This window comes from Dendropsophus ebraccatus, chromosome 5 (genome assembly GCF_027789765.1).
Source record: "Dendropsophus ebraccatus isolate aDenEbr1 chromosome 5, aDenEbr1.pat, whole genome shotgun sequence".
In the NCBI taxonomy this organism is placed as follows: Eukaryota; Metazoa; Chordata; class Amphibia; order Anura; family Hylidae; genus Dendropsophus; species Dendropsophus ebraccatus.
In genome coordinates this window covers 137618896-137679843 of record NC_091458.1, presented here as the reverse complement: position 1 = coordinate 137679843, position 60948 = coordinate 137618896, and the positions used below count along the sequence as shown (strand labels likewise).

Genomic DNA, 60948 nt, shown 5'->3' with positions numbered 1-60948 from the left:
CGATAGAAAGAACACATCATGGCGCAAAAAATGACACCTCACACAGCCCCATAGACCAAAGGATAAAAGCGCTATAAGCCTGGGAATGGAGCGATTTTAAGGAACGTATATTTGTTAACAATGGTTTGAATTTTTTACAGGCCATCAGATACAATGTAAGTTATACATGTTATATATCGTTTTAATCGTAACGACTTGAGGAACATGCATAACAAGTCAGTTTTACCCCAGGGAGAATATCGTAAAAACAAATACCCCCCAAATAAAAGAAATGTGTTTTGTTTTTTTCAATTTCACCGCACTTTGAATTTTTTTCTGGTTTCGCAGTGTACTTTATTCAAAAATCCAGCCTGTCATTGCAAAGTACAATTAGTGACGCAAAAAATAAGGGCTCATGTGGGTTTCTAAGTGGAAAAATGCAAGTGCTATGGCCTTTTAAACACAAGGAGGAAAAATGAAAACGCAAAAACGAAAATTGGCCCCGTCCTTAAAGGGTTAAACAAATCATAATTATCGCTCAGTTATCGTTACCGCGGCTGCCTGTACGATTAATCATGATATTGATTTAGGCCAATATCGCCCAGCCCTAACTCTCTGTACTGGCCGGAATTCCTGTGTTTAGTCTCTTTTTTTTCATCCAACACAAGACTTAAAACTGCCTTCAGGAGAGTGGACCTGGATTTCCTGGATAATGAATGTATATGGCAAACTTGCTTTATATCACATCTACTGTTGATTTAGATTTTGAAAGTTATAATGACAGTGACACTTTAAGCAAGGTTCTTATAGGCGGGCGAATAAAGGGGTTGTCCAGTAAAAAAAAAAATTCTTTCAAATCAACTGATATCAGAAAGTTATATAGATTTGTAATTTACTTCTATTAAAAAATCTCAAGTCTTCCCGTACTTATTAGCTGCTGTCATGCAGGAAATGTTTTATTTTCAGTCTGACACAGTGCTCTCTGCTGACATCTGTGGCCGAGACAAGAATTCTGTTTCTGTTTTCTATGAATCCCCATAGAAAGCCTCTCCTGCTCTGGACAGTTCCTTTTTCGGCCAGAGATGTCAGCAGAGAGCACTGTGTCAGACTGAAAATAAAACATTACCTACAGGACATACAGCAGCTAATAAGTATGGGAAGACCTGAGATTTTTTTTTATAGAAGTAAACTACAAATCTACAGTGGTTTGCAATAAATTAGAATATCAACAATTTTTTTTTCAGTAATTCAAACCAAAAAGTGACCTCATATATTCTATAGAGTCATTACATACAGAGTGAACTTTTTCAAGCAAAGTTAATAATCATGGATTACAGCCAAGAAAACCCCAAAAGTCAGTATTTCAGAAAATTATTATATAAAACCAACTGAAAAAAAGTTTTTAACCAAATGAAAAGTCTGTACAGTAAATGCCCCCAATACTTGGTCGGGCACCTTTTGCATGAATGACGGCATCAATGCGGCAATGTGGCATGGAGACTATCAGCTGATGGCTGCAGAGGTGTTATTGAAGCTAAGGTTGCTTTGATAGCGGCCTTCAGCTCGTCTGCATTGTTGGCTCTGGTGTCTTTCATCTTTCTCTTGACAATACCCCATAAATTCTATATGGGGTTAAGGTCTGGCGAGTTTGCTGGCCAATCAAGCCCAGTGATGCTGTGGTTAGTAAACCAGGTATTGGTACTTTTGGCCGTGTGGACAGGTGCCAAATCCTGCTGGAAGATGAAAATTCCATCTCCAAAAATTTTTTCAGCACAGGGAAGCATGAAGTGCTCTAAAAGTTCCTGGTAGACGGCAGTGTTGACTTGGTGTTAATGAAACACAGTGAACTTACACCAGCAGATAACATGGCTCCCCAAACCATCACTGATTGTGGAAACTTCACACTAGACCTCAAGCAGCTTGGATTGTGCCTCTCCACTCTTCCTCCAGACTCTGGGACCTTGATTTCCAAATGAAATGCAAAATTTACTTTCATCTTAAATCAGCACCTTGGACCACTGATCAACAGTCCAGTTCTTCTTTTCCTTGGCCCAGATAAGACGCTTCTGGCATTGTTTATTGGTCAGGAGTGACACATGGAATGCAACACTTGTAGACCATGTCCTGCAGACGTCTGTATGTGGTGGCTTTTGAAGCTCTGACTCCAGCTGCAGTCCACTCTGAATCTCTCCCAAATTTTTGAATGGCATTTTGGTTACAATCCTGTTAAGACTGTGATTTTCCCGGTTGCTTGTGCACCTCTTTCCACTCAACTTTCTATTAATATACTTTTATACAGCACTCTAAGAACAGCCAGCTTCTTTAGCAATGAACTTTTGTGGCTTACCCGCTTTGTAGAGTGTGTGAATGACTGCCTTCTGGACATCTGTCAAGTGAGCAGTCTTCCCCATGATTGTGTTGCCTACTGAACCAGACTAAGGGACCTTTTATAACACTTAGGAAGCCACTGCAGGTGTTTTGGGTTAATTATTCAAATTTTCTGAAATACTGACTTTTGGGTTTTTCTTGGCTGTAATCCATAATCATCAACTTTAACAGAAATAAACGCTTGAAAAAGTTCACTCTGTATGTAATGAATATGAATATATGAGGTCACTTTTTTTAATTGAAATACTGAAAAAAAAAATTGTTGATATTCTAATTTATTGCAAACCACTGTATATAACTTTCTGAAATCAGTTGGTTTGAAAGAAAAAGATTTTTGCTGGACAACCCCTTTAAGTCTTTAATTGTTTTACCAACTGTCTTATTGCAGGAAGATACAATCTCACCATCATGTGCTGCCGCTTAGGACATAAGGGAAAACTTTTCACATCTAAATACATACCATATATTAAAATCTGATCAATGTGAATATAGAAATGCTTTGTTGTTGCATATTAAATGTGATAAGATCCGTGAGTTTATTTGTTCCATCTTGTGCTATTACAAATACACACACCTGAAGCTGTTTTCCTGTCAAGTCATATAGTCAATACATGAGGATTACTCACCTGCTGAAAGTCTGTTATTTCAGAAATGTATAGAGGACAGAGACCGCACTGCAGGATATTTCCCTCTGGGGAAACACGTTCTTTGTCGGTTGATGAGTGACACTCACTATTAGTCACTGACGTTCACTGTCTATATGAGACGTCTCTCCTGTGTTGACTGATAGTTAAACAGAGTGGCTTAGTAACATTTCATAGTTAGGCTGGGTTTACATCACGTTACAGGCCTCCAAGGCACAGATAACATTGTCAAAAACTTAAAATCGGGTCATTAAATTGAATAGTGTCCGTGCTGGTCTGAACAGGGATTCGTCCACAAGCGATTTTCAGATTTTGCCTCTTGAGGTGTGATACATTATGTGAACCCAGACTATCCTATTGATATTTGAAATGTTCTCTTTTTATAGAAATGTACATTTCATATAATAAAAGTGCAAAATATGTGCCTGTTTACTGTAAGGTAATTACATAAAAATGTTAATTTGCTTAAAGGGAATCTGTCAGCAGCTGGGCCCTACCTGAGGAGCTGGCAGTCCCCTAGTACCATGGTACCTTTTGTTAATCGGAGTGGATTATACACAATCTCAGGCCTCCTACTGTAATGAAGAGTCAGAGGAGTTGTGGCTGTTTGTGCCGCACTCTGGCTCGCTTAACCGCTGCTTCCTCAACCCTCTTCTTCATGAAGTCTCTGCTGCCCGGCCTCCTGCTAACTCAAACTTAGGGTATAAACACACACCGTATACGCAGCAGATCTGCAGCAGATTTGATGCTGTGTTCAGTTATTTAGATCTAATCTGCTGTATATCTGCTGCGTATCTGCACACGGAGTAATTGTCGCCGAAAACTCAGTGCGGAATCCAATGCTCGTCCCTGCGCTGCTGTTCCTTCTCCACTGGCTCCATTATATGCTTGGGCGGTCCACCCAAAAAATTGTCTTGTCTTGCCCCTTATATAGACCCTTCTGTGCCCCTATCTAGTAGTCAGGCCCTTTCTGCATCTGTATAGTAGTTAGGCCTCCCTGTGCAGGTAGCCCTCCTAGTAGACTGTATCCCCCATGTTGCTATTTCCCCCAAAGGTTGTGTTCCTGGTAGGTATCCCCCTGTAAGTAACCCCCCCCCCCAGTAGTAAGGCCATTAACCCCTTAAGGTCAAAGCCAATTTTCGTTTTTGCACTTTTGCTTTTTCCACTTTATGTTTAAAAGTCCATAGCGCTTGCATTTTTTCACCTAGAGATGTATATGAGCGCTTATGTTTTGCGAAACCAATTGTAATTTGCAATGACAGGCATTATTTTTCCATAACATATGCTGCAAAACCGGAAAAAAATCATTTGCGCTGTCAAATTGAAAAAAAAAAAGGAATTTGTTTTGATTTCGGGGAGTGTTGCATTTACGCCGTTCGCCCTATGGTAAAACTGACTGGTTATGCATGTTCCGCAAGTCGTTATCATTACAACAATATATAACATGTATAACTTTTCTATTATCTGATGGCCGGTAAAAATTTCAAACCATTGTTAACAAATATATGTTCCATAAAATCGCTCCATTCCCAGGCTTATAGCGCTTTTATCCTTTGGTCTATGGGGCTGTGTCAGGTGTCATTTTTTGCGCCATGATGTGTTCTTTCTATCGATACCTTGATTGCACATGAGACTTTTTGATCACTTTTTATTAAATTTTTTCTGGATTTGATGCGACCAAAAATGCACAATTTTGCTTTTTGGAATTTATTTGCTTATGCTGTTTACCGTGCGAGATCAGTAATGTGATTAATTAATAGTTCGGGTGATTACGCGCGCGGCGATACCAAACATGTTTGTTTATTAGATTATTTAATAAAATTGTGTGTAGGCTCTCTAGGAGTAAATATATCTGATGTTTGTGGAGGCAAAATAATTATATCCTATATATCTGATGCTTGTGAAGGCAAATTAATTACAGGAGATATTCATATTAAAATATATCACAATTTTATCTTATATAAAACAACAAAATTAAAATTTCATAAATTCATAGTAATATACATAATTATATAGAATGAATCAAGACAAATAAGTGGTTTATTTCATAGATAAACAATAAAATTCAACGTTTTGTAATGTAGTTTGCTGGAGATAGAACGTCAGCGCAGGGCCCTTGCGCTGGTTGTTCTCTCAATATAAATCGCAATTTACATACTCTCTGGCCTCTTGCCCCGTACTGCTTTGGAACTGGATGATAATTGGTTGTAATTCTGTGGTATTATTATAATGTTTAGATGGGGCTTAGTTTGTTTGCCCGTTATCTGATTGTATACTGTATCCGCAAATGTATCTTAGTTGCAAATTATGCTGTGTCCCACATATACAGTATATCCCAGTTTCATAGATCTCACTTTGTATGCATAAGAGAGAAGGGACGATCTATTACGTGTACATTACAGATAAAATGCGATGTGGTAAGTGTCTGTAATCAGCGTAGCTGGTGTTGCGTACAAACTGTATCGGTGGATAATCCACTTCTCACCAGATATCCAATAGTCAGTAGCCGTGTTGAGAATGGATCAGCCCGGCTTTGAAGTGTGTCGCTCTCCGGTCTCCTATGTTCTCCTTATCGGCGTGTGCAGGATTCACAGGGGGCTATCACTGTGTCCGCATGGTGTAGAGCGCTCGCTCGTTTGAATCTTTGGCAACGGTTCTAGCAAGTGCGAGGTAGAGGTGAGAGAAGATTGCAGGGTGTTGTGCAGGATTGCTCCGGAGCACGGAAAAACATTTGTACTTTTTTTTTTACTTTAACTAGAAGTCCCCCTGGGGGACTTGTATATAGACAGCACTGATCTCTCATAGAGATTAATGCTGTGTATATACACAACAAAGATCCATTAAATCGGCCATAGATTGCTATGGCCTGCTGCAGGCCATAGCAATCTATTGCCGAGCCGGGATCAGCGTCATTCCGACGCTGAGGCCCGTGCCGGCAATCGCATCGCGGGGGGGGGAGATCCGTCCCACTAGACACCAGGGATGCACGGAGGAAAGCCTCTAAGTGCAGCTGTCAGGTTTGACGGCTGCACTTAGAGGCTTAATTAGCTGGCGCGGCAACGGGACCCGCGCCGGCTAATAGAGGCACTGCCCGGCTGCACATGTCAGCCGGGATCAGCGCCGTTCGGAGCCCTCTCTGAACACCCAACGCGGCACCATGATGTATCAGATACGTCATGGGTCGCTAAGGGGTTAATATGTATTATACCCGATGTAGGCACTTCACTCTAGGTAATCACCCCCTAGTATTTAACCCCCCCCCCCATGTAGTTATCTCCATGGTAGTTATCCCCCTTCCATAGGCATCTCCACTGGTAGTCTCCCCCCCAGAATATAGGTATTTCTCCTGATAGTTAACCCCTCTCTCTCCTATCTCCCCCTGCCTCCCATGTAGGCATCTCCCCAGGCTCCAGGTAGTTAGTCCCCCTCCTATGTACTCAACTTCCTGGTGGGTAGACCCCCTTTTCTCCATGTAGGCATCTCCTCTAGTAGTAAGCCCCCCCCCATAACCCCTCATTAAAAGCAATTTCCTTGGTAGTTGGCGTTTTCTGTGGCCAGATAGTCTGCACAGGCTGTTTATCTCCTCTTCCATCTCTCTCATCCCCCTCAGCCCCTCCCCTTCCATAGGTTTTAATTGGCACTGAACATTTCTTCTATGTAATGTAGACTATTTCTTGATAAAGAAGTGAATGGGAGGTGGGAGAACAACAGAGAAAAGTAGAATATATAACAGTCTTTCTTATATTCGCTTGATTTCTAATTTTTTATATATGTAAACAAAAAAAAAATATTGTATAATCTTATTAACCATGTCCACATTTGGAGTATAAGGCTATGTTCACTATTTATGAGACCGGCCTTTCCGTGAGCCGGCCGGGTCACGGAACGGACGGTCTCTGCCCGGGATCCCGGCCAGATAGTATAGGATGTGTATACGCTCCGGCCGGGATCCCATAGAAGATAGGCTATGTTACACACTGCACAAAGTAGAGCCGTTGTTGCCGATGGCAACAGCGGCCGCACTTTTACGTAGTGTGAACATAGCCTAAGGGTATGTTCACACTAAGTAAATCAGGTTGCGGAATTCCCCCTCAGTCTGCCATAGCCTGTCTGTGAGAGAGCTTGTGCGCCGCTGCTGCCGCCGCTCTCCGTTCGCGGAAGTAACCTGTCACTGAGGCAGGCGGGATTCCGCGGCAGAAAGTTCCTGCTGATAATCGGCTCATGTAAAAGGATCTTATGAATACTAATGTTTAGCGTGAAAAGTAAGGACAAGTAAAATCAAAGTGAACTTACAACCGTCGCAGCCTTAGGGTATGTTCACACTGAGTAAATCAGTGGAGGCGCATGCGCTCTCCCATAGACAGGCTATAACACACTGAGGCAGGTGGGACTTTCCACTGCAGAATTCTTCCTGACTTACTCAGTGTGAATATACCCTAAGGCTCCGAAGGTTGTAAGTTCACTTTGATTTTACTTGTCCTTACCTTTCACTCTAAACATAAGTATTCATAAAGTCCTTTTACATGAGCTGATTATCGACAGGGAAACTCACTGCTGATAATTGTCCAATGTAAGCGGCCATCAGCTCTATGTTCATTGGCTAATCGCACTTTGTCACCACTGTAAATGGGAATGTGAAGCAGACCATGACAAAGTTACAGGCCTTGCCTACAATCCTGCGATTTCGCCCCTCGGCCCTTGTTTCCAAGGCAAGGTTGACCCATGTGAAATGGCCTTTATGAATAGGATGCATTGGGTCACCAATGATTTATCGGCCTTTTGTGACTGGATTTTATTAATAATGAGCCTGGTGCCGGCCATTTACACCAACAGATTCTTTATTTAGGACAGAACCAGTTGCTAGCTTCCTCCTGTGTGATGGTTCTATTCCCTATGATGGAGTTGTCGGACAGATGCTGTTTATACTCCATCGAGGATGTCAGGTCTCTGGCAGATGAGACAGATGGCGATCAGGTCAATCAGCGGCCATTTCCACAACAGTTGAGAGAATATTATTTATGATTTTAGAATGGATGGGAATCGGTCTGATATCTATACATGGAAAAGCACCCAAGTCTTTAGTAATCAGTTTCTCTACGACCGATGACGCCGGAAATAACATATTTATTGGATTGCAGGTAAGAAAAGACGATTTCCACTTTTGGATGATTAGTAGTTCAGTCCAGAAGAAAGCCCAAAGAACTTCTCCACTAAAATCTTAATATTTAGAGTCATATGACTTGAGATATAAGATGTATGCAGAAGCACAGAAGGCTGCCCAGCAGCAAAGTCACAGACACACCTGGAAGAAAATATATATTTCTTAATGAAAGCCATTCTGGGTAAGTGCTTTTTACCTTTTATACTTGACTTAGTGTGGTACATTTTACAATTTCTAGTACAAACTTAAAGGAGAACTCTGGCCAAAGTGAAAAATACTGGGCCGGCAGGAGGGTGTGGGACCAAAGAAAATCCAGTTTTTCCCAGGTTTCAGTGTTGTCACAACCTAGTGGGCAGGGCCAGCTCAGCCAGTCAGTGACTACAGTGGTGTCCTGCCCCACTGACTGGCTAAGCGGGCATTCCTGACCCAGATTGTGATGTTGTGGAAACTGCAGGAGGCTGGCGCGGGTGTGTGAGTGTTGATGCATTATTGTGGGTAAGTATAGATTCAGGTGTCACATTATTATGTTTCCTCCACCCCCGACAACCCTGGATTTTTCATTTTGGCCGGACTTCTTCTTTAATATAACGTGTACCAGACAGTCAGTGTGCAACAGTATTGTTGCATGTGAAACCACACTTCTCATAAGACAGAGTGAATGTGAGCCAATATGTTTTGCCATGGAGCAGGATATCTTACCTTTCTGACTGCTGGAGGAGAAGAGTGAGTTATCTAGAAAGAGAGAAAAACAGAAACAAATCTTTAAGATCTGTAGTAGGCGTCACATTTATTATTTACAGATCCCTTTCACTTCTTAGTGCGGGTGCCATCATTTCTTATTACCAAATACAAAATTTGAGTCTGTAATTATAAAGAAGCGTGTAGCCTCGCTTCTCTATGGTATCCTCTGTTACAGTTCTTAAAAAATTAGCCATAATATGAAATTACTGTAAGTGTTAAACTCCTTATATTTCTATCCTCGGGACAGACAGTTGTTAAAGAGAAACAATCAGCAGCTAAGACCAATCTCCCTATTGGTCTTAGCTGCTGGCACCCCCAGAGCACCGATCCTGTCCACCCCCAGCGGGCCTGCTACGTTGATATTCATTAGAAGGAGCGGGCTACCAGGAGGCAGATCGGGGCTCAGGGTTGATAGCCCAGACCCCAGTGCTTGAAATTGCCCAATTAGCCAGAGGATAGAACTATTTAATACACTGAAAGAGCACCGAGGATGAAGGTGAGAGACCATACAAAGCTTGTATACCTGTGGGAAATCACCTGACCGCAGTCACTTCATCTACCAGTGGCTGGCATATGTGTTACAAAGAATATGCTAATTCGTGAATAAAGCCACAGGGCATAAGCCTGGGCGGCAGAAGTTCAGCACACCAATGCCTCCAGGCCCCTCAGTATACACTCACAGATTGTAGACTGACAGACAGAAGTCTTTACTTTCAGCCTGGTCTCTGATCTGCTCCCAGGGCCTCAATCCATGCCCAGTGCTGGGAGAAGCAGAAAGGTTAGGGCAAAAGTAGAATGCAAGGGACGGGGCCAAGTTGCTGGGCCTCTGCAGCCCTGGGGAATTATCCCTGAATTTGCATATTGTTTTTTAATCTTATATCTCAGTGCTGGAGCACAGGATTGCCATAAGAGTGGCATCTATGGATTCAGGGTAAGCCTTATTGTACACCACTAATATGTTTGCTTTAAATATAGCTGAGCCACAATAATAAACAGAACCCATGGATAGTGTATAACGAATATGATGAAGGTGGGAGGGAGGTCTCTATATCTTTCCTCTTTAGAGAAATGCTTCTGGACTTCTGCCTCTCTACAGTTACCCATAAAGAGAAGTTAGAGAAAATTGTACTTAATCCCTGCATAGTTTAGTGGATTTGTTGGCTAAAGCATAGGTATCAAGGGTTGTTGTTAATGGTTTATATTCCGAGCAGAGACTGGTTACAAGTGGTGGCCACAGGGGTCTGTGCTGGGTTCTATTCTTTTAAATAAGTTTGTAAGTGACATAGAAAAAGGTTTGGTAGAAAAATATTTGTCTGTTTGCTGATGACACAAAAGTGTGCAATAGGGTTGATGTACCTGGAGGTGTCAGTAATATGGAAAATGATTTAGCTTTGCTGGATAAGGGGTCCAAACAATGGAAACTGCAGTTCAGTGTTTCCAAATGTAAAATAATGCACTTGGGGAGAAGGAATCCTCAATCCAAATATAATATCTGCAGTTCTGTGTTGGCAAAGACTTCAGAAGAGAAGGATTTAGGGGCAATGATTTCTAACAGCCTAAAGGACTAAATAAGGTTCAGGAGGGAAGTGTTTTTAGGGAAAAAAAAACTGAACTCAAGAACAAAAGGAAAGAGTAGTAGATGCTTGGAACAAACTTCCAGCAGATGTGGTTGGTAAATCTACAATAACAGAATGTAAATCTGCCCGGTGTGTATAAATGCATAGACTATTTCTTTTACCTAAGAATGAAAATGGTCCAAGAACGAATTGCGCTGGACTCTCAGAAACATCACGAGACGAAGAACACTAAAAAAAAAAAGAAAAGAAACCGAAACATAATAAAAACCCTGGCATGTAAAACGAGGGATGTTATGAGACTATGAGATGTGAAAGTGACTTACTGATGCGCAGGTGCCGGATGCAGTCTGACATAATTTAGCGTCACAGAATATGTAGACAGAATCGGAGCCTTGGAAGTAAAATGATGTAATGCTGAATCTGACCTCCTTAGAGACGCCATTACTAACCACCTGGATGTTTGGGCCATCACCACTCACTGGACAACTGCCAGAGAAAATGAAGAACATACAGGACTTAACAAACAAGGTGACATGAACATACATCCGACTTCATGTTCTATTTCAGTGAGCAATAAGACGCGATGGTAACTTACTGGGATGGTGTCTTCATTAGGATCTTACATAATATATTACAGAACATAATCTCATTACTGGAATGGATGTCGTCGTATGGTGACAAGGCTGCAAAGAATTCCTATTCACTATTACCGCCTAGGGAGACACGCCAGATTTTTATGCTATATCCACAGTAAAATAATACGAAAATATGACCTTACTTTTGCTGTATTTTCAATATAATATTGTGCCCCATTGAAGTCAATGGGAAATTGTCCAGCAGTGCCTGCATAGTATAGAATAATGGCCATAATGAACATGCTTAGTATTAACCACCTGAGGCTATGTTCACACATTGTATGACCCTGGCCGTTCCATGACCCGGCCTGGTCACGGAATGGCCAGTGTCTGAAAAGATCATCTCGGCCGGTACTGCATCACGCATCAGAACTCTCCACTGCATACTATGGTCGTGCGGCCAGGGCACTCACTCCACAGTGTGCACTGACAGGGTTTTCTGCGGCCGCTATACAAAGAATAGCGGCCGCAGAAAACTGACATGTCTGTTGTTTACTGCGCTGCTAGGGATCCCGGCCGGAGCGTATACCATGTGTATACTCTCCAGCTGGGATCCCATAGACGGCAAGGTAACCTATATTTTCGTAATAATCATGCCCGTTGTTGCAATGTGCAACAACGGCTGTGATTTTACCAAAATATATGTCGGGTGAACATAGCCTGATTTTGCAAACAATTGTTAATTTTTTTTTATTCGTGTTCGTTGCTTTATTTTCACTCATAATTACGGCTGTATTTTGTTCTTACAATGAAACCTTGGATTACTAGTAACTTGGTCTGAGAGCATTTTGCCAGAAAAGCTGATAATTAAAAAAAAATTGTAAGGGTAGCTTCACACATACTGGATTTTCAATGGATTTCAAACTCAGAATGCGCAGCGAAATCTGCAGCGAATCCTGGTACTGTCACCTTAATTGGGTTACATACCTGTTGCGGAATTTTCATTCCGCTGCAAGTATGTAACCCGGCCCCTTTAACTCCCCCAGCCTGCAGCATATATTAGCTGCTTAGCCCACTGCATGTGAGGCTGCCGGCTCCCGTCAGACCTGCTCAGCCAATCAGTGCACGGTCCCGCTGCAGTCACTGATTGGCTGAGTGGGACCGCGAGTTGGGAGCCTCACATGCAGCCGTGGGCCAAGCAGGTAATGTATGCCACGGGGGTTAAAGGGGCCGGGTTACATATTTACACCGAAATGAAAATTCCGCTGCGGGTATGTTACCCCATTGAAGTGACAGAACCAGGATTCGCAGCGGATTTCGCTGCAAACTTGCAGCTTAAAATTCGAAGCTACCCTAACTCAGTACACAAGCAAGATTTAGTAATATGGGCCTCCTGTGTCCCCATCCTGTACTGATTAGAAAACTTCTCATTTTAACCCACCGCTATCTGATCAACTCTGCTGGTGATCGGACATCTTCTGGCTCTACACTGATGCCTGTCCTCGGCACTGCTGCTTCCCTCTGACCCCGGAATTAATCCTTTCACTGATAGATGCTCCAGACAGCTGTCGATAGGACCAGGAGGTACCAGCACCAGCAGGTATGCAGCCACCTGGGGAGTTGTGTGTGGAGGGAGAGTTAACTGATTAACCCCTTACTGATACATTCTTCTCTTTTCATACAGAACACCGTACCTACCTTATTTTTGGATTGTGGAACGAATTCCCTGCTTTTCAATTATTTCTTTTGGGAAAATTTACTTTAATATACGACTGATTTGGATAACAAGCACGTTCCCAGAAGGAATTATGCTCGTAATCCAAGGTTTCACTGAATTTTACTGTGTGGGATGAATAAGGGCCCCATTACACAGAGTGATAGATTCGGCAAATTATCTTGTTGTCCAATCCTTATACTGGGTACCACACACCACACAGCCTATCACACAGCTAGGTCCTGTCTCTTTCACAAGCTTTCTCACCACTAGGAGCTTAGTCCCGACCCCACTATAAAACTCCTTGTCAGTTCCTGGGTGGGAGTTCAGACTAGACTAGAGGAGAGAAGGTGAGAGATTCTAGCTAGTTGGTATAGTATAGCCACTATGTATTGCTAAAGGTGGGGCAACTAACCTACATGGAAAACCTTGTCTACGTCAGGGGTGACAATCTGTACTCTAGTCAGGACATTCCAGAAATTATTAGGGTTTGTCTGCAGGGGAGCTAAGAGCAAATGAAGCCGAAGTACTCCGTTAAGCCATCTCGAGGAACCTTGAGTAGCTATTTACACCCAGTTGTTTAAGCCCGGGAATCGTACCACCAGGCCTAGCACTCTGCGATCTCTTCTGGCAGGAGGCGATACCTGTTCAAACCGTGAGTACGAGCTTCTATCAAGATTTATTCACTAAGCTGCCCCGACAGAGTACTGCACTACTTGGACAAGGCCCCTCGGTAGTCCCTTAGCTTTCTCACAAGTCAAGCTTAACTCCACTACCACCTAACTCAGGCATGGCTAACCTTGACACTCCAGCTGTTGCAAAACTACAATTCCCATCATGCCTGAACAACCAAAGATATGTCTTTGGCTGCCCAGGCATGATGGGAGTTGTAGTTTTGCAGTTTGCATTTTTGGAGTTGTATTTTTGGAGTTTTGTTTACTCTGCCCTTGCACCTACACCTGTTCTACCTTTATAGCCCAGTGCTAGTATACCCAGGGGTGGGCATACCACACCTCGCCACTGTGACTAGTGCCTAGTTGTACACCAACACCTAGCCCAATGCTAACAACACCAGGTTATGGCATTTCTATTTTCCATTTCCTGTCAGTGGTAAAACATGCAAACACACACTAAAGTCAGAACTAATAGTGATAACACTATATTAATAGGTTATATATCTCGAGGTGACAACATTCGTTTTTATCTCTAAATTCTGTATAATAAGTATACAGCAGTCAGTTTATAATGATTTTGTGTATTCTATGAGTTGTACAGTCATTTCTTACCCGCCTTGGATCAGCTGTATTTTTAATGAGCCGGTGCCATCACTAGTAGGAGTAGCAAAGCATTGTGTTACCCGAAGAACAAATGCAGGGTCAGGAAACTGTGTAATCATCCCAAAGTAGAGAGTAGTTCCGACCGGTAAGACTTGCTGCTGTGACTGCTGTATGGGGTTGGTGTATGATGGACTAGAATAGGCTGCAAGGGTAGTGGTCCCATCACCCCCCGTGCCACCTGAGTTCAGGTTCTGGGATCTGTTAGTGGACATAGTAATACATATGGACATATTAATGCCTAAAACTGCACCACTCAATACATTGTTATGTTAACCTCTATTTTAGTTATTACTTTAAAGGGTATTCTGGTGTAATTCATATATATATATATATATATATATATTTATATTTATGTTGTGTTGTAGTGTCGGGCTAGCTGCCCTGGTCCCCCACAAATCCCACTGCATCATCTTCTGTTTTTCTCTTCTCCCTGTGTCCTGGATGAGATGACTATACAGAACCTGTCGTCTCCATCATTCACCGGCCTAAGCAGCGCTCCCTCCAATGATTGGCTGTGCAGGCAGGTTCTGCTGTGAGGTCAGGGAGAAGAGACAAGCAGTGGGGCACTGGAGAGAGCTGCGGGGAACCAGGGAACATGAGTATAACTAGTTCTTTATCAGCCTCAGCATAATGTAAAATATTTTTTTTACTCTGGATTACCCCTTTATCTATATCTATATAAACAAATATATATGCTTAGTCAAGTGGGCATACATACGTCATAACTGGTTTAAACACTGTGTATAGTGCTGTCTGCATGGTAATATTGTAGGTGCAGGAGAACTGGATACTGATGTTTCCTACAGTGATGAGTCCATTGCTGTTCAGTCCAGGGATGTAAAGGCTATTTGCAAACGTTACATGGGTTGTGTTTTTCTGCAAGTGAAATAAAAAAGAAGCAGATGATAAAAAATGAAAGCAAGTAAACATGCTGATCTGTAAAGGACGTATTCATAAACCAGTGCTGAGAGTGTATGGCTGTTAGGCCTTAGGATCCTGATTTACAGATAGAAAAAGGACCCATTGGTTTTAATGGGGTCATCCACACATCCATATTAAAAACTGATTAGCTCTTGACCACTGATCCACTCCGCAAAAAAGTAGTTTTTGCAAAGTTAAAGCCGAAGAGTAACATAGAAACATAGAAGATTGTCGGCAGAAAAAGATCACTGGGTCCATCTAGTCTGCCCTTTTAGTATTTTCTGTCTTATTATCTTAGGATAGATGTATGTTTATCCCAGGTGTGTTTAAATTCTGTTATTGTAGATTTACCAACCACCTCTGCTGGAAGTTTGTTCAAGGTATCTACTACTCTTTCAGTAAAAAATATTTTCTCACATTGCTTCTGATCTTTCCCCGCAACTGTGTCCTCTTGTTCTTGAGCTCAGTTTTTTTACTAAAAACACTTCCCTCCTGAACCTTATTTAGTCCCTTAACATACTTAAAGGTTTCAATCATGTCCCCCCTTTCCCTTCTTTCCTCCAGACTATACAGATTCAAATCCTTCAGTCTTTCCTGATATGGTTTATGCCTCACACCCTCCACCTCCAACTTCTCTATCACCTCTTTATGGGGAACTGTATCAAAAGCTTTGCTGAAGTCCAGATAGGCGATATCCACAGCACTTTTGTGGCATAATCAAAGAAATCAATGAGATTAGTCTGACATGATCGGCCCTCAGTAAAGCCATGCTGGTTTGGATCAAAACCCCATAATGATAAATGTCCCCTATGGCCCCGTTCACACTGAGCAAGAATGTCGGAATGTCGGAGCGCTCCGCCGCGGAATCCCGCCATGCTTAGTGTGCTGCTTTGAGTGAAGAAGAGGCCGCGCTCTCCTCTGCTGCCGCCACTCTCCGCCCACAGAAATGACATGTCTTTTCTTTGAGCGGAGTGGGGAAGAAGCGGACACTCATGCGCCCTCTTCTTCACTCACAGTGAGACACTGAGAACGGCGGGATTCCGTGGCGTAGCGCTCTGCCATGGAATTTCAACGATCTTGCTCAGTTTGAATGAGGCCTATGGGGGAGGCAACCAATCAGATTCCACCTTTCATTCCTCACAGACTCTTTGTAAAATGAAAGGTGAATTGGTTGCTAGGGGCAACTGAGCCAGTTTCACTTTACACCATGTTTGATAAATCTCCCCCCATGTTTGATAAATCTCCTCCTATGTGTTTAGATTTTTAAGATTTTCATCAGTAGCTTCTCACTTAATTCCGCAGACAAAGCCGAATCCCCAATAAAATGTTGAAAAATTAAGTACTTCTTGTGTATATCACTAAATGCTACTGATTTCATGGAGGTATAAAATGGCCTAAGGGGGTATGAATTGGCCTAGGCCAAAATATACCCCGGGGTATAAAATAGCCTAGGCCAAAATATACCCGGGGTATAACCTAGCCTAGGCCATTTTAACCCCGGGTATAGTCTGGGCTGGGGGTATACTCTGGCCTGTTACACCGGTTTGCGCTCTGGCTTGTTCTGTGGCTCCTGACATCCCGCTGCAACCACTGATTGGCTGAGCGGGACATCAGGACGCCGGGAGCCACAGAACAAGCCGCAATGCGGACCGGGAAATGTGTGCTCTGGGCCGCGGGGTGGGGGGTGGGGGGGAGTTGGGGTTAAGGGGGCTGCTGCTTACATACTCAGGATACTTACAGGATATCTATACAGGATGCTCAGCATACAGCAGTAGTATGTAATCCTATTGAAACTGACAGGAGGGGAATCACAGTGGATTTCACTGCAAACTCGCATTCTGTTACTTGTGAACCCACATATTCCACTCAAACATAACCTTTGATATGTTGCTGTCCGTGGTGAGACTAACAATTCCTTTTATACTTGTTATTATCTATTCAGTCTCCTTTCCCCAGTTATGAGATGCTGCTTTCTGCTAAAAACACAAAAATCTGTGTGTGAGCTTTTCTCTCTGTCCTCTTCTCCTTTCTGAGACGGCTGATGTAAACAAGTCTCTGACTGGCTTAATCTGCAACTTTGTAGTCTGGGGTGGCGCTGTTTTTTCAATAAAGTAGCTAAAAAAATAAGACACTTTGGGGGAGATTTATCAAAACTGGTGTATTAAACTGGTTCAGTTGCCACTAGCAACCAATCAGATTCCACTTTACTTTCCTCACAGATTCTTTGAAAAAGGAATGGTGGAATCTGATTGGTTGCTAGGGGCAACTTGGCCAGTTTTACTTTACACCATGTTTTATGAATCTCCCCCTTCATATTCTATACCATAAAAAAGATTTAGGGCATCCAACTTATAATGCATCCCCCAGGGTATTGACTGGCAACAAATGCTTTGAGGAATTTTCAAAGGTTCCCTACTCAGATGACAAAAATAGAAGTGCATGCAAAGTAAGCTGCTGCAAAGTACCAAGTACCATATACTGCTATGCGTTAACAAACACACATAATTATAACTAGAGGTTTCTATCATATACGATTTAGAAATGTTGCCATTAATGTAATTCTCAATGTCTCTTGGCAGCCGTAGGTCCCCAGGACCCTCCTTTTAGTACCCTAAAGCTGTGTTCACACATTTGGAAAATGACAGTCGACTTTACGGACAGCTGTAGCAAGTCCAGATCCGCAGTTATGGACAGAACTAGGGAATGTGTGAATGTAGCCTTAGGCCAGGGGTCCTCAACTGGCGGACCGCGGTCCGGGTTCGGAGGCCAGCTGTCCGGACCACTGGTCAGCCCTCCTCACCGCCCCGGGACGGACCGGATCCGGGGCGGTTAGGAGGTCCCCCTCCCCACCGCAATGCCTCCCGCGGCAGTGTCGGCCCGGCCCCCGGTTGATACGCGCTCTCTGGGGACGTCCCGGGGATTCCCCAGCAGAGCGTGCACCACAGACCTCAATGTGCGCCGCCGTCCTGTACTTCCGGGAAGTGCAGGCCAGCGGCATACACTGAGGTCACTGGTGTACGCTCTGATGGGGAATCCCTGGGACGTCCCCAGAGAGCGTGTATCAGACGGGGGCCGGACCGACAGGAGAAGAGAAGAAGACGGCGGGGGAGCGAGGTGCTAGGTGAGTTGTGGTTTGTTTGTTTTGTTTTTTTTTGTCTAGGGGCCATCTATAAGGGGAGAGTGCACAGGGGGGGGGGGCTATATATACTACTGGGGGGAGCTCACGGGGGGCTATATACTATTGGGGTGAGCTCACAGGGGGCTATATACTACTGGGGGGAGCTCACAGGGGGCTATATACTACTGTGGGGGAGTGCACAGGGGGCTAAATACTACTGGGGGGGCTATATACTATTGGGGGAGCTCACAGGGGGGCTATATACTACTGGGGGGAGCTCACAGGGGGGCTATATACTACTGGGGGGAGCTCACAGGGGGCTATATACTACTGTTGGGGAGTGCACAGGGGCTATATACTACAGGGGTAGAGCACAGGTGGCTATATACAACAGGGGGAGAGCACGGGGGCTATATACTACTGGGGGAGAGCTCACAGGGGGGGCTATATACTACAGGGGGAGAGCACAGGGGGGCTATATACTACAGGGGGAGAGCACAGGGGGGCTATATATTACTGGTGGGAGCTCACAGGGGGCTATATACTACAGGGGGAGAGCACACGGGGGGCTATATACTACAGGGGGAGAGCACAGGGGGGCTATATACTACAGGGGGGCTATATACTACTGGGGGGAGCTCACAGGAGGGCTATATACTACTGGGGGAGAGCGCACAGGGGGGGCAATATACTACTGGGGGGAGCTCACAGGGGGCTATATACTACTGGGGCAGAGCTCACAGGGGGGCTATACACTACTGGGGGAGCAACAGGGGGGCTATATACTACCAGGGCAGTCACCCCCTTTGTACCTAATATCAAAGGGCTGGTGAGAGAGAAAATTTGCCAGTTGTCCCGCTAATAAGCAGCAAGTCTGTATGTAAATGGTTGAACGTTTGTGAAAAGTAACAAAACACGTTTTCTACTGATGTTCAGCTCGGACCTTCACCTGACAATAGACCCCGGTAAGCGGACCCTCACTAAAAGTTGTTGAGTACCCCTGCCTTAGGCTATGTTCACACACATTATTTTCAACCAAAAAGAGGAGTGGATTAAAAATACAGAAAGGCTATGTTCACATACCGTTGAAATTTTGTGTGGCAACCATTTAATATCAAATAATTGCTGTTAGTTTAAAACAATTAAAATAACAGTAATTATTTTTGTAATTAAGTTTGTAAACGTAGCCTTTCTGTATTTTTTTATTCCACTCCTGGTGTTGGTTGCAAAATACTGAACAAAAATACTGTGTGTGAACATAGCCTGAGGCTGGAAACACATTGGGGGTAATTTATTGTCTAAAAATTGTGTTTTTTTTTTATTGAAGGTTTTTTATTTGCATGAAATGTTATCTATTTTGTGTAAAAACTTTTGTAAATTTTGCATGATTTAAACTTTTTGAGCAACAATGAATTTGGGGAAAAAAATGATAAAACAAAACAAAGCATAAGCAATTATAAATTCCCCCCTTAGTGTTCTGGTCAGTAGTTGATTGATTGCCCATGATAGGATAAAAAAAAAAAAACATACTCTTACCTCCCCCACTCCAGCACTGGTAACCACATACCACTGCTCCGGTCCTTTGGTCCCCGGCTGCTTCCTGGTCTGAGTGGGGACCCGGATCATGATTTATAAGGTCCGCTCAGCCAGTTAGCAGCCGAGGTGGGACCCCACTATGACTGCTGACTGGCTAAGCGGACCTCACCTAATTCCTGAAATAAGCTAAATTGTAACATGTAGGGTCACATTTATGGTGCTTTCAATGTGTGGTGGGGACCCTTGTGATTCATTATGAATACAGCATTACTACTAGCTGCTGCAGAACATCTTTGGAAGTGGACTTTATGTGGAATTATACAGCAGTCATTTTACACGCACAGATAAATCGCTTAATCTCCCGATGAGCAAATGACAAGTGATAATTTTTTTTAAACGATAGACGATAGCGAAGATAAATTGCCATGAAAAGTCTTAACTGCGTTCCTATACAATCTGTAAATATTCATTTGTATAAGTATTGTGTTTATATACACAGTGATGCCTTGGATTACGAGCATAATTCGTTCCGGGACCGTGCTTGTAATCCATATCACTCTTAAAGCAAAGCAAATTGTCCCATAACAAATCATTGAAATGCAGAAAAATGGTTCCACAGCCCAAAAATAATGATTTTATTTTCTGAACAATATGCAAAACAAATGGAACAAACATTTAGAAACTGCTGAAAATGTGATATTATAAGTTACTGTACAGTATAGAAATCAGCATGTGGAGTATAATGTATAGTAAGTACAACAGGCTTGAATAGAGAAGCAGGGCTGCTGTCAGAGGTCTGTGTGGTCACATGACAGCTGTGGGAAAGGGGTGTGGGTTCAGCATGGACCAATCAGGAAGTGAGAATCACAGAGCTGTGCAGGAGGACAGTGACAGAAAATTTTCTATACAGCAGTTTGTATAGCTGAGTGTAAGTGCAGGCAAATTATAGCAGCAGTGTGTATAGCTGAATGTAAGTGCAGGCAGATTATAGCAGCAGTGTGTATAGCTGAGTGTTAGCGCAGGCACATTATAGCAGGAATGGAGAGGATGGGAAAAACAAGGGCTGACAGAGACTGCAGGGTGCATGAAGGAATGAGTAGGGCAGATGTGGGCACATACATGCAGCGCTCTCTGTCCGGGGAGAGAGGGGTTAAAGCTATGAAGCGATTACCTCCACAGTCCTGTCCCCTGATGCAAGCTCCAGCCTGAAGTGGATCTGCTATGATTTGGAAGGTGAGGGAGACTTCCTGGGTCAGAGTACAGTGCTGTAGACACCGCTATGAAGATCATGCTCCTCCCCCACTCCCTCTACCACCCAGTACAGGGAGCTCTTAAACCAAAGCAATGCTCTTAAACCAAGTTACAATTTAAAAAAACTGTGAGCTCTTCTTGCAAAACGCTCTCAATCCAAGTTACTCTTAAACCAAGGTACAACTGTATTGTAAATACTTTGTAATTGCGTTTGTGTATAATCGGTGAATATTGGTAATTGGGTCTGTATTTATATACTGGGAACAATGAGTGTTTACACTGGAAGACTTGAGAACGATTAACAATGATTTTGAGTTTGGCACAAAAGATGCATGACATACAAAATAAATATTGTTCGTAATTTGATCATTGCCGCATTTACACCACAAGAGTTGAACGATTTACTGATTTTTTTGCGTAAGAATTGGCCCATGTAAAAGGTCCATAAGTTCAGCTAAAAAGCTATGACATCCCCTCCCTAGATATTATAAGAAGACATATTGTAATATACTGGATGTATTGTGGCAGAGTTATTCCTCATCTTACCATCATTGTGTTCCCACAGGTTCCCTCCTTGGTTTGTACAGTCAGTGAATACACGCGCTGCCCTTGCACTATGTTTACCACTGCTCCCGTGCAGTTATTCTGGGACAGAGCGGAAGCCGAAGGGTTATAGTTCAGAAACTCCAGCAAGTTCTTTGGCACTGACACAGTCATGTTTGCTCCTTTACAGTCTACCGTAGTGCTTACATTGCTCACACCTGCAAAGATGACATATATCACAGAGGTGAGCTCTCCGCTATATACTGTATGCATACCAGTGCATTACATCTACTAATACAACAACTTACTCATGCCCAGGCTCTGATAGTAGGTTGTATTAGCGGCACAAGCTGTGTTGTTCAAAGATGTGCATGCTTCATCGGGAAGGCAGGCCGGGGTGCAGGCTGCATCCACCACTGACAGGAAAAGAACAGCATTTCAGACTTAGAAGTTTACGCACAATGATCACATAATAAATAAGCACAAACTGGTTTACACTTCAACTGTGGGTATGTGGACAGCAGATAGTGCTGTATGCCAAGTTAGTAAGTTACACACTGGCTAGTTGTGGTGCACGTTTATAAAGTGTCAGGGACATGCATGAATTAGATGAATTGGATGTGTAACCATCACACACCTAATGCCACCACACACCGATCACCACCATACACAGATCTCATGTGCAACTACCACACACCGATCACATGTGCAACCACCACACCAATCACATGTGCAACCACCACACACGGATCACATGTGCAACCATCACACACCGATCACATGGGCAACCATCACACACGGATCACATGTGCAACCACCACACACTGATCACATGTGCAACCACCACACCGATCACATGTGCAACCATCACACACCGATCACATGGGCAACCATCACACACAGATCACATGTGCAACCACCACACACTGATCGCATGTGCAACCACCACACACCGATCACATGTGCAACCACCACACCGGTCACATGTGCAACCACCACACACCGATCACATGTGCAACCATCACACACCGATCACATGGGCAACCATCACAAACAGATCACATGTGCAACCACCACACACTGATCGCATGTGCAACCATCACACACCGATCACATGGGCAACCATCACAAACAGATCACATGTGCAACCACCACACCGGTCACATGTGCAACCACCACACACCGATCACATGTGCAACCATCACACACACCGATCACATGTGCAACCATCACACACACCGATCACATGTACAATAGAGATGAGCGAACCTGGAGCATGCTTGAGTCCATCCGAACCCGAACTTTCGGCATTTGATTAGCGGTGGCTGCTGAAGTTGGATAAAGCCCTAAGGCTATGTGGAAATCATGGATATAGTATGGCTGAATCCATGTTTTCCAGACAACCTTAGAGCTTTATCCAAGTTCAGCAGCCACTGCTAATCAGATGGCGATCATTCGGGTTCGGATGGAATCGAACCCGATTCGCTCATCTCTAATGTGCAACCACACACACACCGATCACATGTGCAACCACCACACACCGATCACATGTGCAACCAGCACACACCGATCACATGTGCAACCAGCACACACCGATCACATGTGCAACCACCACACCGATCACATGTGCAACCACCACACACCAATCACATGTGCAAACAAAAAACTAAGGTATAAAACATTGCAGGAGAGAGAAAATGTAGCATATAATTATCTGTATAGCTTCTTTTATAACAAAAGGGATGAGGAAGACAAAGTGTCCTTCCTTGGAAGTGGAACCTAGAGACTGCAATCTGTCACTGATTACATTGACAATAGTGGTAAAAGGAAGAGGTTGAGCATGTATTTGCACACATATGCATGTTTCTCCAAAGTGTGTTTTGACCTGCACATGCAGCGCCGTTTGTGTTGTTTTTTCTCTTTGCATATACTGATTACATTGAGGTGGAGATTGTAAGAGATTCTCCCATCATCTCTTAGGTGAGATTAGACTTAACGGTTCCGATCCTCAGGCCACATGATGGCTGCTAAACAAGCAGTGGTGACAGATGGAAATGGAGACTAGTAACAGAGCCATAGGTTGGCACTAGATTAACCAGGAGTGACAGCCACAAACAAAGGCAGGATTCAGGTCAGGAAATACACAAAGACTGACAGTCTATAAGGCAAGACAGTAGGCAAAGTGAGACCATGGTCAAAGCAAGGCTTAGGGAAGATTAAGGCAAGGCTTAGGGAAGAGTAGGGCAAAGCCTAGGCAAAGCTTGCCTGTTTAAATAGTTCACCAATTTGTTGTGTGTCTAATTGGTTTGGCAGCTGGTGGCTGAGGCAGATGAAGACGACACTGAAGATTGCAGCAACACACGTCAGCAAGATGAGAATAAGTAATACTGGAAAGCGTAGATGTATGTTATCATACTCATACTGCCCTCGTAGGGGTCCTTCCAACAGATCCCTTATGTTACTGTATCATCAGGACACAGGTTACCTGAACCAACATGATGCCAATGGTCCGATTACCCTCAAACATGGAGGAGGAGTGTAAGACGAGTTAGTGGCCAGTGGACTGGGAAGTTTGAGAGATTTCAAAAATCTGTTCCAAATTAGAGGTTATGACAGGGAGATATGGAAGCTGCTCGAAAGAAGGAAGGAAACTAAAAACTGAAGGTCACCCTGATGTACAGTATTTAGGAGACTAGAATATGAGACGAGCACAGCCAATAATCCTTATTGGTGCAAATCAGCATGTCCAATAGGGAAATTTCACAATGCATCCAATTAAGATAAGAAAATAACAGGTGCCTCTAAAGCCTGGCTGCTCTTTATTGGATGTATTGGGTATTGTGTGGCGGCTCTCTGTGTGTTTTTCTGAGTGTTGTATTTACAGTTGTAATAAAGCTGCAATAGATGATGCATGATTTGTGGATTCCTATAGATAGCTTTTTTCTGAGTGTTGTTGTCAGGAATCTGCAGTAGCCTTGTCTGAACTGGGCCTGGTGTTTTGCTTTTGTGTGCCACACCCGATTGCTTCTCAGCTTCCGGCAATGCAGGAGTTAAGCTGAGAAGCTTCTGGACTTGATTTTACACCTGTCTGGTCTCTGTGATTGACTGGTTTCTCTGCCTGTCTGCAGCCTGGAGAATCAGAGCGCCGATCCAATGAGGATCCGGACCGGGCTCTTGCTCAGTATAAAGCAAAGCAAAGACAGAGTTCCAGTGCTGGTTAATTAGCTTCACTCCTGGTCCCAGCTCCCCTTGTCCTAATCCTGTGAACCCTGTCATATTCTTTTTCTGCCTGATGTACCCGTGTTCTGACCTCCGCCTGACTTTTGACTATCCCGTTGTGTTGCTGATTTTGTACTTCGTTGCCCGTGTGGTTTGACCTGGCTTGTTCCATTACTCTATATTGTGTTCGTCTGTCTGTACTGTTCTGCGTGTTCATTTACGTAGCGTAGGGAACGTCTTCGTGGTTGTCCGCGACCGCCTAGGGTCGACTGAGGCAAGTAGGCAGGTGACAGTGGGTGGGTTTAGCTCTAGGGCCCACTGTCTCTTGTCTTGTCTACACCTGCCAGTCCTGACAGTTGTATTTGATGTATTTAAGAACTTGGAATGGACTAAGGAAGTAAGTTGCCAGCTTCACAGTGGGTACAATAAGTCTGATATTTTTGGTTGCCAACCAAATATAGTATACAGGAGAAATGATAGAACTAAGCTGATCTAAGATTAGAACTAATCTTTTAGATACTTTGTAGCAGTCTAAAATGTAAAACTTTGCAGAAAACATTGATTGCAGACTAAGAGGACATAGGACATAGCCCACTCCGCTTTTTATCTGACCTAAAAGTTCCATTCCCCAGACCAGACCCCAAAATTAATTCAAACTCCAGACCACTAGATAAAACCAAACTCCAGACCCCAAAATGAATTCATGCCCCATGGCCATAGACCCAACTGGTAGACCAGCACTGATTAGACAGCTCGGCCCTTGCTTGCTCCTGCTGATAGGCCCGTGTAATAGGAGCTTTTAAGGGGTTATCCACCGCTACAAAAACATGGCCACTTTTTCCCTTCTGTTGTCTCCAGTTCAGGTGCAGTTTGCAATTAAGCTCCATTTACTTCAATGGAACTGAGTTTGAAAACCCCACCCAATCTAGAGACAAGAGTAGGGGGAAGGTGGCCATGTTTTTGTAGCGCTGGATAACCCCTTTAAGGGTGGTATTACACGGGCCGAGCAGGGCCCGATAATACCTGTAAACGAGCGCCGATCTGCTAGATCGTTGCTCGTTTACTGGCTTTATTACACGGTCCGATAATCGTTTGACAAGAGCTGCAAGGACATCGTTACCAATGTCCTTGCAGCCCTTGCTAAACTGGCATACGTTACCCATCCACGTTCCAGGGCTGCTCCTGCCGTCCGCTTCTCCCGGCGGCCTGTGATTGGCTAAGCGGCCTATCAGCTGACAGGCCGCTGTGAAGCTAGAGCGCACACGGGACCCCGGGAGAAGCGGACGGCAGGAGAAGCCCTGGAACGTGGATGGGTAATGTATATCGTTAGTCGCCGGCCACGCACCGCTATTACACGTAGCGGTGCGCGGTCGGCGCCCGACAAAAATAGGGTCTAACCTATATCAACGATCAGCCGATGATCGTTGTCATCGGCTGATCGTTGCATTTATTACATGGAGCGATAATCGGACGAATCGGGCCAATTCGGCCGATTATCGTTCCGTGTAATAGTACCCTAAGTCTACTGTGTCGATCCAGAGGAAGGCACAAAATCCCTTATAGATAGTCGCCGGCTGTCAATTGCCCCATAATAGGGAGTAAATTCCTACTGGACCTGTAGTGCTTCACTGTGTATTTATTTTTTTCTGGGTTTTCCTGGGACTTGTAGTGCCTCACTGCTTATCTCTGTATATACACAGGAAATTCTAGTGTCTCATTGTTCCACTGTATATCTATTCAATGTAATTTTTTTTTCCCTGAAACGTGAAGTGTCTTATTGCTTAATCGCATATATATTCATTTTTTCTATTATCCGAAACCCAGACAGAACAGTTGCCACTGTACACCTAAATCAACCAACCAAAGAGAAACACAATACAAGTGTGGTGTCCCACCATAGATGTTGCTATTGGTTACAGCCTGTACTTTTAAGAGTAAGTGATAATGTAGTAGTGCAAGGCTATATCTCGGCCAACCACCACAGGACTGGTGTCATGCTTAACCATCGGTCGTACCTCCACACCGGGGGTCACCACACAAGCTGCGATGCTTCAAAAGATTCCGCACAGTAGTAACTATAATGAAAAAGGAAGGCAGCGGCGCTCACCAGGGAGCTTCACTTGTTTTTATACCGTATACAAACTGTGCAGGGCGAGCAGTGTGATCGCTGACTGCTGTATCCCACCCCTGTTGCTGCATCATCAGACCTTTCTGAGACTTGTAGTGTCTCACTACTTCACTGTCTTTGTATTTATAGATTATGCGTGGACTTAAAGGGGTTGTCCAGCAAAAAGCATTTTTTTTTCAAATCAACTGGTGTCAGAAAGTTATATAGATTTGTAATTTATGTCTATTAAAAATTCTCAAGTCTTCCCGTACTTATTAGCTGCTGTCATGCAGGAAATGTTTTATTTTCAGTCTGACACAGTGCTCTCTGCTGACATCTGTGGCCGAGACAAGAATTCTGTTTCTGTTTTCTATGAATAATTTTCTATGAATAATTATCAGCTGCTGTATGTCCTGCAGGAAATGTTTTATTTTCAGTCTGACACAGTGCTCTCTGCTGACATCTCTGGCTGAGACAGGAACTCTATCTTGGTTTTATATGAATTTCCATAGAAAACCTCTCCTGCTCTGGACAGTTCCTGTCTCACCCAGAGGTGGCAGCAGAGAGCACTGTGTCAGACTGAAAATAAAACAACATTTCCTGCAGGACCTACAGCAGCTAATAAGTATGGGAAGGCTTGAGAATTTTTTAATAGAAGTAAATTACAAATCTATATAACTTTCTCACACCAGTTGATTTGAAAGAAAAAGTTTTTCGCTGAACAACCCCTTTAACCTCTTAAGGACGCATGACGTACCCGTACGTCATGCACCTGCAAGAGGTGTTCAGAGCGGGGCCGCGCGGTGACCTCGCTCTAAACCGCCGCGGTCCAGGGTGCTGCTGGTGCCGGATTACCGGATGCAGCACTTCCCTGGTGTCTAGTTGTGGAGATCGCTCCTCTGGGACGTTGTCCCGGAGGAGCGATCTCCGTGACTGGTGTCGACCAGGGTCTCCGCCAAAATGGCGCTGATCCCGACTCGGCACTCAGATGCTTTCGGCTGCAGCAGCCGAAAGCATCCGAGTGCCGATCTCATTGATCTTTGCTGTGTAACTATATAGAAAAGATCTCAATGAGAGATCAGTATACTTATATTAGATAAGTCCCCCAGGGGAAATAACCCTAACCCCAGGGGGGAATAACCCTAACCTCAGGGGGGCTTCTAGTATATGTGTAAAAAAAAAAAAGTGTTCTTATTAGTAAAAAGCCCCCTAATAAAAGTCAGAATCACCCCCCTTTTCACAGGTTTATAAGAAAAGTAAATAAATAAAAAAATAAATAAACATGTTTGGTATCGCCGCGTGCGTAATCGCCCGAACTATTAATTAATCACATTCCTGATCTGGCAAAATTGCGCATTTTTGGTCGCATCAAATACAGAAAAAATTTAATAAAAAGCAATCAAAAAGTCGATTTCAAGGAACATATATTTGTTAACAATGGTTTGAATTTTTTACAGGCCATCAGATACAATAAAAGTTATACATGTTATATAGCATTTTAATCGAAACGACTGGAGGAACATATATAACATGTCAGTTTTACCCCAGGGCGAATGGTGTAAAAACAAAAAACCCCTAAATAAAAAAAATGTGTTTTTTTTTTGTTCAATTTCACCACACATTGAATTTTTTGCTGGTTTCGCAGTGTACTTTATGGAAAAATCCAGCCTGTCATTGCAAAGTACAATTAGTGGCGCAAAAAATAAGGGCTCATGTAGGTTTCTAGGTGGAAAAATGCAAGTGCTATGGCCTTTTAAACACAAGGAGGAAAAAACTAAAACGCAAAAACAGTGTTAAATTACCTCACTGCTTTGTTGTGTATTTATATATTCAAAGGTTTTGCTGGGACTTGTAGTGCCTGACTGCTAATCTGCATATTTATTTATGATGCCATTTACAGAAAAGGGTAGATTGTGTCTGGCTGGTCCCCCTCAGGATGCAGCCGCCAAAACATGGCTATTCCAGTATGGCGATTCGCTCATCTCTAGTAAGCACCTTTAACTATATTGGCACCTGGAGGATTCTCTGGGTTACTGTGTAGGTTTCATGTAAACTTTATTAACTTTTTGTAAACATTTGTCACTCACACCCACATATACCTTGGTGTTTCCTCAGTATAGAAAGCAATAAAATGCAGAATATATTTCACTGCATTTCTTATATCACACACATCCATCCAATCACCCACAGAATATTGGAGTTAGATAGATCATGGTATCTACCATAGGAATTATTACAGTGGATCAACTGCAAAACAAATATAAAGAATGATGTATTTTATGCCTAGCATTAAGCTTTATTATACAAATGGCGGAGCAGTGTATATACTATGTGTACCTGTCGTTTCATATATAATATGTACTGTATATATACTATGTGTACCTACCTGCCGTCCCATTCATAATATATGTTGTATATATTCATATATACTATGTGTACCATCTGCCGTCCCATTCATAATATATGTTGTACATATTCATATATACTATGTGTACCACCTGCCGTCCCATTCATAATATACAGTATGTTGTACATATTCATATATACCATGTGTACCACCTGCTGTCCCATATATAATATATTGTATATGTGTGTATATACTATGTGTACCTACCTGCCATCCCATATATAATGTGTGTTGTACTGTATGTATACTATGTGTACCTACCTGCCATTCCATATATAATATGTGCTGTATATATACTATGTGTACTTACCAGCCATCTCATATATATGTCTTGTATGTATGTATATATCATGTGTACATACCTATATACTACGTGTACCTACCTGCCGTCCCCAGTGCAGCCAGCAGCGCAGCAGATCCCAGTAACCACAGCATTGTGCAGCGTTCCTTTCACCAGAGTAAGTGACAGACACTTTCTCGCTCTCTCTCGCGTCTCTTATACATGACATACTGGATTAGCAGGACTGGGTGCGTCCCTGAAGGATCACAATGTTTTGACGTAAATTACTTAAGATTGGTTAAAGGTATTGCACGATTTTTTAAAATTTTTTGTGGAGATATCATAAGATATCAGATGCTTCGAGTATGCGGATATAGATGTAGCCATACAAGGCACTAAATACATTATGGTAATGTAAATATCTTGAACGCCACTATATTGAGTCTAGTTTTTGCTATGGGAAGGTGGTTGTGTAGAAATAAGATTTCCAATATCTTAAGGTTTAAAAGTTATAAACCCAGAAAGTTACTTTGCGTTCGGCGTCAGCTTAGTGTTCAGCACCATGGACAACACATTGAACACATCACGTAGCTGTGCTTCACAGGGAACACAATGAACACATCACATAGCTGTGCATCACAGGGAACACATTGAATACTTAATATAGCTCTGCATCACAGAGAACAAATTGAACACATCACCTATCTGTGCATTACAGGGAACATACTGAACACGTCACAAAGCTATGCATTACAGGGAACACATTGAATACGTCACATAGCTGTGCATCACAGGGAACACATTGAACACGTCACATAGCTGTGCATCACAGAAAACACATTTAATATGTCACATAGCTGTGCATCACAGAACGCATTGAACATGTCACGTTCTGTGGTATGCCCCCGCGGTGCTATGGCGGAGGTACGGCTGATCACTTGCCAGATGGTAGAGTGTGACGCTACTCCTGTGGTGGTTGGCCGAGATGTAACCGGACCCTAGGGTGTTGTGTCAGGACGCCAGTGCAGATTGGGCACACAGATATAGTGGCACATCTGCTTTTATTTTGGAGGCTGGATACACCTTGTTCCCCTGTGGTCAGTGACCTGCCGGGTTGCTGAGGGGTCCCTTGGGCTGTTATCACAGTGGCCCAGAGTGGTGTAGCTACCCTCCCGGACTATTGACACTGCCACCCACAGAAAGGGGAGATGTCCCAAAGAGTGTGTGTATACTGTGCTGGTACTTGTGTGCAGCAGAACATACAGCTGGGTCAAACTTGATAATACACTTAAAATATTCTTGACAATACAGGATCCAGATCTGTGATAGGAGTATAGCGAGGAGTACAGTTGTGCTGACTGGGTTGCGTGTTGAGAGATATGTAGAAGAATCAGAGGAGCTGAGAGTAGGATGTTGCGAGAGTCCCAACCCAAGTAGTAATTTGTTCTGCCTGGATGGTGGAGGATGAGGTAGAGATATAAGAATACTTGTGCCTGTGCATCGACCTTGGTCGGAATGAACCACCTGTTGCCCTACCAGTGTCAGGGGACCCGTCCTAGAGGGTGACAAAAGCCCCAGACCCTGTTACTTGGGATGAGAGGAATGCTGAGGGTTTCCTGCTTACGCCCGTGCTGCAAGATAGAGTTCATAGGCTTCTAGCAACTTTGCTCTATCCGGATCAGTTCCTATCTTTTTGTTCTTTGTGGATACTGTCCTGCACTGTGACTCTCCTAGTCCATCTCTGACATGTCCTCTCCTGTGAGAGGTTTCAGGCTAGGTTCAGACGCTGTAACTGTGCGGCTGTATTTTTTATGCGGCTGTAAATGTGCGGGTGAAACTCCGGCCGTGGGAAAAAATAGACATGCGGCTCAAAACATACGGTCATTTACTTGGAAATCTGGTTCAACTAAAAATAACAAATAAAATCTTAAGAAAGTGATGCAAACACCTCTGAATGCATCTGGGAAAGCAGGGAAACAGTTTACATGAATCGCTATTACCGGGGTTTGCGTTCCTCTGCAGTATGCCGATGCCTCTCATGGTTAATCTATTGAATTAATAAAACACATTTTCTTTGTAATAAAGTCCCTTTCATTGTTCAATAATTAAATGTAAACGATTCCATCATTTTGCAATTAAATATACTGTTAAAATAAATAGATATATAAATAAATGTATATTTATATATATATTTATTTTTTGACAGTATATTTAATTGCACAATGATGGATTCGTTAGAATTAAATTATTGAACAAAGAAACTGAATTTATTTCAACGAAAATGTGTTTCATTAATTAAATATTAATTAGTACAGGAAGCTCCATAAGCCGTTAATTCATATGCCGGCAATAGAGCTTTCTGTACTAATCATCACTTTACTTTAATTAAAACATCAAATGTTTCTTCTAATTATGTTATGACAATAGCATTATTAGAAGAAACATTTAGAATTATATGTGCGCTCAGCTGATTGGCTGTTCGGCTGAGCGCACATATAATGAGCCGGTCCGCAGTACAGTGACTTCATTGTGCTGCGGACCAGCGAAGAGGACACATCGGGACATCGGATGGTGAGTATAGAGCTCTCCCCACCACCTCCCCGGCACTGCACCCCTCCCAGCAAGGAAGGGGGGTCACTTAACCCCTTCCTTGCTGGGATGGGTGCAGTCTGACATCAGTCTGGCCCCCAGGGGGTTAAGGGGGATGCAATAGGGGGATGCAGCATCTTTACAGATCGCTGCTTACAGTCTGGCCCCCAAGGGGTTAAGGGAGGATGTATTGCATCCCCCTTAACCCCTTGGGGGCCAGACTGATGTCAGACTGCACCCATCCCAGCAAGGAAGGGGTTAAGTGACCCCCCTTCCTTGCTGGGAGGGGTGCAGTGCCGGGGAGGTAGTGGGGAGAGCTCTATACTCACCATCCGATGTCCCGATGTGTCCTCTTCGCTGGTCCGCAGCACAATGAAGTCACTGTACTGCGGACCGGCTCATTATATGTGCGCTCAGCCGAACAGCCAATCAGCTGAGCGCACATATAATTCTAAATGTTTCTTCTAATAATGCTATTGTCATAACATAATTAGAAGAAACATTTGATGTTTTAATTAAAGTTAAGTGATGATTAGTACAGAATGCTCTATTGCCGGGAATATGAATTAACGGCTTATAGAGCTTCCTGTACTAATTAATATTTAATTAATAAAACACATTTTCGTGGAAATAAATTCAGTTTCGGTGTTCAATAATTTAATTCTAACGAATCCATCATTGTGCAATTAAATATACTGTCAAAAAATAAATATATAGATAAATATACATTTATTTATATATCTATTTATTTTAACAGTATATTTAATTGCAAAATGATGGATTCGTTAGAAATAAATTATTGAACAACGAAAGTGTCTTTATTACAAAGAGAATGTGTTTTATTAATTTAATATATTAACTATTAGAGGCATCGGCATTCGGCATCATTGCCGGCTATTTTTGAAGTACTCCGTACGGACCGCCTGTCAATCCACGGCCGCATGTCCAGCCGCAAACAATGGTCTTGTTCATTTTTTACGGGTCCGTTTACGATCGGGCCGTAGATTCAGACATAGTGTGCACTGTGCAGCCGCATATCCTATACTTCCAAGCATACACACGAACCACCAAAAATACCGCCGCACAATTACAGCCGCAAATACAGCCGCACAGTTACAGCATCTGAACCGAGCCTAATACTGCATACTGCTTAGTAAGGTTACTTGAAGAGAAACTGTTAGGTGCGTCCTAGCTCTACAGAGTCTAGTCACCAAAGACCTCATACGATGGCTGGGGACCTGGCAGCGGGCCAGGGTCCAAAGGGACCACTGTAGGGAGCTTTCTAGCTTGCGTCCTTCCCCTACAACGTCCAACACAAAAGACCTCTACACTTCCTCTACCCACGTGATTTCCTATCTACAGCTCCCATAAGGTGCACTGTGAATGGGTGAAGAGTGCATAAAGAAGAAGTAAAGAAAGAGATGATAGGACAGAAGAAGAAGATACTCCCTTAGGTTCACAGATCCATGTGACACATAAATAAACAATAACCCTTTCCATACTTCAGCCGTGCAGCAACTGAGTACACATACCTACAATAGCGACATCTAGTGGCAAAACTTTATCACTACTACATCACCACTTACTTACAATAAGTACAGGCTTTTGCGAAGGGTGTAACCAATAGCAACACCCGTGGTGGGAAACCACAATAGCTGTGCATCACAGGGAACACAGATTAAAAATCTGATTGCAGCAATTGATTTCTGGTCTATGAGATGCTACATGACCACCTTCCCATTGGGAATACTTACCCATGATCAAATATTGCGGCTTACAAGATGGCGGCCATTTTTCGGACATAACCTAAAAGATAGTCTCCTACTTGCTGAGGTATCAAATATATCATCTACTGTTTAATTTTTTTAAATAAAAGCGTGTCCTTAGACTTCTTAACTCTGCCTGTATATATATATAGTATATATATGTATATATATATATATATATATATATATATATATATATATAGTATATATATATATATATATATATATATATATATATATATATATATATTACATTAATTTAAATAGTCATATGAACCATATGATAATTAGCCACAATAGGTATCAGGGCGGGGGGGGGGGGGGCAGAGCGCAGCTAGTCAGTCTATAATCAGCAGGTGGAGAACCTGGCGATGTGTTACCTAAAAGTTTCTCTGCTTGTCAGTCATGAATACGGAGCACTATTAAAGGAGAAGTCCCATGGAAGTACGAAGGCTGACGGGGGCAGGAAAATCATAAAAAAACAAACTTACTTGTTCCCATGCTCCCGATGCGCTGGTCGCGAAGAGAAGGCGACGCTGGATTCGGGCATGGGGACTAAAGGGAAAATAGATAACAGGAGTGGCAGCAGCTCTAACAATATCAGTATAGTGAATCAGTAATATCTTAGTATATCAGTATAGTGAATCAGTAATATCTTAGTATATCAGTATAGTGTATCAGTAATATTCCAGTATATCAGTATAGTGTATCAGTAATATTCCAGTATATCAGTATATAGTGTATCAGTAATATTCCAGTGTAATGCCTCAGTATATCAGTATAGTGTATCAGTAATGTCTCAGTATATTAGTATAGTGTATCAGTAATGCCTCAGTATATCAGTATAGTGTATCAGTAATATCTCAGTATATCAGTATAGTGTATCACTAATATCTCAGTATATCAGTATAGTGTATCAGTAATACACCAGTATATCAGTATAGCATATCAGTAATGTCTCAGTATATCAGTAAAGCATATCAGTAATATCTGAGTATATCAGTATAGTATATCAGTAATATCTGAGTATATCAGTATAGTGGATTAGTAATATTTCAGTATATCAGTATAGTATAGCGTAACAGTAATATCTCAGTATATCAGTAATATCTCAGTATATCAGTATAGTGGATTAGTAATATCTCGTTATAAGGTTATGTTCAGTCAATGTCTTTTTTAGCCCAAAACATCCGTTGTTGATAATGACGTCTGTTAATAATATTAATAATAATGATTATGATGATAATAATAATCATAATCAATATTTACATCTACCATTATAAAATAACGGCCGTTATTGTACCTGAGACGTGTGAACATAGCCTTACAGTCCGGGATAGATGTAGTCGATACATGGCAGGGAAGCTGTGTTTATTGCCTATAATGTGGTGTGTGCAGCTTTCTATGCGCATTCCCTTTGATGCTTACCTGTGAGTTCCATGCATGATATTCTGATTCAGCATCAGCAGGGCAGGTGAATGGACCCAGAATGGTCATACGTATAGTCACCTGATCTTCTGGCGGCAGGAGCGACTGTGCGCTGATCAGGTGAAGATTCCTAATAACAGGTACACATTAACATTTATTTTGTTGGGCAAAGGTGTGAGCTCCCTGATAGAGATTCGTAGATGTGTGTGTGGGAAGGGATTATTCTTAATAACTATTATATGCATAATAACTGTAGTTTTGCCACAGCTGTTTCTTATCCTTTGGGTTAGTGTGCAAGGTGTAATAGAATGTTAGAACGTGTTACTAGGTTACTGTAATAGAAAAGAAAAACACTACAGGCCAATGAGCCTTTAGGGAAGTTCCATTGACTTCAGTGGAGCGCTTTATTACATTGAAAATATTTCCATATTTTTACCTTAAATTTATGGCTGTATTTTGGTATTATTTTACTGGTGTGAACATAGCCTAAATGCATAAATTATTATTTTTTTCTCTCATTCTTCCACTACCATTAAACTTACTCAATGATTTCTATGTTCTACACTATTCCATTAGAAAATTTGGCTTAACTTGTCCCACAAAACAAAATAATAATCTTCTTTGTTGCAAAAACATTTTTAAGGCTTACCCATAAAATGTGCTATTTTTCTGTAAATATTTAGTATCAACATTATAGTATCAAGCCATAAAATGTAGATGTTGCTTCCTGGTGGATGGCACAAAACTTAAAATGCAAAAAGCAATAGTTGTATTCCTGTTTTTAAAAAGGAAATTAATAAATATAAACTTCAATGAAAAATACAACTCACCCTGCAAGAAACAGGCCCCCATACGTTCCCATGCAGACCCCATTCAGATCCCCACCCAGGATCCCATACACACCACCATGCAGGCCCCCATCAACTTCCCCATATAGGTCCCTATGCAGGCCCCAATACAGGTTCCCATATATGCGCCCATACACATCCCCGTATAGGCCTCCATTCAGACCCCCATACAGACCCCCATCCAGGATCCCATACACACCCCCATGTAGGCTCCCAATCCACATCCCCATATAGGTCCCTATGCAGGCCCCAATACAGGTCCTCATACAGGCTCCCATATACGCCACAATTCAGGCCCCATACACATCCCCATACAGGCCTCCATTCAGACCCCCACCCAGGATCTCATACACACCCCCATGTAGGCCCCCTTCCACATCCACATATAGGTCCCTATACAGGCCCCAATACAGGTCCTCATACAGGCTCCTATATACGCCCCCATCCAGGCTCCCATTCAGGACCCCATAAACATTCCCATACAGGCCTCCATTCAGATCCCCAAAAAAGGCTTGCATACAGGTCCCCATACACACCCCCATGCAGGCCCCCATACAGGGCCTCATACAGGCTCCCATAAATGCCCCCATCCAGGCACCCTACAGGCCTGGATACATGCCTCCATTCAGGTCCCAATACAGACCTGGATATATTCACAGAATTACTTAATTCACTACAGTGGGTTAATGAGTTTTCAATACAGAGATTCCTCATTTGCATGAAACATGAGCAAAAACAGTGACTGGTATTTATGCCCTGGAGGAGGTTTTCTTACACCCCCCTTTCTTTGTTCTAGAAATAATTTTGTAGGGATTTTCATTTGATTCATTTATTTAATCCTCCCTAATGTTTTCCACTTAGCATCCATTCACACACGGCATCTGAGACAGAGAATAATACAACATAGGCCGGTAAAAGAAACTTATACAAAAAAAACAGAGCCACCCCTGTCCTCAGGTTGTGTGTGGTATTACAATTCAGCTCCATTCACTTCAATGGAACTAAGGACAAGAGCGGCGCTGTATCTGGAAGAAATCATCTGATATTCCCTTTAAAGCCAATGAATGGTTTGAAGTCTGTTTTTTGCCATAATGATTGGGTAGTTGTCAGGGTTATCTGGGCTGTTAGGGCGTTGTTGGTCATATCGGAGGAATGCATGAATCTAATTCTAGAAAGTCTTTGAATTGATGCTATTTTCTAAGGTAAGTGACCCGTAAAGATGTTTTGTTGCCTTAAAAACATTTTTCTCATTATTCTGTGGGATGAGGAGGGTAATGCGGCCCGGCCTTCAGTACACACTATAAATCCACCATTTATATCTCACCATGAATGGAATAAAATGGTTGTGTTTCACAGAACTCTTCGGTAACGTCATAGAAGGGTATTTGCTTTGTGATCATTTTGTAAAGAAGAGAACACTGTTCTATGTGAGAAGTATGCGGCTTTTCCTGTCAGACGTCTCTCTAAGGTCGGAGGGGCAGAGAATGACAGGTCGCTGTCACTTTTTACAATTAGCAATTCTTCTCAAATATGAAGGAAGTAGGTCAGATAGAAGTACTAACAATTCATGCTATACATACAAACATATATATATATATATATATATATATATATAAACACATCTTCAATCAGCTGACCCTCCTTAGGATAGATTGGTGGGAGTCTGACGTCTGCCCCCCCCCCCAGCGATCAGCTGACTGACGTCATTGTCTGCCCCACACTGCTCGATCCTCTGGTAATGGTGGTGATTGGTTGGTATTGCAGCTGCCATTCCTCCTGCCACGGGGTTTCATGGAAGCAGAGGACATGGCACCATGTATGTACGCTGGAGACAGGGTCTAATATTGAGTGAGTACAGCAGGGTATGTGATCGCCGGCTGAAGATGAACGAGTATTAAAGGGAACCAATCACCGGAAAAACGCATATAGAGCTTTTGAAATGTGCTGTTAGAGCACACAGCACACTTGCCACACGTGTTTCCATAGCCTCCGTGCCTTCCCCGTGTAAGCCGCAAAGTAACTTTATAAAACTGGCGCCCTATATGCTAATTACCTGAGGTAGTCACCTGGGCGGTGTTCGGCTAGCAGGTAGTCACGGTCTCCTGGGCGTTCTACCGCTGTAATCACGCCCCTCTGGGCGTGATTCAAATGGCGAGTAGCTGTGACATTCTGATGCCGGACGCCGCCGCACATGCGCAGTGCAGCCGCTTCCATTCCGGCGGTACTGCGCCTGTGCAGAATAGCCTCGAATAGCCTGTTAGCCGGAGTTCGAGGCTATTCTGCACAGGCGCAGTCCAACCGGAATGAAAGCGGCTGCACTGCGCATGTGCGGCGGCGTCCGGCATCAGTACGTAAGCGCGCCGACGTTGGGCACGGCGCGCTCCCGAGTGACGCCACAGCCACTCTGCCATTTCAATCACGCCCAGAGGGGCGTGATTACAGCGGAAGAACCTGTTTTCCATTCGGCAGGTGATGCAGTTATTATCCTTAATAATTTTTAAACTTGCAGCCCTGTGTCAAATTGGCATGGCCTAACGTACCCATGCCCTAGGCTTGCACCTCCTCTCCGTCCCTCCTCCCCGCCCTCCTCATCATTAAAAGTGCCCATTGGGTATGATTGCTTCTATTCATCACCTGTCTGAACACTGCTCATGTGCTGGATCATTAAGGCCCATGTGCAGTGTTCAGACACAGGGCTGCAAGTTTATAAGTTGTTATTTAGGACAATAACTGCATCACCTGCCGATCGGACCCCAGGACAGATCTTGGATTAAAAGCAGCTATCCAAAGGTACAAGTGGTTTGGGGGGGAAAGGAAGATTGTGGGTACAGAATCGCTTTAACCCCTTAACGACATCGGGCGTAAACTTACGCCCTCGCGCCCTGGTACTTGGCGCATCAGGGCGTAAATTTACGCCCGATGTTTCCCCGATCGCTGCGTGTTCACACACAGCGGTCGGGGAAGATGGCCTGCTATAAATCATAGCAGGCCATCTTAGCTTCACGGCACGGGGGGTGGTTAACACCCCCCGTGCTTACGATCGCCGCTATAGGCTGATCAATTCAGATCAGCCAATAGCGGCGATCGGAACCTTTCCGGGTCATCGGCGACCCGATGACCCGGAAAAAAATGGCGGTCGGTGCTGTCCGAGGACGGCACCGACCGCCATTACTGTAAAAAGTAATGGTGATCGCCGTGCCACCGGCCCGATCGCCGTGAACGGCCGGCCGGTACCGGCCGGCCATTCACGGCGATCGGGCCGGTGGCACGGCGATCAGAGTCCCACAATATAGTAAATACCTGCCCTGGACCCCTCAGCTAGGCAGCCGAGGGGTCCAGAGCAGGTATTTGTACATTACTCACCTGTCCCGGGCTCCTGATCGGCGTCTTCCGGGTTCGCGGCATCCTCGTCTTCGTTCGGGTCTTCGGCTTCTTCCGTGACGTCACGTTCGGCTTCTCTCGGCTATTTTCGGCTCCAGCGTCGGCTCTTTCCGTATTTTGCGCTCTGCTGCCCTCTAGCGGCTGATATGTGTAATACACTTATCAGCAGCTACAGGGATGTTCAGAATTTTTTATTTTTTTTTTTCAAATTTTTTTTTTTCTATTTTCCGCACCCTATCGCCGCTGAGTGTTGATCAGCATCGCACGAAAGTGCGCTGCTAATCAGCAACTCCTCCTTTTTGGCGTAGGGTGTTTTTTTTCTATATTCTACTGCCACGGTCTGCTTATAAGTGCCGCACATAAGTGCGGCATTTATCAGCAACTCCTTTGTTGGCGTAGGTTTTTTTTTTATACTTACTGTAAAAAAACACGTAAAAAACACTACATTACACCACACTACATTGAATAAAGTTTGACACTACACCACTACATACCCCATATACTAATCCCCGTATAAAGATGGCCCCCTGGGTGTTTTCGGCGTCAGAGGGATACGTTATTATTACCTCCGACACCGAAACAGCCAGTGAGGATGAATGGGGGGTCCTTCGTTCCTCCATTCATCCTCATCATCCTCATCCTCCAGTGACGTGTCTGGGGGTAGTGTAGCGTACGCTGCCCCCCAGACACATCTTTTCCGCCAGTACCGTCCCAATAAGAGATGACGGTATGGAGTGAAATTCTACAAACTCTGTGAGCGTACCTTAGGGTACACTTACAGATTTCGGGTACGTGCACACTGCGGAATGGCGAAGGATAACCCTTCGTGCATTCCACAGCTGGCACCCGCCGGCGGACTGATGCAGGCATGTGTCTCCACCCGTGTCATAGAATCCATTCTATGCACGGGCGGATTCCATCGTCCATCCAAAGAATGAACACGTTGGACGGAGAGCGGAATCCGCCCGTGCATAGAATGGAGTCTATGACACGTGTGGAGACGCGCGCCTGCATCAGTCCGCCGGTGGGTGCCAGCTGTGGAATGCACGAAGGGTTATCTGTCGCGATTCCGCAGTGTGCACGTACCCTTAGAGTGTATGTAGGAAGGGACACCCGAATCCAGCCCCCAGATGCCCCCCCATCCTCGGAGTTAGTGGGAAGATCGTCCGGGAACTGATCTTCCCACTGCTGGATAAAGGTCACCATCTGTACGGGGATAACTTTTATACCAGCACCCCCCTCCTCTGGTCTCTCGCTGCCCTGTAGCTTGCGGCACGATCCGAACATATCAGAAGTAGTAATAGCGCCCTAATATTTAGCAGCCATGGAGCGGACCCAGCGCTTCTGGATATGAAGGACCCCGTATCGCACCAGGACAACATTTTCCAGGTGACGTCCCCCACACTGGAGAAAGGGAGACCCCAGAAGAAGTGCAGAGTGTGGTGTAACAGGGGGATCAGGAAGGACAACATTTTCCAGTGTGACGCCTGTCCTGATCCCCCCGGCCTCTGTATACTGGATCGCTCCAAGGCGCACCACACGTCATTGGGGTTCTACATTATCTAAATTCTGTCCCTTATTCCTATTTCAGGGGTCACGTTGATCCAGGGATTATTCTGATCGCCATTATGGAGTCGGGAAGGAATTTTTCCCCTGTGATGAGGCTACTGTCGTCTGCCTTACGAGGGTTTTTTTTTGCCTTCCTCTGGATCAACACAGGTTGAATTTGATGGACACCTGTCATTTTCAACCTTATAAACTAATAATTGGCCTAATACCCCCAAAATAAATTAGAATTGTCCCTTTTCCCCAGCTAAATAGGTATGGCCGCCATTCCCATTAGAGGATGCCATGATGCAATTACAAAGCCTCTGTGCGGCCAGGACAGTAGAAACCCCCCACAAGTGACCCCATTCTGGAAACTACACCCCATAAGGAATCTAAGAAGGGGGGCAGCGGGGATATGGCCCCCTGGTGACGGCCACATTTGGGACGTGAAAATGAAAAAAATTGTATTTTTTATTTTCTCGGCACATGTTCTACGTAAGTGCCCGTCACCAGTGGGGTCCATATGCTCACTGCACCCCTTGTTAGATTCCTTATGGGGTGTAGTTTCCATAATGGGGTCACTTGTCGGGGGTTTCTACTGTCCTGGCAGCACAGGAGCTTTGTAATTGCGACATGGCCTCCATCCTCCATTCCAGCCTCTAAATGGCGCTCTGTCCCTTTGGTGACTTGCCCTGTGCCCATATGGCACATTATGTCCACATGTGGGGTATTTTCGTACTCAGGGGAAATTACCCTACACGTTTTGTGTTCATTTTCTTTTTTAACCCCTTGTGGAAATGGAAAAAAATCAAGGCTAGACCAACATTTAGTGTAATTTTTGTAAAATTTTTACTCTAAATCATTAATCTTGTCATGTTTTTTCATTTTCACAAGGGGTTAAAAGATAAAAAAAACATTTAATGTGTAGAGCAATTTCCCCTGAGTTTGGAAATACCCCACATGTGGACATAAAGCGCCATGCGGGTGCAGGGTAAGCCTCCGAAGGGAAGAAGCGCCATTTGGTTTTTGAAGGCTGGATTTGGATGGAATGGATTTCGAGGGGCCATGTTGCATTCAAAAGGCCCCTGTGTTGCCAAGACAGTTGAAACCCCCCACAAGTGACCCCATTATGGAAACTGCACCCCTCAAGGAATGTAACAAGGGGTGTAGTGAGCATATGGACCCCACGGGTGACGGACACAAATGTGGAACAATGTGGCGTGAAAATGAAGTATTACATTTTTTACACTATAATGTTGGTTTAGCCTTGAATATATCATTTTCACAAGGGGTTAAAAGAGGAGAAAAAAAACTAAATGTGTAGCGCAATTTCCCCCGAGTCCGTAAATACCCCACATGTGGACATAAAGCGCCATGCGGGTGCAGGGCAAGCCTCCGAAGGGAACGAGCACCATTTCGTTTTTGAAGGCTGGATTTGGATGGAATGGATTTTGAGGGGCCATGTTGCATTCAAAAGGCCTCTGTGTTGCCAAGACAGTTGAAACCCCCCACAAGTGACCCCATTATGGAAACTACACCCCTCAGGGAATGTAACAAGGGGTGTAGTGAGCATATTGACCCCACTGGTGACGGGCACAAATGTGGAACAATGTGGCGTGAAAATGAAATATTACATTTTTTACACTATAATGTTGGTTTAGCCTTGAATTTATCATTTTCACAAGGGGTTAAAAGAGAAAAAAACACACAATATGTGTAGAGCAATTTCCCCCGAGTCCGTAAATACCCCACATGTGGACATAAAGCGCCATGTGGGCGCAGGGCTCCGAAGGGAAGGAGCGCCATTTGGATTTTGGAGGTTGGATTTGGCTAGAATGGATGATGAACGCCATGTCGCATTTACAGAGCCCTCGTGCTGCCAAAACACTGGAAACCCCCCACAAGTGACCCCATTCTGGAAACTGCACCCCTCAAGGAATCTAACAAGGGGTGCAGTGAGGATATGGACCCCTTGATGACGGGCACATTTGTGCCATGAAAGTGAAAAAATGAAATTTTTCCCTTTCACGTCACATTGTTCCACATTTGTGCCCGTCACCAGTGGGGTCCATATGCTCACTGCACCCCTTGTTAGATTCCTTGAGGGGTGTAGTTTCCAGAATGGAATCACTTGTGGGGGGTTTCCAGTGTTTTGGCAGCACGAGGGCTCTGTAAATGCGACATGGCCCTTGAAATCCTTTTCAGTGAAATTCAGCTTCCAAAAGCCAATTGGCGCTCCTTCCCTTTGGAGGCTCGTCCTGCGCCCCCTTGGCACTCTATCGCCACATGTGGGGTATTTCTGTACTCGGGAGAAACTGCGCTACACATTTTTTGTCTTTTTTTGCCTCTTATCCCTTTAAGAAAATGAAAAATTGAAGGCTAGAACAACGTTTTAGTGTAAAAAATAAATTTTTCTTTTTTCACGCCATATTGTTCGGAAAATCTGTGAAGCACCTGTGGGGTCCAGATGCTCACCGCACCCCTTGTTACATTCCTTGAGGGGTGTAGTTTTCTAAATGGTGTCCCTTTAGGGGTGTTTTTTAGGTTTTGACACCCCAGAGCCTCTGCCAACCTGAAGTGGTACAGTCAAAAATGACCAAATATAACGGAGGCGTTGAAATTCACTAGGCGCTCCCTTATATCTGAGGCTTGTGGTTGCGTCAAATAGCGCAATAGGGCCACATATGGGGTATTTCTATAAACTGCAGAAACGGGGCAATAATTATTGGGGTGCATTTCTCTGGTAATAGGTTTATAATTATGAAAAATATTGGATTACAATAAAATCTCTGCACAGAAAATTAAAATTTTCAAATTCCTTACACACTTGGCTTTTATTTCTGTGACTCCCCTAAAGGGTTTAAACACTTTCTGGATGTGCTTTTGCAGAGTTTGGGGGGTGCAGTTTCTGAAATGGGGTGCTTTGTGGGGCTTTCTAACATACAGGCCCCTCAAATACACTTTAAACCTGAACAGGTCCCTAAAAATATCTGATTTTGAAATTTTACTGAAAATTTGGAAATTTGCTGCTAATGTTTTAAGCTTCCTATCGTCTAAAAAAAATGAAAGATAGTTTAATAAATGCCGCCAACATAAAGTAGACATGTTGCTAATGCTATTTAATATATAATTTATGTGGTATAACCACTTTCTGTATACGCAAAGAAGTTTCAAAGTTGGAAAAATGCATTTTTTCACATTTTTTCACCTTATTTGGGTTTTTTTCATAAAGATTTGTTATGAGTATCGACTCCAATTTACCAGAAATGTAAAGTACAATATGTCACGAGAAAACAATCTCAGAATCAGCCGGATAGGTAAAAGCATCCCGAAGTTATTAATGACTAAAGTGACACTGGTCATATTCATAAAATTTGTCTCTGTCATTAAGGCCATTTCAGGCTCTGTCCTTAAGGGGTTAACAAATGACAATATAAACAGTATATTATACAATTGTATACAATATATACAGTGTTCAGTTCCGGCGTCTCGTGGTCCTATTGATGCTATTCTACTTCTTCCAGTCAGAAGTCAACTTTAATAGCGAAAAAAAGCCGGGCTGACATCACAAAGTAACGCCTGGGTGCTGATCCACCTGCTATGAATAGTTACATCAAAAACACAGAACAGAAAAACAAGTATAGAAGGACTACACAAGTAAAATTATGAAAAATAGCAATTCTCTCTCTATTATAATATATAATATAAACAAACGCCTAAAAAAAAAAAAGGTTGAAAATACTTAAAATTATACAGTCTTATCACCAATTGCTTCGGTCTAGGAGTAGTAGTATGTAAGGGACCAGGTCAAAGCCAGATCAAAAAATCATGGCTACAGTAAACAGATGCATTATAAAGTGCAACCAATGTAAACTCAATAGCAGCTAGGCCCGGAACCCGTAAGTACAGCTACTTGGGGGCAATTTACATTAAGGGTGCCAAGTTTATAAAGTAAGTTTTCCGGTTGTACATTCCAGGGAGGGAGTGGGTGGGTGTAAAAGCATGTTTGGAAAATGTGCTGGGTGCTGCTACAGCACATTCCCATAGCGTAACAGGCGTTTTTTGGGTGATTGGTTCCCTTTAAGGCAAGGATGGGGAGTCAGTGAGATGGATGGGAGTTATGAAGCTATGAAGCTTACTTATAAGTGATGGGAAATCTAGTTCATTTTGGGGTTTAGGTCACTTTGATCTAGTTCATTTAAAGGAGTAGTTCAGAAGATCGTCTTATTTAGGGTCCATTTACACATAAAGATTATCTGACAGATTATCTGCCAAAGATTTGAAGCCAAAACTAGGGATGGATTTGAAAAGAGGAAAAATCTCAGGCTTTCCTTTATGACCTGATCTCTTGGCTTTGGCTTTAAATCTTTGGCAGATAATCTGTAAGATAATCTTTCTGTGTAAATGGACCCTTAGTTCATATAGTTTATTATATCTCTGGATCTGGGATCCTGATTAGAAGTCACTAAAAAACCGATCTTTTCTATTACACACAGAGCCCTCAGCGCTGGCTGCTTGGATGAGATATTATTGTGGTAAAATGATCACATTTCATTAGTTTTTTTTTTTTAATGCGACTACTTGTAGAATAAGCTCCTAGTGTCAGACTGAACTCTGCAAAATTATTTTATGTGCTTTGTAACATACAAATGACTCCAATGTTTTAGCTCAGTGATAGCTTTTCAGAATAATTCCCTGCTCCGGCTGTGACATTTTTTCCAAGCTCCTTTATAGGTGGCAAATGTCAGAAAGAAAACATTGATAAAAGATTATAATAAGATCAAGACACCTGGTGGAGTAAAGAGAAGTACAGTCTATGATCCATCATGGCTGTAGCCTACAGCTCTGTGTCCTGAGGAGCCTCATAGGTGATGGAGACATGGTAGAGTATAGAGAAGCACAGTACAGGCTCCAACATGGCTGCAGCATACAGCTCTGTGTCCTGAGGAGCCTCATAGGTCATACCTCCCAATTTTTGCAAAGAGGGACATGTGCACCGCGGTCCCCATAGCCACGCCCCCATAGCGGCCCTCCATAGCCACACCCCCATATCAACCTTCCATAGCCAAGCCCCCATAGCAACCCTCCATAGCCACTCCCCTACAATCACCACATGCTGCTGACTGAATAGTGCCCTATACAGTATCCAATCCCCCCAAACATGCCCTATATAGTATCCAATCCCCCATATAGGGCCCCACATAGTATCCAATCCCCTTTTATAGTGCCCCACATAGTATCCAATCCCCCATATAGTGCCCCACATAGTATCCAATCCCCCACATAGTGCCCCACATAGTAGCCAATGCCCCCATATAGTGCCCCACATAGTAGCCAATCCCCATATAGACTGGAGCTCTGGGCTAACAAAATGGCTACACTACAGGTGAGCTGGATGAACATTCTCTCACATACATTGACTCTCTTACACACACACACACACACACACTCTCACACATGGGCTGTGTATAGTGCAGTGTCATAGTTTTTATTTTTTAAATAAGTGTTTTCTGGGATGTGCTGTGTTTTATTACTTTCATTTTCCAGCATAGGGGACTAAAAAGCAAAAAAATAATTCTATATTTGTGTGTATGTGTGTGTGTGTGTGTGTGTGTGTGTGTGGGGTGGGGGGTGGGGTTCCACTCTTGTATACACCTTGGTTGTAAATTAATTTACCTTTATTCTAAATGTCAGTACAATTACAATGATAACTGAATGATATCCTTTTTGGTTTTACCTTTGCATAATAAAATAATTAATAAATTATTTAAAAAATGTGAAAAAAAGAAAAAAAAACATTTTTGGGCAAGGCCTCCTCTGTTGAAGAGTAAATGCCCTATTACACAGAGCGATTATCATCTATTTTCAGCCGATAATCATCCTGTGTAATAGAAAAAAACAATGAGCCGACATTGTGCATTGTGCAAGACGATTATCGGTTGTCTTTCAATATGTTGAAAAATAGACAATCACGATAGCAGCGATATGCTTCTGTCGCTCTGTGTAATAGGAGCGGTGGTAGCAGACCGCCGCTATCTTCTTTGGGCTGCCCGGATCATCACCTGGGCAGACCCCCCCCGCCCCCCCCCCTGGCTTCTACCCACTCATTGTCAACACGTGTAATAGCGCAAGCAGCAAACGGGGAACAAGGAGCAAGCAAACGCTGGCCTGACAAGTCAGCGCTAGTTGCTCCCTCTTGCCCCCGTGTAATAGGGGCTTTATAAAGTCTGTTCAGTGCCAGATATGGACGGGGTGGTCTGTTCAAAAACATATGTTAACTGATAAGATGCATACCCAAGAGATTCCATTGACATATATATATATATATTTTAATAACTTTTTATTATTTTCATAGCACACACATTATTACTATATAGGGGGCACAACAGGGGGCATTATTTCTATATAAGGGGCACAAAAAGGGTCATTATTACTATATAAGGGGCACAACAGAGGTCATTATTACTATATAGGGGGCACAACAGGAGACATTATTACTATATGGGGCACAGCAGTGGGCATTATTACTTTATACAAGGGCACAACAGGGGGCATTATTACTATATACAGGGGCACAACATGGGGCATTATTACTATATAAAGGGCACAACAGAGGTCATTATTACTATATAGAGGGGCACAACAGGAGACATTATTACTATATGGGGCACAGCAGTGGGCATTATTACTATATAAGAGGCACAATAGAAGGCATTATTACTATATGGGGCACAGCAGGGAGCATAATTACTATATGGGGGCACAGTAGGGGATCCTACAAACCATATACCTACTCACTTTACGGAGGAAAAAAGGGAAGTGCAGAGCTGATGGGGATGTTCACACTGAGGAATAGGTGAGGAATAGAAGAGGAAAGTTTTTTGCTTGAAACTTTATCTTCTTCAGCTCTAACAGAGGGTGGTCATTGATGGAACATATTCAGATTGGGTTTTAGTTACTAGTGGGGTACCACAGGGGTCAGTGTTGGGTCCACTTCTTTTTAATATTTTTGTTAATGATCTTGTTTAGGGGTTACAGAGCAGAATCTCAATTTTTTCAGATGATACTAAACTGGGTAAAGTAATCAGTACAGAGGAGGATAATATCATATTACAGAGGGATTTGGAGAAGCTAGAGGCTTGGGCGGTGAAATGGCAAATGAAGTTTAATGTGGATAAATGTAAGGTTATGCACTTGGGCCATAGAAACAATAAATACAGTTATGTGCTAAATAATAAAACACTGGGTAATACTACTTCCGAAAAGGACCTGGGGGTATTGGTGGACAGTAAACTCAACTTTAGTGATCAGTGCCAGGTAGCAGCTGCCAAGGCGAATAAAATAATGGGGTGCATCAAAAGAGGTATAGATGCTAAAGATGAGAATATAGTTTTGCCTCTTTATAAATCACTAGTCAGACCACATATGGAATACTGTGTACAGTTTTGGACACCAGTATATAAGAAGGACACAGCTGAACTGGAGCAGGTGCAGAGGAGGGCCACAAAGGTCATTAAGGGAATGGGTGGGTTACAGGACAAGGACAGGTTATCAAGCTTGGGGTTATTTACACTAGAAAAAAGACGTCTTAGGGGCGATCTGATCACAATGTACAAATATATGAATGGACAGTACAGAGTTCTTTGTAGTGGTCTTTTTACTCCTAGGTCTGTAACCATGACAAGGGGGCATCCTCTACGTCTAGAGGAAAGAAGATTTTATCATCAGCATTGACGCGGGTTCTTTACTGTACGAGCGGTAAGACTGTGGAACTCTCTGCCACATGATGTTGTCATGGCCGATTCATTAAATAAGTTCAAGGGAGGCCTGGATGCTTTTCTTGAACAATATAATATTACAAGTTATGGGCATTAGATTTCCGGTGATACGTTGATCCAGGGATTGTTCTGGTTGCCATTGGAATCGGGGGGGAGTTTTCTCCCTGTGGTGGGGCAATTGTCGTCTGCCTCGTGGGGGGTTTTGCCTTCCCTGGACCAACACAGTAGGGTTTCCCTAGGAACCTGATGGACTCTTGTCTTCTTTCAACCTTATTTACTATGTTACTATGTTACTATGTTACTAGCGAAATTTAACCCTTTGAGGACCAGGCCCAAAATGACCCAGTGGACCGCGCAAATTTTGATCTTAGTGTTTTCGTTTTTCCCTCCTCCCCTTCTAAGAGCTCTAGCACTCTCAGTTTTCTATCTACAAGCCATGTAAGTGCTTGTTTTTTACAGGAATAGTTGTACTGTGTAATGGCGTCATTCATTTTACCATAACATGTATGATGGAATCCCAAATATATTATTTATGAAGATATAAATAGGTGAAATCGTAAAAAAGAATGCAATATGGTAACGTTTGGGGGGCTCCTGTGTCTACGTAATGCACTATATGGTAACAGCGACATGACACTATTATTCTATAGGTCAGCCCGAACACAACCATATGCAGGTTACACAGATTCTCTAATGTTATATATATATATTTTTATGAAATCCTTTTTTTTGCCAATTAAATATTAATAAAATGGGCTTATTGTGACGCTTATAACGGTTTTATTTTTTCACCTATGGGGCTGTATGTGGTGTCATTTTTTCCGCCATGATCTCTAGTTTTTATTAATACCATATTTGTGAAGATCGGACGTTTTGATCACTTTTTATTGATTTTTTTTAATATATAATGTAACAAAATCGGTAATCTGCGCACTTTTACCCCTCTTTTCGTGTACGCCGTTTACCGGTCACAATGACGCTTGTTATATTTTAATAGATCGGACAATTCCGCACGCTACGGTATATTATATGTTTATCTATTTATTCATTTTTATATGTTTTATTTATATAATGGGAAAGGGGGGTGATTTAGACTTTTATTGGGGGAGGGGCTTTGGGGTAGTGTGTTAGTGTTTTGAACTTTTTTTTTTTACACTTTTGAAGTCCCTTTGGGGGACTTGTACATACAATACTTAGATTTCTACACTGATGAATGCTATGCCATAGGCATAGCATTGATCAGTGTTATCGGCGATCTGCTCATTGAGCCTGCCTGTGCAGGCTCAGTGTAGCAGATCGCCGATCGGACCGCACGGAGGCAGGTGAGAGACCTCCGGCAGTCCGTTTCAACGATCGGGACCCCCGCAGTCACACTGCGGGGGTCCCGATCGGTAAGTGACAGGGGACTCCCCCTGTCACTTACACTTAAACGCTGCGGTCGCGCCGTGATCGCGGCGTTTAAGGGGTTAATGACACGCGGCAGCACGATCGCTGCAGCGTGTCATTACCGGTGAGGTCCCGGCTGCTGTTTGCAGCCGGCCCCCACCTGCTATGAAGCGCGCTCCGCTCCGGAGCACACTTCATAGCGGGAAAAACACCCAGGACGTAAGGTTACGTCATGGGTCGTCTGGGGACAGACTTCCATGACGTAACCCTACGTCCAGGGTCGTCTAAGGGTTAAAGGAAAGCAGAAATTCAGAGCCCCAATGATTTTTATAGGATTTCTCTAGCAAATTGACATGTCAATTCTTTGAGCCGAAAGCCGATCTGCAGTGGAATATTCCATGCGTAAATTTCGCTGTGTGAACAACAGAGCAGAAATCCCATTGAACACAATGGGACATTGCTCTGTACCTAGTTTACAGGCAGAATTTCAAGCGGAATATGTGTAAAATTAAACACGGATTCTGCTTGAAATTCCTCACCTATTCCTCCGTGTGAACGCACCCTAAGATGTTTGTCTGGACGATTCTGAAGAGATAAATTCTAGCTAGAAGAAATTATCATGGTGGTCTGGGTGAGATGGGGAGGAAAGGGAAATTGATGCCTCATATGTAAGAGAGGTCACCTGTAAGTCACTGAATGACGGTTCGTATTGTAGAACATTATTTGACCGGGGAGCTCCGAGGCGGAAGATGTTTGGAAACTGATCTATACACTAAAACATGATGGACGTGTGTCTATTCTCGACCATAGTAACCATGTAGCTATGTAACTATGAAAAGAAATTAGGGTAAACCTCTACCTGTACCTGTCCTATATAAATTCTAGCTCAGGGATCAGTTAGTCATATGTAAATCTGAAGACAGTGGCATAGAGCAGTGATTTTCAACCAGTGTGCTGTGGCACACTAGTGTGCCGCGACACATGGTCGGGTGTGCCGCGGGGAAAGTTCCCCAAACTATGGTGCCCCTGTGAAACAGGAGAAAACAATGGGGGAGAGAAACCAGGGGATGGGGGAGAAAAAGGGGAGAGAAGCAGGGGGGAGAGAAACATGGGGATGGGGGAGAGACACAGCGGAGAGAAGCAGGGGGGAGAGAAGTTTGGTGGAGAGAAGCATGGGGGAGAGAAGTATGGTGGAGAAAAGCACAGGAGAGAAGCATGGGGGAGAGAAGCACAGGAGAGAAGCATGGGGGATAGAAGCACAGGAGAAAAGCAGGGGGGAGAGAAGCACAGGAGAGAAGCAGGAGGGAGAAGTATGGTGGAGAGAAGCACAGGAGAGAAGAAGGGGGGAGAAGTATGGTGGAGAGAAGCACAGGAGAGAAGCAGGGGGGAGAGAAGCACAGGAGAGAAGCAGGGGGGAGAAGTATGGTGCAGAGAAGCACAGGAGAGAAGCAGGGGGGAGAGAAGCACAGGAGAGAAGCAGGGGGGAGAAGTATGGTGGAGAGAAGCACAGGAGAGAAGCAAGGGGGAGAAGTATGGTGGAGAGAAGCACAGGAGAGAAGCAGGGGGGAGAAGTATGGTGGAGAGAAGCACAGGGGGGAGAAGAAAACAGGCCCAGGTTTCACACTGTGAGTGAGTATAAATACATTTAGAGTCTATATTGTTAACTATATGTATAATATGTACTGTTTTAGTGTCATTTTGTGCCATTTTGGTTGGTGGTGTGCCCCGGGATTTTTTAAGTATAAAAAGTGTGCCGCGGCTCAAAAAAGGTTGAAAATCACTGGCATAGAGGACAAATAATAAATAGAGACATTAATTTACCCTTTTTTTAGCTTCACCTTCAGCTGTGCAAACAGTACAGTGACACCTGGTGGCTGGAGCAGCATTCTATGGGCTTCAGCCCCAGGACCAATAACACATATTACCGACCTTTACAGGCTGACACAAAAGTAGTGAACACCTGCTCTGGGACACTGCAGAGGTCCTAGCTACAGAATTGCATTGCCTGCATTGTACCCTCTCAAAAACCTCCTGCTCCAGTCGATGTTCACTGTAAGCTGAGTATGAGGTCTTTTAAAATCCTTGGCAAAGGCCATCCCTGAAAATCAGTAGCGAAATTTGATGGGGGGCAGAGGGGGCGGCCGCCCCCGGGCCCACTCTGGCAGGGGCCCACTGTGATCTCCAGAGATTATAATTTGACGCCGCTGCCCGCCGCTGTCCGCCGCTGCCCGCCGCTGTCCGCCGCTGGATGGGTGAGTGCAGCCCCCCCCCCCTCTGTTACCGGCAGCCCGATGCAGCCCGGCCCCGGAGGCTCACAGCTCCAGCCCCGCCTCCTGCATCCCTCTCCTCTCCTGCTCGTCGGCAGACGTGTGACGTCATCCGTTGCTGCCCGCCCGAGCAGGAGGGGAGAGAGATGCAGGCGCCGCGGGTCTGGAGCTGTGAGCCTCCGGGGCCGGGCTGCATCGGGCTGCCGGTAACAGAATATGTAAGCAGCTAACGGCACCGGACCAGAGAGGACCTGCTGGATCCACCAGAGGTGAGTATACTTTTGTTTTTTTGTTTTTTACATGAATGCTCATGTGGGAGCTTCACTTGGGGCCTATAACATGTGGTTACAGAGGGGGTCCTATACTATGTGGGGGCTGTACAGGGGAAAAATGCAATGTGGGGGGCTACAGAGGGATGCTTTTACTGTGTGGGGGGCTTCAGGGGGGGATAATATGTTGTGATTATTCTATGTGGGGGCTGGCTGCACAGGGACCTATACTATGTGGGGGGGGGCTACACTGGGGGGGGGGGGATAATATGTTATGGCTATACTATCGGGGGAGGGAAATATGTGGGGGCTGGCTACACAGTGAGTGACATCCCTGTATACTGTGCATATACTGAGTGACATCCCTGTATACTGTGCATATAGTGACATCCCCGTATACTGTGCATATACTGAGTGACATCCCTGTATGTTGTGACTTTACTATGTGGGGGCTGGCTACACAGGGACCTATACTATTTGGGGGATACAAGAAGGGGGGAATAATATGTTGTGGCTATACTATGCGGGGGCTACAAAGGGGGATATACTATGGGCGCTACACAGGGGGAAGGGCTATACTATGTGGGGGGCCTATATTATGTGGGACTGCACAGGGCATCTATATTATGTGTGGGGGGCTATATGCCTGACTACTATTTGGAGGCACATATTGGGCCTGACTGCTTATGTGGAAGCACAGAGGGGGCACTGTTACTGTGTAAAGCAATGGGGAATATAAGGTTATAATGAGGTATAAGGTTAGGATGATGCTAGAACGTGGAGCCTAAAGTGTTTGTCTCGCAGATTCTGGGGAGACGAGTCATGGCTGGAGAAATCTTCATGATGGGATGAGCCAGATGAAAAGAAAAGGAAAAAACAGACAGCTTTCACTACCAAGAACGTCACTTATGATTCATGTAGGAAGACGCCTCCTGTAAGTCACTGGAAGTAACTGCACAATCATGCATAATCACTTTTTTGGTGCATTCACACGTACAGGATCTGCAGCAGATTTGATATCGGGTTCCGTCATTGAGTAATAGAACAGGAAAAGAGTTGTCAGCTCACCCACTCAGTCTTGCTTCACCTGATGTGTGGATCTCCGTGATGTGGAAGCTCGCGGGTACTAATATTGGAGACCGCAGCCCGAATCATCCATGATAAGAAAAAATGTGTTCATCCGCAGCTTCATAAAATTCAATGGCTTTATTCAACGTCACAAAACATAAAATAACAGGTGATTTAAAAGACACGCCGACGCGTTGCAGGGTGAGAACCCCTTAATCATGGGGATGATTAAGGGGTTCTCACCCTGCAACGCGTCGGCGTGTCTTTTAAATCACCTGTTATTTTATGTTTTGTGACGTTGAATAAAGCCATTGAATTTTATGAAGCTGCGGATGAACACATTTTTTCCGTCATTGAGTAACAAAGCTATCTGCAGCATCAAATCTGGTGCATATCCTTTATGTGTGAACACACTCTTAAAGGGGTAGTTCACCCAAAAAATTTTTCTTTCAAATCAACTGCTGCCATGAAGTGCCAGAGATTTGTTAGTTACTTCTATTAAAAAATCTCAAGCCTTCCAGTACTTATCAGCTGCTGTATGCCCAACAGGAAGTTGTATTATTTCCAGTCTGGAGAGCAGGAGATGTTTTCTATGGGGATTTGCTGCTGCTCTGGACATTTCCTGACATGGACAGAGGAGGCAACAGAGAGCACTTTGTCAGACAGGAAAGAAAACACCACTTTGTGCTGGACACACAGCAGCTGATAAGTACTGGAAGACTTTAAGGTCTGTAGATCCTTTGTATAGCTGGATCTCTACCTCTATTTGGTCACTGCTAGAGATGAGTGACCTTACAGTAAGTTCAGGTTCACATGAACCCAAATTCTCTGAACTTCATCTCTAGTCAATGCTGAGGTAGAATATTGCATTTTATATACTGGTGCTATAAAGGGAATATTATTTATAGACAGTACAGCAGTATTATCCAGTCACTGTATGGTGATGACGGCAGTGGTCATGGTATTATTTGTCCTGTGTATACTCCTTTTATTGGTATTACTTGTGTTCGTGTAGTGGATTTTATTCAGTGACAGTATAGTGGTATTAGTCATGTTGTTGTAATGATGGTAGTGGCCATAGTGTTGAGGTATTATCTGTTACTTGTATACTGTAATAATGGTAGTATCAGTCTCTTTATAATAGATTGGCCAGTAACAGTAATGATGATATTCGCTTCCTGTATACTGGTGTTTTTTGGTAACTATAATAGCTATTTAGAGATATACAGTATTATCATGCATAGAAAATTGTCTTACCAGTGCTAACATTATACAGGAAATGTGTAATATTATTTTACATATCCTACAAATTTCCCTAGGACCCTACTTATATATATTATCACTGCTGTAACCTGTTGTTGCATAATAGATAGATAGATAGATAGATAGATAGATAGATAGATAGATAGGAGATAGATAGATACAGTAGATAGATAGATAGGAGATAGATAGATAGATAGATAGATAGAAGATAGATAGATACAGTAGATAGATAGATAGATAATAGATAGATAGATAGGAGATAGATAGATGGATAGATAGATAGATGATAGATAGATAGGAGATAGATAGATAGATAGATAGATAGATAGATAGATAGATAGGAGATAGATAGATAGATAGATAGGAGATAGATAGATAGATAGATAGGAGATAGATAGATAGATAGATAGGAGATAGATAGGAGATGGATAGACTTGGCACCATTTCTGTAAATAAAAATGAGTTGAAATACAACACAACACGACCTAAGTGTGTTATGGTATGTGGGCTGGAGGGGTGTGAGTGCCAGGGCTGATTTTCAGTCCCAGTCCGGCCCTGCCCCCCCCCATGTCACTCCGCCGCGGCCGCCGCCATCTTAAGCTGATCGGGTGCACTGAGGTTGCGTATGGCCTCAGCGCACCACTGCTGGTACGTGCGCCGCCCACCTGTCAATCACCTCCGGCGCGGCGCTGTCCCTCTGGGTTCCGTCTCCCGCGCTCGCACCAGGTCAGTCACTTGCTGAACAGCATAGGAGCCGGACGGCCGCCTATGACTGCTGCTGCTGCACACAGAACAGGGGAAGGCCGACCTGGACATGTGGAAAACGGGGTGAGGCTGGACATGTGGAAAACAGAGGTGTGCTGGACATGTGGAAAAGGGGGGGTGGTGCTGGACATGTGGAAAAGGGGGGTGGGGTGCTGGACATGTGGAAAAGGGGGGGTGCTGGACATGTGGAAAAGGGGGGGTGCTGAACATGTGGAAAAGGGGGGAGCTGAACATGTGGAAACAGGGGGAGCTGGACATGTGGAAACAGGGGGAGCTGGACATGTGGAAAACTGGGGGAGCTGGACATGTGGAAAAGGGGGGAGCTGAACATGTGGAAACTGGGGGAGCTGGACATGTGGAAAACTGGGGGAGCTGGACATGTGGAAAACTGGGGGAGCTGGACATGTGGAAACAGGGGGAGCTGGACATGTGAAAACAGGGGGAGCTGGACATGTGGAAACTGGGGGAGCTGGACATGTGGAAACAGGGGGAGCTGGACATGTGAAAACAGGGGGAGCTGGACATGTGGAAACTGAGGGAGCTGGACATGTGGAAACTGGGGGAGCTGAACATGTGTAAACTGGGGGAGCTGGACATGTGGAAACAGGGGGAGCTGGACATGTGGAAAACTGGGGGGGCTGGACATGTGGAAACAGGGGGGGCTGGACATGTGGAAACAGGGGGAGCTGGACATGTGGAAACAGGGGGAGCTGGACATGTGGAAACAGGGGGAGCTGGACATGTGGAAACAGGGGGAGCTGGACATGTGGAAACAGGGGGAGCTGGACATGTGGAAACAGGGGGAGCTGGACATGTGGAAACAGGGGGAGCTGGACATGTGGAAACATGTGGAAAGCAACCGAGCTTCAATACCACACACACACACACACACACACACACACAAGATAAAGACAGGGGTGGTGTTTTTTTTTTTCTAGAAGAGAGCAATCATGTTTTTCTTATCCTGAAGAACCTCTTTCATTTTATGTGTCTATATATGTAAATGTAGAAGCCTCTAACACTGCTCTTTATCTTAATTCACTATGAGTAATGGAGCAGAATATACCCTTTATTATTTAGAAAGCATTGTTGTTAAGTGAGGTTCCCTTTGGGTAACATAATCGGTTGGGGGCCCACTCAGACTTGCTCGCCCCCCCTAGGCTGAACCCCTAGCTACGCCCCTGCTGCAAATGCAAGTCCAAGGGCTTCTCATCAGAGTGGGGTATTTCCTCTGCCCCAACAGCAACTCTGTTCTCCGCACAACGGGGCTTCTGGAGGTCTGTCCCACCGACCAGTCCAGGTGACTTTAGGGTAGGAGTCAGAGCAGATTACCAAAGGAGAGTGCAGGGATATAGGGACAGCCAGACTCAGTACCAGCATCCCATAGCTTCTATGGTGCTCCGCCACAGTTGCCCGTGATTGGTCTTTCTTCAGCAAGTGTGCAACAGGGTTGATATTCCTGGAGGTTTCAGTAATATAGAAAATGATTTAGCTTTGCTAGATAAGTGGTCCAAACAGTGGAAATTAAAGTTCAATGTTACCAAATGTAAAATAATGCACTTGGGGAGGTGGAATCCTCTATCCGAGTATCACATCAGCCGTACTGTGTTGAAAAAGACTTCAGAAGAGAAGGATTTAGGGGTAGTAATTTCTGATGTGTCCCCAGTGCAACCAGGCGGTGGGGAAAGCAAATCGTATGCTGGGGTGTATGGCTAGAGGTATAACCAGTAGGAAGAGGGAGATTGTGATCCCGCTGTATAGAGCTCTGGTGAAGCCACATCTGGAATACTGTGTCCAGTTCTGGAGACCTCACATAAAAAAGGACATTGATAAAATAGAACGGGTCCAAAGAAGGGCCACAAAAATGGTGGAGGGTGTGAGGCATAAACCATATCAGGAAAGACTTAAGGATTTGAATCTGTATAGTCTGGAGGGAAAAAGGGAAAGGGGAGACATGATGGAAACCTTTAAAGTGTCACTGTCGTATTTTTTTGTTGCAGAAATCAATAGTCCAGGTGATTTTAAGAAACTTTGTAATTCGGTTTATTAGGCAAATATGGCATTATCTGCATTCAAAAAGACTTTTCCTAGATCACCTCCTTCCTCCTCTCTCCCATTTACTGCTCATTATCAGGAAATCATGTCTTGTTGCATCAGACATGCCCCTGTCTGTTCTGTGGAGAGGGGAGGGGGGAGGAGTAAGGAGGGAGATTAGTCTGCAGCAGAGAGCAGAGAACAAAGGATTACACAGCAGGAGTTGTGTGAAAGCCGCTATTCAGAGGTCAGAGAGGTCAGTGCTGATTTCAGAGGAGATAGCCATGTGATGTAGCTGTAAATTAACTCTTTGTTGTCCTGTTTTGGTGCTTCATCTCCCTCCACCCCTCCTCTCTCCATAGAGAACAATGAAGACAGGGGGGAGAGCTTCAAACTGCTTTCTCATAATAAAAATGCTTTTTTCGGCTAATAAACCCAATTACTAAGTTTTTATAATTTACCTGTACTATTGATTTTTGCAAAAAAATAAATAAATGACAGGTATACTTTAAGGCTGGGTTCACAGACAGTATATTTCAGGCAGTATTTGGTCCTCATGTCAGGTCCTCATAGCAACCAAAACCAGGAGTGGATTGAAAGCACAGAAAGGCTCTGTTCACACACTGTTGTAATTGAGTGGATTGCCGCCATTTAATGGCAAATATTTGCTGTTATCTTAAAACAACGGCTGTTGTATTGAAATAATGACAGTTATTTACCGTTATATGGCGGCCATCCACTCAATTTGAACATTGTGTGAACATCTTGGGCCGTGGCTGTGTGATCCGTGCAAGTGAGCCGGGAGCATCACACAGCCACGGCCCGAGCAGGTAATGTATGCTCGGGGCCGGGGCTGCGAACAGGCGTGCGGGGGGAGGGGGCGGGGAGGCGATCGGGGGGGCGGGGAAGCGATCGGGGGTGCGGGGGTTGAAGGGGGCCGGGGATGTAAGCTGCGGGTGGCCGCCGGCGGCGCAGGGGATAAAGGGGCCGGGTCCCATGCAGGCAGCGGATCCGCTGCGTGTATGGGACCCATTGAGCTTCACAGTACAGGATCCGCAGCTGATTTTGCTGCAAACTCGCAGCATGAAAATCCGCAGCGGATCCGGTAGGTGTGAAGGCACCCTTACTGTGTTTTTAATCCACTTCTGGTTTTGGTTGCTATGAGGACCTGACATGAGGACCAAATACTGCCTGAAATATACTGTGTGTGAACCCAGCCTAAGTATGTTAAAGGACTAAATAAGGTTCAGGAGGGAAGTTTAACAATAAGAGGACACAGTGAGAGGTTATCTGGGGGAAAGATCAGAAGCAACGTGAGAAAATAATATTTTACTGAAAGAGTAGTAGATACTTGGAACAAACTTCAAGCAGATGTGGTTGGTAAATCTACAATAACAGAATTTAAACATATATACATATATACATAGATTTATCCTAAGATAATAAGAATGGAAATGCTAAAAGGGCAGACTAGATGGCCCCAGTGGTCTTTTTCTGCCGACAGTCTTCTGTTTCTGTGTTTCCAAGTGTCACCTAGCATTCTGCTTTTTTTTGGACCATGACTGCCTTACATTAAGGGCCCTATTACACGGGACGATTATCGTGCGAAACATCATTATATCGTTCGAATTTAAATGATAATTGTTCTGTGTAGTTGCAGGCAACGATCGAAAAATCGTCATTGATCGTTGATTTAGATCTGAACCTAAAATTATCGCTAATCGTTCGCTGTAATTCCACATTCGTTCACTCAAGTTCCGTATTTTTTCACTAATTGTTCAGTGTAATTGCACATTGCTCATTGTGTTGCTGGGATCAGAAGGAATAAACGATCATAGCAACGATCGCAATAACAATCGTAATAACGATCGTATCTAACGACCATCGTTCTGTGTAATATGGTGAACGATTTCAGGTTAACGATAAACAATCTCATTTGCGATCGTTTATCATTAGTCGTTAATCGTTAAAAATCGCTCTATGTAATAGGACCATCGCTCTCATGGTTTTTCCTCGGATTGTTGTGTGTTTTTGTGTCTAGTTTTGTCTTGGTTGTGCTGCTGTCTTCTGGTTCTGTTCTGGTCTGTCTGAGTTCCCTTGTATAGTGTTAGTCCTGTGCATATCACTGTAGACCCTGTCTCCAATGGAGGGTATATGGCCCAAGGAAGGAGGAGCAGAGGTTGAGGTGAAAGCAGGTCTGCATTGTATGAACTAGTTCTTAACCCCTTCAAGACAGAGCCCTTTGATGCACAAAAGCCCGGGTCAAATTAATGCAATGTTCCTCCCCACCTTCCAAGAGCCATAGTGCTTTCATTTTTCCACCTAAAGGGCTGGTTGGGGGGTAATATTTTGCGCCATGATTTTTAGTTTCTATTAATATCATATTGGTGTAATAGAAAAATTTTGTTAGTTTTTTTGATCGATTAGAAACATAGAACATAGAAACATAGAAGATTGTCGGCAGAAAAAGACCACTGGGTCCATCTAGTCTGCCCTTTTAGTATTTTCTTTCTTATTATCTTAGGATAGATGTATGTTTATCCCAGGCGTGTTTAAATTCTGTTATTGTAGATTTACCAACCACCTCTGCTGGAAGTTTGTTCCAGGTATCTACTACTCTTTCAGTAAAATAATATTTTCTCACATTGCTTCTGATCTTTCCCCCAAATAACCTCGTTTTGATCAATTAATTTTTTTCTGATATATAATTTATTAAAATTAGAAATCCTGGTGTGTTGTTTTTTTTCCGTTTACCGAACAATAATGTTATATTTTAATAGATCGGACAATTCCGCATGCTACGATATGTAATATGTTTATTTATTTATTTATTTTTTTAATATTTTTATTTTTACAATGGGCAAGGGGGAATTTTAAACTTTTATTGGGAGGGGGTTTATAAGGGTTTTTAATACTTTTAAAAACCTTTTTTACTACACTTTTTTTTTTTTTTTTACACTTTTTATGGCTGTGTTCACACAACTTTAAAGTACGGCCGTTGTTGTGATCGGCAACAACGGTCGTACTTTGTACAGGTGAACAATGCCTATTGTTCTATGG

General features: G+C 43.7%; 1 protein-coding gene across 1 annotated transcript; it reads right to left on the bottom strand.

Moving 5' to 3' along the window:
* Nucleotides 1–7885: 7885 nt before the first annotated feature.
* Nucleotides 7886–29662, bottom strand: LOC138793847 (uromodulin-like). The gene is made up of 9 exons (XM_069972559.1): nucleotides 29602–29662; nucleotides 21794–21901; nucleotides 21489–21703; nucleotides 14835–14992; nucleotides 14066–14314; nucleotides 10814–10976; nucleotides 10652–10718; nucleotides 8872–8904; nucleotides 7886–8313 (listed from the first exon to the last, which is right to left on the bottom strand). Exons 1-9 carry the CDS (start codon nucleotides 29651–29653, stop codon nucleotides 8243–8245), a joined length of 1116 nt encoding a protein of 371 aa, XP_069828660.1. The 5' UTR covers nucleotides 29654–29662; the 3' UTR covers nucleotides 7886–8242.
* Between the last annotated feature and the right edge of the window lie 31286 nt (nucleotides 29663–60948).

Coding starts and splice junctions, on each gene's coding strand:
- LOC138793847 (XM_069972559.1), bottom strand. CDS start 29,653: ATGCTGTGGTTACTGGGATCTGCTGCGCTGCTGGCTGCACTGGGGACG. Junction 8,905..10,651: donor TGGACCATTTTCATTCTTAG/GTAAAAGAAATA, acceptor CTCTCTTTCTAG/ATAACTCACTCTTCTCCTCC. Junction 8,314..8,871: donor CTCCTCCAGCAGTCAGAAAG/GTAAGATATCCT, acceptor ATTTTCTTCCAG/GTGTGTCTGTGACTTTGCTG.